This window comes from Biomphalaria glabrata, chromosome 4, assembly GCF_947242115.1.
Source record: "Biomphalaria glabrata chromosome 4, xgBioGlab47.1, whole genome shotgun sequence".
NCBI lineage: Eukaryota > Metazoa > Mollusca > Gastropoda > Planorbidae > Biomphalaria > Biomphalaria glabrata.
Genome location: NC_074714.1, coordinates 52,266,303 through 52,327,250, shown reverse-complemented (window position 1 = coordinate 52,327,250; position 60,948 = coordinate 52,266,303). Strand labels below are relative to the sequence as shown.

General features: G+C 38.6%; 2 protein-coding genes across 4 annotated transcripts in view; both read right to left on the bottom strand.

The window, feature by feature from the left end:
* Positions 1–8,809: 8,809 nt before the first annotated feature.
* LOC106067346 (haloacid dehalogenase-like hydrolase domain-containing 5) lies at positions 8,810–36,020 on the bottom strand. Its single transcript, XM_056026589.1, has 8 exons — positions 35,865–36,020; positions 34,293–34,505; positions 33,861–34,064; positions 27,586–27,622; positions 27,021–27,195; positions 20,878–20,923; positions 20,059–20,198; positions 8,810–13,153 (listed from the first exon to the last, which is right to left on the bottom strand). The coding sequence occupies exons 1-8, from the start codon at positions 35,976–35,978 to the stop codon at positions 12,694–12,696; spliced, it is 1,389 nt and encodes a 462-aa protein (XP_055882564.1). The 5' UTR covers positions 35,979–36,020; the 3' UTR covers positions 8,810–12,693.
* Positions 36,021–38,266: 2,246 nt separating this feature from the next.
* The window catches only part of LOC106067375 (uncharacterized), a 28,606-nt gene continuing 5,924 nt past the window's right edge, over positions 38,267–60,948 (bottom strand). For all 3 annotated transcript variants that reach the window (XM_056026903.1, XM_056026901.1, XM_056026902.1), the window contains exons 4-11: positions 59,860–59,903; positions 59,669–59,705; positions 57,254–57,321; positions 56,282–56,373; positions 54,464–54,509; positions 44,803–44,919; positions 43,726–43,817; positions 38,267–42,648 (exon numbers count right to left, since the gene is read on the bottom strand). In XM_056026903.1, coding sequence (XP_055882878.1) covers positions 42,441–42,648; positions 43,726–43,817; positions 44,803–44,919; positions 54,464–54,509; positions 56,282–56,373; positions 57,254–57,321; positions 59,669–59,705; positions 59,860–59,903 — 704 coding nt within the window. In that variant the 3' untranslated portion in view covers positions 38,267–42,440. The remainder of the gene's footprint in view (positions 42,649–43,725; positions 43,818–44,802; positions 44,920–54,463; positions 54,510–56,281; positions 56,374–57,253; positions 57,322–59,668; positions 59,706–59,859; positions 59,904–60,948) is intronic.

Here is a 60,948-nt window from a genome sequence, read left to right as displayed (position 1 = left end):
CACATTTGTTTTGGGGGGTGGGGGGTGAAGAGGTTGGGGGCAAGGGATGGGGGGGGGGAGGGAGATTGAAACTTCTAACAAAATCATTGTAACTCCAGTTGTGATTTGGCTAATGTAATACTTTTTTTTTTTTTTGCATGAACAAAAAATGTTTTAAATTTCTATCCATTCATTTTCAGTGCTTGTAAAGAAAGTGAACATGATTTTTGAAAATCATTTTTTTTCATCTGATTGTGATTTGGTCAGTCATGCGTCCCGAGACATGACGTTAAACTGCGCTCCTCTTGCTAAGGAATAAGGGGGGATAAAGAGATCCTGGTGTTTGAGTGGTGGCTATCTGAGGATAAACCACAACAACACAATACTTTGGCTCCAAGTTCCCCTAGACCTGAGACCCAGATGGCCCGCTCTGGGTCAACCGGCTGGTCATGCCGAGCTACCAGCATTGGTCGTCGACCTATGCTGGAGGTCGGTGGCTGGAGGGTCAATCAGGGAGCTGCTGTATCGGACACATGTCCGATGTAGCAGCTGACTGAGTATAGCACCTGTGTAGCCCTGGCGGGCTCATTCTGGACATCCGAATGGCCCGTCCCCTTGTTGGACTCGATGGCGGGTGGGGAGCACAGGTGCCGAATTAACCAAAATATATATGGACAAAAAAACACACACAAAACTACTTGCCCCAGACCTATGTCTGGGCAAGAAACGTCGAATTGACGATAAAAAAGAGGAGGTCCCAAAAAGCTGTGCCACCTGGCCATCATTTCTGGTGGTTAGATGCACAGAGGAGGGAAAAAGCCTGACAAAGTTGAGCCCTTTTATTATCTATAAGGGACTCAAGTCAGTAGTGGGAGAGCCCAAGAGTGTGTCTAAGCTACACAAAACAATGGAACTCCTTGTAGAAGTAGACAGCAAGACACACTCTGATGGGCTTTTAAGATGCAGAAGACTCTGTGATCTCCAAGTGGAAGTCATGCCACACAAGAGTCTGAACACCAGCAGAGGTGTAATCAGCTCTAGGGACCTACTGGAATGTTCCGAGAAGGAAATAGTGGAGGGCATTGAAGGAGTCACCCATGCCCGGCGCATTACCAGGCGCAGGGAGGGTGAGGAGGTCAAAACCGCCACTATTATCCTCACATTCGGAACTAGGACACCGCCAGAGTATGTGAAGGCAGGATACCTACGAGTTCCAGTGAGGCCCTACATACCTAACCCCATGAGGTGCTTCAAGTGCCAGGGTTATGGACACGGCGCGGCAGTCTGCAAGAGGAACACTGTGTGTGCCAGATGTGCTGGAGAGGGTCATGAGGACAAGGGCTGCACAGCCCAGTTCAAATGCCCAAACTGTCAAGCTGGCCACTCAGCCTACTCCAAGGACTGCCCTGTGTGGAAACAGGAGGTTGCCGTGCAGGAGTACAAGGCAAGAAACGGATGTACCTTTAGCCAGGCGAAATCGGCTGTACTGGCCCTACCCAAGGGCCAATTCGGCTTGACAAAGACCTACGCCCAGGCTGTTGCTAAGAAAGGAAGATCCATAGCCACACAGACGGACACATTGACCCCACCACCCCCTCCTCCTCCCCCAACTCAGAAGAAAACACCGCCAAAGAACACACCTCTGAAGAAACAAGAAAGCCCTGTTGTCATGCTAAAGAACAGGTTCTCTGTGCTCGCTGATGAGAGCATGGAGACTGAGCAGCATGTCAAAACCAATACTCCGGGAGAACCCGGAGACATCATGTCTGACACAGGTTCTCCTCAGAGAACCCAGCCAGACACCCCAACCTCTACCGAGTTAGAGGTTGACCAACTCCCTAAGGGGAGAAATCAAAGCGGAGAGGATGCCCGAGGTGAGAGAGGAGGAAATAACCTCCGCTCTAACCAGAGGGATCTCCCCTCTCCAGAGAGAAAGACTTCCCCCAAAAGGGGGTTGTCCTCCTCTCCATCCAAACCCAAGAATAAAAATACCAAGGTCACTGGAATAAAGGGAAACCCCTCCGGGGGCCTCCCAAGGCCAAATAGCTCCAAGTAGGTCATCTAGAATAAGCCATGGATTCCAGAATTGTACAGTGGAATTGTAGAGGCCTCAAGGCCAATTACGAGGAAATGCAGCTACTGATGGACTCTGAGACTCCTGTAGCTGTCTGCTTACAGGAAACATTTCTGAAAGATTGCATCAGCTTCCGAAGCTACCGTGCTTACACCAAGAATGTTGAGGATGCAGAGAGAGCATCAGGTGGAGTCTGTATCCTTGTGAAGGATAGCATCCCCCATGAGAGGGTAGAACTACAGACCACACTACAGGCCGTAGCAGCTAGGATAACCCTTCACAAGGTTATCACTTGCTGCAGCCTGTATCTACCACCAGGCGCTCCATTAAACCGAACAGACATGGAGGACCTATTGAAACAACTCACCCGGCCTTATTTAATCCTTGGGGATTTCAATGCCCATAACACCATGTGGGGATCCAACAATACCGACACAAGAGGTCGTATGCTGGAGGATATCTTCCTCCAACATGATTTATGCATACTTAATGATGCATCACCGACCTACTTGCACCCAGGAACTGGATCATTCACATGCATTGACCTCACCGTATGCGTCCCCGGACTTCTGGACGATTTTAAATGGTCAGTTAGCAATGATCTACGGGGAAGTGATCACTTCCCAATCATCATTACTAACAATCTCCCTTCATTGGGACGACCTCAGCGGTGGAAACTGAATAAGGCCGATTGGGAACAATTCCAAAAAAGATGCTCTGAGGATATCACAGAAAATATCCTCCATGAACAGAACCCAGCTGATACCTTTGCTAGCAAGCTACTAAGTATAGCCAGGAAAGTTGTACCCCTAACCTCTGCAAATCCAAAACGGCCTAGCAAACCATGGTTTGATACAGCTTGCAAAAGTGCTATTGGTGATAGGAAAAAACGACTGGCTGCATTTATAAAGAATCCTTCCCAGGAAAACCTAAAGCTATTCAGGATAGCTAGAGCAAAGGCTAGACAAACCATACGGTCAGCCAAAAGGAATTCCTGGAGAAGTTTTGTCGGCAGTCTGGATGCCAAAACTTCTGCTAGAGCGGTTTGGAAGGCAGTAAGGCGAATCAAAGGGAAAGAATCAAATGCAATAGGGCATTTGAAAAACCAAGGACGAACTGTCACGTCCCCCAGAGAAATAGCTGACTGCCTTGCATCCTCAATAGCAGAAAAATCATCCACTGCACACTACACGCCAGAGTTCCAAAAAGTCAAAACCAGGGAGGAAAGACACCCCATTGATTTCAGGTCAGAGAACAATGAAGACTACAACAAACCGTTCTCGCTTGAGGAACTGAGGGAATCGCTGGACAAGTCACATGACACAGCGCCTGGAGAAGACGAAATCCATTACCAGTTCCTCAAGCACCTTCCCGAACCCTCATTGGCAGTCCTGCTAGGGGTCTATAACTGTGTGTGGCAAACAGGCGCTTTCCCAAACAGCTGGAGGAAAGCCACAGTTATACCGATACCTAAACCGGGAAGAGACGGCTCTGACCCAGCTAACTATCGACCAATAGCACTAACAAGCTGCATCTGCAAAACCATGGAAAGAATGATTAACAGTAGGCTGGTCTGGTACCTGGAAAGGAATAAAGTGATCTCAAACTACCAGTGCGGATTCCGGCAGGGGCGGACAACAACTGACCACCTGGTAAGGCTGGAAGCTTATATTAGAAATGCATTACTCAGAAGAGAACATCTAGTAGTTGTATTCTTCGATATAGAAAAGGCCTATGACACAACCTGGAAACATGGCATTCTACGTGACCTGGCGCTTATGGGGCTTAAGGGACACCTCCCCCGTTTTGTGGAGGAATTCCTGAAAGATCGAAAATTTCAGGTTCGAGTGGGCAACTCCGCTTCTGACACTCATGACCAGGAAATGGGTGTACCCCAGGGCAGCATTCTGTCAGTCACCCTGTTCAACATTAAAATAAATAGCATCATAAATGCGCTGTCCCCTGGCATAGAGTGCTCTTTGTATGTTGATGACTTTGTCATTCTTACTTATGGGAAAAACATGAACACCTTAGAAAGGAAATTACAGTTATGTTTAAACAAAATTCAGGGTTGGGCAAACTATAATGGTTTCAAATTCTCAGACTCCAAAACAGTTAGTATGCATTTTTGTAATCTAAGGGGACTCCACCCAGACCCTGAACTATTTATACACAAAAAGAAGATCCCTGTCGTGAAAACTACAAAATTTTTAGGCCTCACCTTAGATTCCAAATTTAATTTTCTCCCCCACATTAAGGAACTTAAGAAGAAATGCCAAAAGTCATTAAACATACTAAGAGTACTCAGCCATACGGACTGGGGAGCTGACAGAGATACCTTGCTGCTGCTCTATCGGAGTCTAATTCGATCCAAGCTAGACTACGGATCCATAATATATGGAGCAGCAAGGAAGTCGTACCTAAAAATACTGGAACCAATACAAAATGCTGCCCTGCGTCTCTGTCTCGGCGCGTTTCGTACATCACCTATCCCAAGTCTCCATGTGGAGGCTGGAGAACTCCCCATGGATATAAGAATGAAAAAGCTTGCAATGCAGTATATAGTCAAGCTAAAATCCAACCCCACGAACCCTGCTTTTGACTTCATATTTAACCCCACAGAGGTAGAATTATACAATCGAAGGCCTAACGTCATACAGCCGTTAGGCCTTCGAATGAGAGAACCCATCCAAAATTTAACCCCACCCATTGACCAAATCTCTAAAATAGAAACCCCTCAGAATCCTCCTTGGCTAATGAATAAACCCAAATTAAATTTATCCCTCCTTAATTTCAAAAAAGAAAATACAGACCCAAGCATACTACAAGTCCACTTTAGGGAACTGCAGGAGAGCTACGGAGATTGTGGCACCATCTACACAGACGGATCCAAAATGGAGGGAAAGGTCGCGTGTGCCTGCTCCTTTCGGAACAAAACAATCTCCCGTAGACTCCCCGATGGCTGCTCCATCTTTACGGCCGAATTGCACGCAATATTGCTTGCACTTATGGCCGTAAAAGCATCAGAAAGGAGTAAATTTATAATCTGCTCCGACTCCAAATCTGCATTGCAAGCTTTGGGGCGGATGAAGACTGACATCCCATTGGTACATAAGAGCCTGAAGCTGTTGGACCTAATAACAGCCGACCGTAGGGATGTCACCTTCATCTGGGTCCCCTCCCATGTTGGCATTGAGGGAAACGAAGCCGCAGACAGAGAAGCAAAGAGAGCCCTAAATCATGCGGTGTCAGGAACCCAAATTCCCTTCTCGGACCTGAGACAAAGTATTGCCTCTGCCACCTATCGAGAGTGGCAGAACCGATGGGAGGCTGAGACTCACAGTAAACTCAGGCAGATTGTGGCGGATGTCAGGTGGCGGCCCACATCTAAGGGTCTGACAAGGCGTGGTAGCACAACCATGTCCAGACTTAGGATTGGCCACACCTACATCACGCACTCTTTTGTACTGAAGAGAGAGGAGCCCCCACATTGCGAGTACTGTGACTCTCGCCTCACCGTGGAACATATCCTCGTTGATTGCCCCAGATACCAGGATATCAGGGCGAATTATTTTAGAGCCACTAATCTAAAAACACTATTTAATAATGTCGACCCTGGGAAGGTACTGGGCTTTATTCGGGAAGTGGGGCTATCTACGAAGATCTGATTTCTGAATTTGTGATCATGCACTATTTACATTAGATTTTTACCAAATATTTAAATTTTTACTACCTTTACTATTTTAACTGTGAATAGACCTTGATTTTAATTATATGACTGTATAGAATCTGGCCCTTGTTGTTTAGAGAGAGAGTGGTCCTTGAGGAACTGCAGGCACGACATGGCCTAAATTGTGCCGATGTGCCTCAAATCAACAAATCAATCAAATCTTGGTCAGTCATTAGTTTTGTCCACATTTCTTTCACTGTTTTTTTTTAATAACAAACTCTTTAACACAAAAAAAAGTTGTGTACTAAATTCTGCAGGATTTTAAATTTTTTTTTTTTTTTTGTTTAAGTGAAAGATTAGTAAAAATTTCTGAAGATAAAACTTCCTTCCAGAGTAAAGAGTTTACTCCTGATCTCCCAGAATAGACAATTTGGTGTGGAGACTGGAATGGCAAACACTTTGTTCACAACTTTGATACATTCATCCAGACAGAAGGTTGTAAAGGAATTCAGACTAGAAGTTTTTAGAAATGTGAAGCAAAAAATTGTTGCGCTAAGTCCAACATAATGAAGAAATGAGGGATTGTTGTGCCTTTGATCTGACTCGAATATCTCTTAGACCAGCATTAACTTAGAACTAGAGCTTTTTCTCTATACAACTAAACATCACTCAGTAGTGTGATCATAATAGACTGTATATTAACTTTCATTCTGTTTCATGTGTGGATTTTCATTTTGATAATTTCTTATGGCTTATCACAGTTTACAAAATGTACATTTTTTGTTTAGCTGCCTTATTGTCACATGATGTCCGGTTGTTAGTTGTGCTGGGCTTCTCATCTCCCGTGAAGGCTTGGATTTATCGTTGCAGTTTTTTCGTACAACTCCGCAAGCAGTTCTAATGCAAACTTGAGAATAGTTTTTAGATGAAATTGAAGTTCTTTTGCTAACCACACAACACCCTGCTTAACCATGTCCAGAGTAACAGATAAGTTTTATTTTAGACCACTGATTCTGAAAACATTTTTTTAAAATGTGGTAAGTTAGCTCTACTGTAAGTCAGTGCTAGTCTTGGTCTAAGCTTTTGTTTTTGTTTGGTCGATAGTCTCAGTGCATCAAATCACTTTAGAGACATTGTAACAAGTATTTTATTGATGTGAGAAGAGTGTTTCGTAGGTTATTGTAAAACATTTGTCCAACCAGTTGTGATTAAATTGTTCATTCTGTTACTTATTGTCAAGACTTCATTGCATCGTATGTAAAATAAAAAGTATTTATCTTTGTGTGCACGGGTTTTTGTTGATTTCTATGAAGCTTTTATATTTAGTAAACATTTTTATTTTCTTGGAATAATTTTTTGGCAATTTGTGTGTGTGGTTTTCATACACATAGACCCAATTCTAATGAGTCCCTGACATTAGTTGGTTGTTGTGCTTGCCACATGACACCCTCATTAACTGTCTGTCATAGATACAGAAGACCATCATCTGAAAGGGGAGCTTTTACTTTTTTTTTTTGGATACACATCACTGGTGGTGAGGATTTGAAGTTAGTGAGAGATTTTTTAGTCTTTTTTAATTTTTTAAAGTAATATGCATCCCAGTTTTACAAACTATTATATATATAAGGCATTGCCTTCCATTCTGGGTGCATTATTTCACATGACCATGCAAATCCAGTTGTTACCTGCATATTTTGCTACATCTAGCAGACAAAGCCTTTGTCCTCCAGGGGTCTATTTAAGTTTTCATCATCTAAGCCTACCTTTGGGTGTCCCTCTTTTACGCTGTCCAATATAATTGAATTGTCTGCAATCATGAATTAGTAGTGACACTGGACAGCTTTCTTTAACTATTTACATATTTCAAAACTAAATAAAAGAAGTGAGATATACCAGATCACTATAAAAATTATTTTCATAACATTAAAGCATTTTTTAATGACATGGAGAACCGTGCTAATAGGTTAAAAGAGAGAATGAATCTTTAATAACAAATAATAACATGGTCAGATAAAACTCCAAGATAAGCTAAGGTGAGGCATTCGGCAATCAAAATGAATATAATTAACATCTGTTTCTACAGGTTCCTGGTAGTGATAGTAAATATGAATTTGTAATATTACTCTAAATCCAAACTTCCCTGCCTTGCTGCTAAACTCAAAACTCAGGAAAGCCTTTGGGAGTCAACCCTTAGGAAAAAAAAAAATTAGGAAACGGTCACTTTAGGCAGCTTGTAGCAGTGCTACACTTTGGCAGAGCCTTTGACTGACAAAAAGTTGCATAGAGAAGAAGGAACTGCTATGTGGGTGACAATGCTCTGACCATAGCCAGTTTCCATGCCCTCCATTAAATAAGTCAGTGGCTATTACTATTTGTACAGTACATTTACAATTCACTTCACAACCTGATCCTATTTCTTTGGGTGGAGATCTGGTCAAATGTTATCAAACCATTCTGAGCTATTCAGTAAGCACACAGTTGATTAAAATTTGAAATGAAAAAAAATGAGATTCCAACTCTCATGCAGTTTATGTCACTCAGCCTCACCTAAGTTAGATTTCAGAAAGTTTAGACAAACTTTGTGTCTAGTAGTAACAGAGTAACAACTCCACCAACTAATTTGTCAAATTTGTATAAGAGAAAAAATCTGTGCTAAGTCTGTTGTCTGCATTCCACTCAAGCTAATAGTTTTTTTGTTTTTTTTTAACAAACCCAGTTTGATATATGAAAAACAAAATCTTAGAATATACAAGTAGAATTATTGTCATTGAACTTGGTAGCTTTTCGTCAATGAGGTGTTTAATAGCAATAAATACTGAACAGAGCCTTAACTTTTCTTGCATCCATCCTAAACATAACATTCAATAGTTCTGTGTGCATGGATATTTACACTTCAAGAAATTTCCACTGCATATACAATACTTGAGTTGCATATGTAATACTTGAGTATGTCTAAAAGTGTACAAGCCTTTCAATTACTCTACCACTTTGGGCTAATCTACTACTGCAAATGTTGTAGACTCAGAATGTCTGTCAAGAAATAGCTCCCCCCAACACACAAACATGAAACCAACACTTTACTTGAATGATTTCAATCATAGATTTAATGTAAACATTGGAGTAGATGACAAAAGTAACCAACTATTTTCTGACAGCTCTTGTCACCAACATCCATGTATGGAGACACCTTTAATATGTACACACAATAAAAGATCTTCACATAAATATTTAGTATGAATAATGTATTGTGATACATTGCTCTACATATAAGCAAACAGTCGCAACAGTAGTCAGTTCTTGTAATTTAAGAAAAATTATTGGTTTCATAAATGCCACATTTTATTGACATACAAAACTTTAATAATCTCTATGTGATGGGTTTTAGCTGGTAGGGTTTGAACACAAAGAAATAAACATTAAAAAAAAAATACATCAAAGAGAGATCACACATGTCAGATGGTTCAAAATAACAAGTATAAATCTGTGTAGACTGTTGAGAACAATAATTAGAAGCCACCAGATTAGTTGGAAGAATACAAACAAACAAAAATTGTGACAAGTCTGTAAGAGAACTTGTGGGACAAATAAGTGGACTGTAAAAGTGGAGAGAACTACAGAGATATTCACATCACATTCAAATGCTTACAAGAATGAGAGTATCCAAACAGATGAACAAACTAGCAATAAAAAATAAATATTTATGAATAAACCTGCGTTATTTGGGCAAAAAGAGCAATTAATTCAGGAAAATCAGAGCAATCAATTCAGGAAAATCAAACACAAATATTAAAGTCTTTGGGTTTCATCAAACTGGAAAAGAAATTTTGAAAAAAAAAAAAATATTATTTTGCTGTGGTTTCATAACAAACACAAAGGAATCATTAGTACATTTTCAACTTATTTGCTGACTCAAAATACTTTTATGAAACAAAGTGTTCCATTCAATTGTCCTTATTGTTTCAATGGAATCTAACTGACTAAGAGCAGAAACTGACTAAGAGCAGAGAAAAGGGGAGAGAATCTTTTCAGTTCCATTATCAAACTTGATCAAAAGAAGTGGAAGATCTAAAACCCCAGATTTGGATGCAACTATCAAGCTATGGTGTATAAACTGCGTTAAAGAGGAACTAAGATTCAAAAGAAGTTTACTAACGTACAAAAATGCCACATCCAACTTGTATCCGTGTTAAACTACAACATTTTAAAAACTTACAACTTAATTTTTAAAAGGTAAATCTTCTCTATCAGACACCAGGATAGAATCCAGACATTTAATACTGCCTTTATGTACTAACTACCAAAAAAAAGAGGATTTCTCACCAGATGATGTGCACAATGTGAAAGGTTTGTTTCATAAAATGTAGAGAAAGCTTTACAAGAATACTAATTAAATATTCTGAAATTTTTATGTCCATTATCAAGTTTTATAATCTTCCTTTGATAGCATTGAATGCAGCATAAATAAAAAAAAATAAAAAAAAAAAAACATGGTTTGATCAAGTTCTGAAGTTGTTGTTTTTTTTTAGAAAATACTTTCATAATAAAGAGTAGTGGATAACCAGAGTTGATTGGTTCATCAAAGCACTCAAGACAAGTCAAGGCTCAAAGTGAATCAAAACACCCTGACTAGTCAAGGGTCAAAAGTATTAGACAAGTCAAGGATCAAAGTGAATCAAAGCACCCTGACTAGTCAAGGGTCAAAGTGAATCAAAGCACCCTGACTAGTCAAGGATCAAAGTGAATCAAAACACCCTGACTAGTCAAGGGTCAAAAGTATTAGACAAGTCAATTATCAAAGTGAATCAAAACACCCTGACTAGTCAAGGGTCAAAAGTATTAGACAAGTCAAGGATCAAAGTGAATCAAAGCACCCTGACTAGTCAAGGATCAAAGTGAATCAAAGCACCCTGACTAGTCAAGGGTCAAAGTGAATCAAAACACCCTGACTAGTCAAGGATCAAAGTGAATCAAAACACCCTGACTAGTCAAGGATCAAAGTGAATCAAAACACCCTGACTAGTCAAGGGTCAAAGTGAATCAAAACACCCTGACTAGTCAAGGGTCAAAGTGAGTTAGTGAAAGATGAAGTACATACAGAAAAGGTAATAAAAAAAGTAAGACATTATACAAGTTTCAAAGAATAAGGGCTACAAAAAAATATTATTGAGTGTAAAACTGACTATAAGAGAATCAAAGAAAATAAGAGAATGAAAGAAAATAAAGAGAACATTGAAATGTTGTTGTACACACACACACAAAAATGACCAATGTACAAGTAAATGACAACACCAGCAACCAATTTACATAAATGTCATGTGGCAAGAAAAATGTAAATTGTTATGTATGTACTTCTGAAATATTTATATTCTATAAATAGATCACTCTTAAATCAATCATAATTATCTATTATTGCAAACATATAGATGATTTAACAGACCTAGGAGTTGATTAGCCATTTAATCAGAGCCATTATGACAGTGATAATACCATACAACAATAACGTGCAACGCTGTCAATGACTTTGAAACAAAAAAAAAATATGTTCAACATTCTCTTGTGAAATATCATTAAAAATCTAGACTATTGCTAACTAAACTGAGGATTGTATACTGGCATAACAAACAATAGTCAAGTCAGAAAAACATAGCACACAAGACATTTCGCCAATCTCAAAATGGTTATCACTTTTTTTGTTAAACACGAACACAGAAGGGTCCTACCTACTAGAAATGTACAAATGTTTTGAACCAGAGCAATGACAAAGTGGCAAAATTAGGCGAAATAACCAGAGCAGAATGTAGTGAGGTTCCAATGGAACAGCAGTCTTTGTGAAGCACAACTTTGGTAGCTAGCATATGGAAATGAGTGACTCTTTCGGAACACAAGCAAGTATAAAAGATTTTGTTTTTCACAGATTATGTACCACAGACATTTTGGTGTGAACATTTTGAACTAGACTATGTACAAGAATCCCTGATGTCAAATGTATTAACAAAAACAATGATGATGTACACAAAGAGACCAGATCTAGAGGGTCGTAAGGAACGATACGCTTGTATTATTAGCAAGAGTTTAAAAACTTTCATTACTTAAAAGGTACATTGGTACTTATTATAAAACAGTTACAGCTTGCATGTCACTAACAATATTATTAAGCTGTAAAAACATATCACTACTGGCACTTTGTTATGCCAGCAATTAGCAAATGGAACACAGCTTTCATGCAAAATACAGCTAACAAAATATCAGCATGAGAAACAAATATTAACATGAAACAAATACTAACATGTTATTTAGCAAACTTGACAAAAACACATGTTTCTGAACAGTTCACTAGACACTGCTTTCAGTGTTGAGTATTAATATCAGCACTGCTCAAAGGAAACTAAACATTGCCCACAAGTTGTTTGCAGTTATACTGTTTAATACAAGGCCAACTAATGTCTACAAGTAAAATGTAGAACATGAAAGGATTGTTTATCAGTAACAGTAACATCTACACAAATAGGATTGTGGCAATGTACAGAGGCTGAAGCATGTTCATGTCGCTTGATGAGCTGTCAGTGCAACCCTAAACTAGGACAAACATTTGCGTAGGATTTGTTAAGTCAACAAACATCAAAGTAAACCAATGACAATGTACAGAGTATTGTGGATGTGAATGAGTAGAGTGCCATTTATTTGATTGGGCTTGTTAATACTAATCTTAGCCCTATGACTATCTCATTTGTTTCAAAAAAATCTGCAGCCACTTATTCTTTCCTGCGTTCTGCCTTAAGCTTTTAACATATCACGTATTCACATCTTCTTGAACGCATGTCCATTGCACCACTTAAGTTCATGAAATACTTAGACGTACAAGACTGAAATAACCAAGGGCTTGTTAGGACTAACACGCCTGAATGAGCACTTACATAAGGTCAGGTCAATCTTGTCTCACTTTTTACAACGTTAAAAAAAAAAAATGGTTTTATGGGTAGGTCTCTTTCTCAAACACAAGTTTGACAGCTTCCAGTACATCAGGCACGACATGAGTTGGGTTAATGAGCATGGGGTCTATAACGAAGTCCCTGTGGTTGTGGTTGCAGATGAGCCGAGGGCTAAGCAGAGCAGTGGTCTCGGTCCCCTTCTTAAACACCCCGGTGCACACCAGAATAGTCTCGCAGCTCAGGGCCTTCTCCACACCAGACTTATCCTCCTCCAGGGACTTAATGACCCGCATGTTGGCCCCAGAGTCTCGCTGGTATATGGAAGTGTCCATGTCATCCTCATCGTCATTGTCTTCATCCAGAAACTCATCGTCAGCCCTGTGGGAAGCCACCCGACGTTTCTTGGAAGCTGTTTGACTGGGTGTGTTGGAATCTTTCCTTCTACGTTGTAAATATCTATTATACAAGTTGCCACCATATATATCTGTGGTTGGATTATCACTGTGGATATAAAGAGAATACAAATTATGTTCTATAGTGCCACCATATATATCTGTGGTTGGATTATCACTGTGGATATACAGAGAATTCAAATTATGTTCTATTGTAGTCACAATAATTCACATGTAAAAGCAATATTTAATAAACTCCTCTTTTGATCTACCAAAACTCTTTTGTTTAGCATAATTTATGGTACAATATGACTATTAATACCATTTTAACACTATCTATACCATGTCAGCACACTTTCTAGACATGTTGACAAAATGTATGCAGTTTATGGCGCATAAAGAAATAAAAGCTTCTAAAATATGCTGACACTATCTAGACTATGTGGACCTTAACAAGACCATGTCACTATTACTTCTTTTCTTAATCTTTTCCATTGTCAAAACATCAATTCAAAATGTGCTCATCAATCATATCAAAACAGAATGACAAGGCTTTCACATTATACATTTAGTAGTACACATACAAAATATAAAACTAGAGAAAAAAATAAAAGGTTTAAGTGAGAGAGGTGCATTGCACAGGGAAGGGGAGCAAGGATATTAATAAAACATTAGCACTAAAGGTCTGCGTCTGCAAGTACTTAGAAATGAAACTTTTTAGGTAAAAAACCACCAACAAATATTGACATCTGCCTGCAATTCTGGACTAAAGTACTACCTTTTTTTTTTTTTTGGCTTTTACTATTCTGATAAAAAAAAAAAGGTCAAAAGTAAAAGCAAAATGTCTGATTGCAAAATTTTTTTTATGCATTTTGTAAAAGTATTTTATTACATGTAGATAATAAAACAAACTACTTAGTAACAGCAGTAGACTGCAATACTTAGAGGGATAAAGCAGAAAACTAATCCAGACTGCAAATACAAGACTGTGTAGTGTAATGGTATTACATAACTATATCTGACTATGTCCCACACATGTCTGATGATTTGCAATAGTGCGTGTGTATGCGTGTATGTGACTCGGTCCAACTCTGGTCCATTAGTTACCCCACTAGCAAGATGACATTGAAACCAAATTCCTACTTTCATGTGCATTCATTTAAAAAAACAAAGTAGTTCATGACTTCTCTTTAGTGTCAAAATGTTATTGAATCAATCAAACAATGACATAGTGCTGAAAACAACACAAATCCTTTAATCTCTATGGAAATATGAGAAACTTTTCTGTCCAATGATTAAATGAAATCATCTTAGATACATTTTGAGTTGTGAAAGATGTGCATCAAAGCTGAAAGCTAAGCAATGTGCTATCTATTGAACAAGGCAGATGTTGGCAATCACAATCTATACCCTAGCCATCATCTCATTAGCTGTTCAACCATGTTACAAGGACACAGCCCAGGATTGGATTGAAGATTATGCCAGTTCAAAGTTATAAAAAACAAAACAAAAAAAAAAGTGGTTCAAAGTTTGATGAGAAACACTGCAGCAACACCTAAGTGAATCCTTACGTCTGCTTGGATCAAAAGTGTGCCAGAATGTCACCAAAGTTGGTAGGTACAGTTAAAGGTTAGTTGAAAAGAAATCCTGTAACCTTTTTAAGTTGAGCACCAGTAGACTACTATGTCAGAAAGTGTTAAACAGCATTTAAAGCTACTTGAAATAGGAGCCAGTACAGAAAAGATGACCTAATATAGTGCGTCTTATTACTTAAGAGTTTAAAATTTTAACAATGCTAGAGTATCATGATAATTTGCAAAATAAAAGAAAGAAGCAAGACAAAATATGAAAAAAAACACAGCCATCAGATGCCAAGTTGACTTCCTATCTAGGTGAGCAAAATACTAACTTAATAAACTATTCAGGTGAGAGAAATTTTAAAATGCATGCTGATGCAACATTTATGCCCCCTGTTGTACTCAATAATAACAATACCATGTTACATTCAAAGCTTTATTTCACTGAATGACAAACAACTACACACATAGTAGAGTTCACAACACGGACTACGAAATACGGTCAGTACACAGGTTAACAAGTGTAACAAACACTAAGGGGTGACAATCCAAATAAGCAAATTCACGACATTCACCCCACGTTTAAATTTTATACATATAACACAACATTAAGTAGTCAAAGCAAATACAATGATTAATAAAACATAAGAATCTAAACACATCTGCAATACTGGTTAATAGCAAACTGTTTATCAAACACATTAGTCTATTTTACAGCAACTGTTTATCGAACACATCAGTCTGTTAAACCCTGTAGTTGGGTCTTGATTTTCGTTCTCTTAAGTTGTATCGGCAGTTTGGATCGGCAGTATTAGTACAATCAGTATCAGTACTAACAACATTACTTGGTGACTCGATGGTAGGGGCTTCAACCGGGTCCACTTCCCCCGACAGGGGTGGTTTGGTTGTTCGGTTAACAGGAGGGTTCAGAGAAGAGTTCTCTGTGTTGCTTTCTGTTTCGCTTTGAAGTGAGGGTGTCGCATTCCTGGGGGAACCGTCTCTCAGCACAGGGGGTCTCACATTCTCTGTGAAACAGTCTTTTTCTTTGGGCGCCAACAATCTTAAAGAAACTGTTTTTTCTCGGCCCGTAGATGTTTTGATAAGAGCGTATTGAGGGTTGCTGTTCACCAGCTCTACCTCCTCTGTTAAAGGGTCATACTTAGAGGATCTATTATTTCTTTTTAACAACACGGGGCCAGGAGATGTTAACCACGTTGGTAGGGATGTTCCAGAAGTACTTCTGCGATAGTATCCAAAGAGTCTCTCATGTGGAGTTTTATTCGTCGCCGTACACAGAAGTGACCGAATTGAGTGCAACGCGTCTTGCAATACTAGTTCCCACTGAGACGTACTCAAGTCCTGGGAGTGTAAAGCTAAGGTTATAGCTTTCCAAAGGGTACTGTTCAGTTTCTCTATTTGACCATTTCCTCTGGGATTGTAAGCCCTTGTCCTGCTCGTAGCAACTCCTCTTTCGTTAAGGTACTTCTGTACTTCAGCAGACATAAAGGAAGTACCTCTGTCGGTATGGACATAGGAAGGTAGCCCGAATAAGGCGAACAACTCATTTAGGCATTTAATAACAGTAGCAGATGACATATCTGGGCATGCAAAGGCAAAAGGAAACCTAGAGAATTCGTCGATCATGGTAAGCAGATATTTATTGCGTGAGTTGGAAGGGAGAGGTCCCTTAAAGTCCATGCTTATTCTTTCGAATGGCTGAGTGGCTTTGATTAATTGTCCTATTGGCGGCCTGAAGAATCGAGGTTTAAGTTCAGCACATGACTGGCACTGGTCGATCACTGTTCTGACGTCATCGGTGGAAAAAGGTAGATTTTTTGATCTCACAAAATGTAGCATTCTTGTTACACCAGGGTGACACAAACTATTGTGGAGTAATTTTAAGTCGTTACGTGACATTGCGGATAAGTAGCGATTTCTGCTGAAAGTGTCAGCAGCAGTGTTCTGTGTACCCGGTCTGTAAACGACGTCATAGTGAAAGCAGGATAGCTCTAACCTCCACCTTTGGATCTTCTCATTCTTGATCTTGCCTTTATTTTGTCTACAATACATAAAGGACACGGATCGCTGGTCTGTGACAAGGGTAAAGGGTCTTCCAATAAGAAAGTGTTTCCACTTTCTCAAAGATTCTACTATTGCATACGCTTCTTTTTCCACTGATGAGTGCCTTCTTTCGCTTTGCGATAGTGTCCGGGAAAAGAAAGCCACAGGCCGGCCATCTTGATTAAGTGTAGCTGCTATAGCTATGTCAGACGCATCTGTCTCCACTGTTAGCGGGCGAGTGTAATCAATGGTGTACACGGCGGATTTCTCGAGCTCGTCCTTTAGGTTCTGGAATGCTTGTTTGACTTCCTCAGGGACAGGAAATCGTTTATTTCTAGCTAAGATGCTGATTTTGTCTGAGAAGTTAGGAATCCATAGAGAATAATAAGCCAGCAGGCCCACTATTCGTTTCTGTTCTCGCAGGTTCGACGGAGCATTTAATTCCCGCAAGGCTGTGAATCTTTCAGGGTCAGGCTTGAGCTGACCTTTAGATATTTCGTATCCCAGCAGTCTGACGCTATGTGTTCCTATCTCACTTTTAGCTTCGTTGAAGGTAATGCCATACTTCTGAGCTACTTTGAAGAATCTCTGCAGGTTTCTATCATGAGATTCATTATCATGTCCACAGATGGTCACATTGTCCACATAAGCGAATGTATTTTCTAGTTGCTCATCTTCGATTATTTTATCTATGGTTCGCTGGAAACAAGCCACTCCATTTGTAACTCCAAATGGAATTCTTCAAAACTGGTAAAGTCTACCCCCAGCCTCGAAAGCTGTATATGGCCTTTCTTCTTCTTTAATCGGGATCTGATGATAAGCATTTTTGAGGTCCAGAGTGCTGAAGACAGAAAACTGTGATATCTTCTCCGCTAATTCATCCATTCTTGGCATGGGATAGGCGTCTAGAAGCGTAAATCTGTTGATCGTCTGGCTATAGTCAATAACCATACGTCTTTTGTGCCTCTCATTGGATGTTATTAGAACCTGTGCTCGCCAGGGGGACTTTGAGGGTTCTATTACTTCTTCTTTGAGTAGTCTCTGAATCTCAGTATTAATAAACTTAGAGTCCAGTAGTGAGTGTCTGCGTGACTTAGTTGCCACTGGGGTGCAGTTTGGAGATAAGTTACCAAAAAGACTAGGCGCCTCTACTTTGGCTGGTCTAAGGGTACTTACGCACAGAGGTGGTCTCTTCCCACTAAAGGGAATCTGTAGATTCTCGTGTAGGCTTATGAAATCCAAACCTAGAATGACATCTGAACACAATCCATCTAAGAGTGACAGTTTAATATTTTCATATTTTTCATCTTTGAGTTGAATGGTAGCAAAGATATGGCCTTCAGTAACTCGAGACAGGTGAGTGGAAGCCATAAATATTCTGTCCACGGAGGTTTTTATCGGCCATTTGTGATTCCTGGCAACTCGAGCTGCCACGTAACTCTCACAGCTTCCAGTGTCTATCAAGGCTTTAAGTGGCACCCCATTGAGAAGAATCAAGGAGGTTGATTTGCCTAGTCCTAAAGAGTGCAACGTAGCGAGGGCAAATGCTGTAGATTTTCTTGATTTGCAAGATCTCTGGAAATGTCCCTTCTTGCCACACTGATTACATGTGGCTTCACGTGCGGGGCACTCATTACGAGGATGTCTTCCTCTGCCACAGAAGTAACACTTGATAGATATAGCGCTTACCTCTTGTCTTGTTTGAGTCGAATTAATCGAGGCTCGTAGATCAGGCAACTGGGGAGCGACAGGATCAGCAGGGTGTTCTCTTACAGCATTTGTAGTAGCCCCACTAGTGGTTTCTGACTGTGACTCGTACAATAACGAATGTTGATAGGCGTGTTCAAGTACTCTGGCTTCCTCAAATGCATCCTTTAACTTTAAATCTGATTTCTCTAGGAGACGTTTTCTAATGCTGTTGGAGGCAATCCCTGTGATGAATGCATCGCGTATGGACTCGTCACGATGTTGCTCAGCTGTCACGGCTTTGAAATTGCAATCCTTGGATAGACTGCGGAGTTTTTGAAGAAAGGCGTCAACGCTTTGACCCTGTTCTTGTCTGCACGTGGCTAACTTGTGCCTTGCGAAGACCTCGTTATTGGGTTGCACGTAGATGTTGTTTAGTGACTGGATCGCTTCCTCATATGTTTCTTTGTCACTAATCATCTGGTACACCGATGGCGAAATGTAGTTAATTAGTAGTTTCTTGTTATCTACATTTTCTATAGTAACTACAGACAGAAAGTTTTTAAATGTTTCGTACCAGTGCAGCCACTTTTCTTGTGCTTGAGGTGCGGTAGGTTCCACATCGAACCTTTCAGGCCGAAGTAGTCTATCCATGTTTAGACAGATTCAGTGAAATAAATTGTTGTACTCAATAATAACAATACCATGTTACATTCAAAGCTTTATTTCACTGAATGACAAACAACTACACACATAGTAGAGTTCACAACACGGACTACGAAATACGGTCAGTACACAGGTTAACAAGTGTAACAAACACTAAGGGGTGACAATCCAAATAAGCAAATTCACGACAACCCCCCTTTTTTTTTAATGGTACTGCACTTACTAGTAAATAACATTTTTGAAAGAAAGAAAACCTCTAATAGTCAAGTAAAAGAGTGTAACTGTACTTTTACACTGTCACTGCCAGTTGATACTGAACTGGTAAAAACTCTTACTAAGAGTTAGTGTCCCTTTAGATGACTACATTGCCTGGTGCTTAAGTGGTACTTGGTTAATTTTTTTTTACTTTGATGACTACAGGGCCTGGTGCTGAAGTAGTACTTGGTTAACCTTTTTATTTTTACTTTGATGACTACAGGGCCTGGTGCTGAAGTAGTACTTGGTTAACCTTTTTATTTTTACTTTGATGACTACAGGGCCTGGTGCTGAAGTAGTACTTGGTTAACCTTTTTATTTTTACTTAGATGACTACAGGGCCTGGTGCTGAAGTAGTACTTGGTAAACTTTTTTTTTTTACTTAGATGACTACATTGACTGGTGCTTAAGTGGTACTTGGTTAATTTTTTTTTACTTTGATGACTACAGGGCCTGGTGCTGAAGTAGTACTTGGTTAACCTTTTTATTTTTACTTAGATGACTACAGGGCCTGGTGCTGAAGTGGTACTTGGTAAACTTTTTTTTTTACTTATAGACTACAGTTCTTCTGGTGATGTACAGGGGACATAAGGCATTGTTATTTATTATCCCAACAAAATCCTGTTTCCCTGTTCCTTGGACAAAAGTGGGTCAAAACAAATCTTGAAATAAATTTGAACAGACAACACAACAGATATTGTGTAATAAGGCATTATGTATCTATCAGACCATTCCAAGAACACCATCACCCTATGAATGTGTTACATACCCTACACAGTAAATCCTTCGTATTTGTGGAACTCCCAAGAGTTTGGCCTGCTGTGTCAGGAGATAGTCAGCGTGGTGGTAGGTGATCTCACTTGGCTTGCCTATCAAGGCTGTGTACTTCATTTCTTTACCAGTGATTTTCTACACAGACAAATTCATATTAGTACAGATGTTACATAAAAAAAAACAAGCTCAATATAAGCATTGACCACATAAAATCTTTACATTCATTTTGTTTAGTTTTAATGGGAGCTAGTTTATAAAATTCATTGATTTTAAGTTTGAACTACAAATAATACCAGACTTTATACAACTTGAGTTTCATTTTACACTTTTATATAGAAATACATGGATGCCTGCCTGGCCGTGTGATATGCCCTTTGGACTAGCGTCTCGATAGTCCCTGATTTGAGCCTAGCTGAGGCTGCCAACTGCTATCCCCCGCATAATCTGAGAGGTTTGGACAAGGATTTAATAATAATATTCATCAGAAATATTTACAAAATGGTGGCAATCATTCAACCATTCTGGCATTGCCCAAATGTCTATTTTTTTTCAAATTGTGCACATTAGTATAATTTAAAATTGTAAAATATTTATAAAAAGAATGGATATATGTCTAGAAAACAGACAGCTTAGTGCGATACATTTGGGAACTTTTTTCTGAGAGGGTAAAGGGAGACTAAAAGAACTAATTTCTAGATAAATGCTACCTAAGGGAGATGATACACTTCTACTTCAGTACATTAATGTCTCAGAGTATACTAGATGTATTAAACATTTGCTAAGAGTTTGTAGCGCTAAATGTAGAAGGGCATACCTGATATAATCCCTCCAATGCATTCATGAAACATCCATGACCTAATCTGTTGATTCAAAACATTACATACATTAAAACAATAGCTATGCAATATCCAAATTCAATACTCTAGAAACTGATGTTAGATACTTTACATTTGGTGTTGGGCACCACAGGAGAAAACAGCTGAACAAGAGACCAAAATAGAAATACCACTAACAGTGGTGGACTTCTAACAAGACTGAAAGACTATAGTACCAATGATACCAGTGGACTTGTAACAAGTTAGCAAATATATTATAATAAAAGTAACACTAGTGGACTTGTAGAAAGACTATAATAGTAGTAACACTAGTGACTTGTAGCAAGACTCTAATAGCAGTAACACTAGTGAACTTGTAACAAGACTATAATAGCAGTAACACTAGTGACTTGTAACAAGACTATAATAGCAGTAACACTAGTGACTTGTAACAAGACTATAATAGCAGTAACACTAGTGAACTTGTAACAAGACTATAATAGCAGTAACACTAGTGACTTGTAGCAAGACTCTAATAGCAGTAACACTAGTGAACTTGTAACAAGACTATAATAGCAGTAACACTAGTGACTTGTAGCAAGACTCTAATAGCAGTAACACTAGTGAACTTGTAACAAGACTATAATAGCAGTAACACTAGTGAACTTGTAACAAGACTATAATAGCAGTAACACTAGTGAACTTGTAACAAGACTATAATAGCAGTAACACTAGTGAACTTGTAACAAGACTATAATAGCAGTAACACTAGTGACTTGTAACAAGACTATAATAGCAGTAACACTAGTGAACTTGTAACAAGACTATAATAGCAGTAACACTAGTAGACTGTAACAAGACTATAATAGCAGTAACACTAGTGCAGTACTTCTGAGTGAGAGTTGAAAGACCAGATCTGCTATGTGTGACTCAACCCCTTCAAACCCATATTCCTTTTGTTTAAGTACATTTCTCATCTATAACGCTTGTTAGATAACATACAAAACCACGTGATGCCCTTTGACAGAAACCATTATAGACTAGACTTCTAGATCTAAGCCTCTGAGTTCTAACCCCACGTGAACTAGACTACCACAAAGTTTGACCTGGCTACGTTTCAACCCCAGAGTTTGATGACGTCAATTCAAGCCATGACGAAGCACAATTTCAAAGAGACCTACTTTATTTTGTCTAGCTCTGTGCAAATATCTCTTCTCCAAAAGTAACAACCGATCACATCTGTTACAATATGCCCTGGAGGTGAAATAAGTTCAATACTGCTATCCAGGGGGTCCAACAGTGTACCGTCTAGCACCCAATGTTGACATTAGCAGAAGAAATAAGAATATCGTAAACCAATGATGCTCAACCTATAAACGGCCCGCGGACCATATTCGACCCGTGACGCGGTGCTACCTGGCTACACGAAAACATCAGCAAATAAAAAAGATGAAGTCGATGGGGTTCGGGCCTAATTGGACACGACAATTTTATCGGTCCGGTCCTGTGACATACATTAGGAAATTTTTGAGGCGCCGGCCGATAAAAGTCGGGCATCATTGTCGTAAAAAAGTAACTAGACTGGATGTGTACTGTACACGTGAATTAGGCATGATGTAATACTTAGTTGAGTTGAGTTTTGGCACATCGGCACAATTTAGGCCATGTCGTGCCCGTAATCCTTTAAGGATCACTCTCCCTTTACAAAACAAGGGCTAAATTCTATACAGTTAAATCATTAAAAACAAGGTCTATTCACAGTTAAAATAGTCCGATGTAATACTAAACAATACGCGAAACAGTAACGTAACGAACGCAGCTATTCAATTCATTCATTTGTTCAGCTCTATTGTGTCAACCAATCTGTTGATTTGAAATAAAAGTGTAGGCCTTCGTGATTGTTATGTTTGTCGATGTCTAGATCACTGCGCAAGTATGAATAAGACAATGGTTGTTATTGCCGGAAATGGTAATGAAAATAGGCCAGGAAAACCAGTGACTTGACAGAATTTTACGTCATTGGTTAACATGCATGACTAGATGCATGACACGTTGTAATCATCTTCTTTTTTTTTTTTGAAGTAACGTCTGTATTTTATAAGATAAGATATGCACTACAATTAAAATGCTTCCAATGTGACTGCGTCTCAAATAGCCCCTGACTGGCCTTCACATGTCGCTCAGATATTGGGTCCAGCGGAGCTGTAATCACTGATAGATGAGCCAAAAGGCGAGTAACTGGCGCTTAAACCAGTAAGCTTTTGGCAGACGGGGCTTGTTTGCCTTTGCTGGCTACCCACACTGGAGAAGGTAAACTCTGAATTCAAACCTCTGCTGCCTTGCAGCTAGATCCAAACACGGGGAAGGCATCGGGAGACAACCGTTAGGGGAAAAAAAATCAGGAGCAGGCAACCCATTAATTAAAGCTGCTTGCAACACACTACTATGCCCTGGAAGAGCCTCCGACGCCGCTAATCCCAAACCTCATCTCCAGAGAGGGGAATTGTGTGCGCGACATTGTTCCGACCACAGCAAACGCCCAGGCATTCATCTCATTTCTATGAAAGGATCCATGGTCGCTTCGAGCGTGACCTCCGTGACCCTTATAGCGAAGGTGTCGCTTCGAGACTGAGGATACCAAAGAAACAGAACACACACACTATGGGGTTGGGCCAATTCAAATGAAACTGTTTATAAAAGGCTGGTGTATTGCATGTAGGCCGTGGGATTGCGAAAGAATGAATATATCAAGGTTTGTGTGAATTATAATTTCTGCTGAGCTGTTTTCTTGGTTGTTAAATGATGCATATGCCTTTATTTAAATGTGTGTGTGTGTGTGTGTGTGTCACATCCAGTGATCACGTGATTCGAATGTGAACTATCAGATGACATCGCTGTCTGCTCTCTAATGAATGTGTTTAGCTAATTCATCATTTCTATATATATAAAAAAAAAGACAACAAATGGAAATTGACGCTACACATACATTCTGTAGGAAGCCTGTACAATAACAAGTATGTTAGATGATGAAACCGCTAGATGTTTTATTCATTTACTTTTTAGTAGAGTGTAGGCCTCGGGTGTGAACCAAATGCAGGGGGGGGGGACCTCGATTTAAAGTCAACCACGGGGAACTATACACCCTTCACAATACGTGTATGTAATTTAATGTACAAAGGAAATGATGTCTAAAGACCAGGGCAGGTAAAGAATCATTCCACCCACCCCCTTTTGTTTTAAATACCATTCCTCTGACTGCCACTTCGTTCCAATAACAGAAGACCTAGGCTGTGAAGGCGGGCATTGCCGGTCAATATTAAATAGGTAGGCATATAGATAATAGAGAAGTTAGTAGTTTGGTGACATTTTGTCACGTGACTCAATAGCAGACGTGTAGATCTCGATCTAAGAATCGAGCTACTTTTCTATGGACCACTCTGTATTCGACCAGTCCAGCGACATCCTAGACAAGGAATGATAAGAAAAAACGACACACTAACTGCGCACGGCTACGCCCTTCTTTATCAATAAAAAAAAAAAAGGTCGTGACCTCAGTGCTAGCGCGTGCTGGACGCTCATGGCTATAAGCGCGTGTGTCCCAAGCTCAGGACGTATGTGGCGTTGAGGTCAGCCGATGTACTGACAGCGCACAGTTGACCGCGCCACAGCTTTGATTTCCCCGTCTTCTTTTGGGTCACACCCAGTGATCACGTGATAAATGTGACCCAATTGGCCTTTTTTTTTATTTTCAAACAAAACAATCGACAAGCTATTTATAGATGGTTCCTAACCCGTCCACAACACAAGTTGATGCAATGCTAAACTATTAATAGACTAAAACTCGGTCAGGTCTTTAAAGTCAGTTTTAAAGTCAGGCTGTGAGAGGATAGTAATCCAAACACCAGACGTCTGCTTCTGGTGTCGCGCTCATAACCAAACGCGCGAAATAAATCGGACCCCCAAAAATGTTTCGTTTCGATCACAGTGTAAAACGCTGCTGTAGAAACAAGAGATGTCTAAATAGAACCTAGAGTAGGTTTAATTAACTTGATACATAATGCCGAGCTGACATATTACTGACTATTGCTTCACCAACCCCGCACTTAGAAACAGATATAGTATAAAACCCAGAACACTAAAATAACATTATCGGATGTATGCTAATGGAGGTAAAGCAGGGGCGAGACACAAAGACTATGTATGAAAGGAAAAAAGAGAGTCTAGTATTAAGTTTTTTTTTTAAGTTTTAAATAAAGCAATCATTAACATCAGCGATATATTTAGAATCTTTTTAACACATCTAAATGTCTTTGAAAAAAAAGAAAAACAACTTTAAACAGCAAATAAAAATGTCAAAGTATGAGGTGTAGACTCAGACAGCAAATTATATGATTATTAATTTAAAATATCAATTAGCTTTAGCTTCAGCCAATAAAAGCAATAATAAATGTTACATACATTGGCTAACAAATGTCCAGTCTGCCTTAGTTGCAACCTTTTTAGCAAACAGACAATGTCAAGTATTCAATATTTCAAAATATTGTATATAAATTAACCAATTTAACTGGTGAATTACAGAAAAAGTCCAGCTACTGAAAATGGAGGGAGCATAGGGTCTAGGTTTCTGAGACACATATAAGTGAATGAAAAATAATTGCACAATAATCCTTTAGTTTTTTAAAAGTCTGCTAAAGGCAATTCTTGTGCAGGGAACACATATTTTTAAGTTCGCATTGTTCCTGAACTTATAAATTACCGATCTCCAAAACAGAAGATAATTACGCCATACACATATCCATGTGTTTATCTAGTGTTAATTATGGACTCTGCTAAGTTATTAGTCTTCCTGATTGATTCATGCAACCTGTTCAGATGTGTGTTCTAATGGCAGTAGGGAAGAAGGGAACGTCTGACCTATGTATTATGGGGCAGAGCAAGCTAAAGCATTATTTCAGTCTCTATTGATCTGACGGAGAAATTGAGCTTTTGTCTTGCAAGTTTTGTGAAGAATATTTTTGTGTGCTGTTTTTGGTTTAAAAAAAAACAACAAAAAACATTCTAATGGGAGTTTTTGTCAAGCTGTGAGGATTCTTGTGACACAAGGATTTTATGACATCATTATGCATATTTAGTGTTAGTGAGTCATCATCATCTTCTTTCCTATGCGTTTCTCATGCAACACATGACCTCAGAAAAACAAGCCATGCTGCACAGTCTCTTGCTGGTTTTTTAATGCTCTTTCCTGTCCTCTCGGCCTCATCAAGTAAACTGCATTGCCACATTCTTTTTTTAGCCTTCTTCTACGTCTTGTGCCCTGGGGGTGGGGGGGGGGGGGTCCACTCTAAGGCTTGTCTAGCTCTGTTGCTGGCATCTTTTTTAAGGGTGTGACTGATCCATCTCCACTTTATCTCTAAGATCTGCACCTCTATATTTCTCTCTCCGCCCATGTCCCAGTTTTGTATTTTAATATATTTATAGAACATCTGTTGATGAAGGTTTGTACTTTTTTTTTCTGTTGCTTCAGTTGTTCTCCATGTTTTAGAACCATACAGCAGGATAGCCTTGACATTAAAGATTCTAATTTTAGTCTTGCCAAAAACTATTGGGCAATGCTGGATTTACCTATAGAGCACCAAAGGCTATAGCTCAGGTTTCCCACTTTTCATGAGCGGTTTTAAAAAAAATGGTTCCATGATATTTTCAAGCATTTTAAAGAACAAGCAAAGGAAAAATTGCCTACATGTTGATGACAAGGGGGCCCCATATATCAAATAGTTTAGGGCCTTAGCAAGTGTAAATCCAGTCCTGCTATTGGGTATTTAAAAAGTAATTGGCCTGTTGTTCAGGTGAAAAGCTCTCAAATACAACTTCGCTTACTAATTAAGTATCAGCACAAATGACTTCATCAAACTGACAATAGGTACTCATGGGCATTAGATAGACTTAAGAATTTCCTTAATCTTAAATAAAAGGACTTCACTAGTGTTAAAAACCAAGTCATTGGCTTAACAAGATTGGGTCTGCTGATTACTGTATCTAAGCTTTATAAAATACCATACATTTTCTTTTTAGTGCTTGAGGGAAAGGGAGATAAATACAAGCAGACAATCACAAACCTAACCTAATAGGTTGGAATACTGACCTTGGCAACCTATTCTCGGCCATCCACAATAGATCCATGTTACAAGCTAATACAGGCAGGTGCGGGTATGGTATATCTGGCAGGTCATTTGATGGTTGTCCATCTGTCAAGAGAACATCCATGATAAGTTGCATAGGTGTTTCCCACCTGACTGGCTCCCCAAACAGAATCACAGCTGTCAGAAAAAAAGATGTAAAATTTCATTGTCCATCTCTATAACAACAATAAAAAAAATACAAACAAGTTAGTCTAAAATGAAGCTAAATTCACATTTAATGCTAGTTGATTTACTTAAATTCACAGGTAGTTGATTGCAACTATGCCAATAAAAGTGAAAGAATAAACCTTAATTCATAATATTGAATTGCTCAACTTAGATTTTAGAAGAAAAAAAACTCAAATTATATTTGCTCAAAAAAATTGTGCTAGTCTTGATACTTTATGAAAATCCAAATATTAAAATAGATTCAATTATTTCAAAAGTTCTGGCCATCCTTCTTTTATTCATAAATGCAGATTTTTATCTCAAATATTCAGTTTTAGATGCAAAGAATAAAAATAGTACCTTCTATTTTAGGGAAGAACTCTTCAAATGCACAGGGCTGCAAAATAGAAAATAATGGTTATTCATAAATTAAAACAAAAAATACAGATTTCTTAACACACACCTTAGCACATCAACATCATAACACATTTTTCTCGAGAGTGTGTCTACAAAAGAAAACAATTATTATTGAGCAGCTTAAAAATATTTACATCAGTAACTGTTTAAAAAAATTTTTTTTTTTTTTTTTTTTTTTTTGGATTTGAGGCACATCGGCACAATTTAAGCCATGTCGTGCCTGCAGTCCCTTAAGGACTACTCTCTCTCTCTAAACAACAAGGGCCAGATTCTATACAGTCATATAATTAAAATCAAGGTCTATTCACAGTTAAAATAGTAAAGGTAGTAAAAATTTAAATATTTGGTAAAAATCTAATGTAAATAGTGCATGTTCACAAATTCAGAAATCAGATCTTCGTAGATAGCCCCACTTCCCGAATAAAGCCCAGTACCTTCCCAGGGTTGACATTATTAAATAGTGTTTTTAGATTAGTGGCTCTAAAATATTTCGCCCTGACATCCTGGTATCTGGGGCAATCAACGAGGATATGTTCCACGGTGAGGCGAGAGTCACAGTACTCGCAAAGTGGGGGCTCCCCTCTCTTCAGTACAAAAGAGTGCGTGATGTAGGTGTGGCCAATCCTAAGTCTGGACATGGTTGTGCTACCACGCCTTGTCAGAACCTTAGATGTGGGCCACCACCTGACATCCGCCACAATCTGCCTGAGTTTACTGTGAGTCTCAGCCTCCCATCGGTTCTGCCACTCTCGATAGGTGGCAGAGGCAATACTTTGTCTCAGGTCCGAGTAGGGAATTTGGGTTCCTGACACCGCATGATTTAGGGCTCTCTTTGCTTCTCTGTCTGCGGCTTCGTTTCCCTCAATGCCAACATGGGAGGGGACCCAGATGAAGGTGACATCCCTACGGTCGGCTGTTATTAGGTCCAACAGCTTCAGGCTCTTATGTACCAATGGGATCTCAGTCTTCATCCGCCCCAAAGCTTGCAATGCAGATTTGGAGTCGGAGCAGATTATAAATTTACTCCTTTCTGATGCTTTTACGGCCATAAGTGCAAGCAATATTGCGTGCAATTCGGCCGTAAAGATGGAGCAGCCATCGGGGAGTCTACGGGAGATTGTTTTGTTCCGAAAGGAGCAGGCACACGCGACCTTTCCCTCCATTTTGGATCCGTCTGTGTAGATGGTGCCACAATCTCCGTAGCTCTCCTGCAGTTCCCTAAAGTGGACTTGTAGTATGCTTGGGTCTGTATTTTCTTTTTTGAAATTAAGGAGGGATAAATTTAATTTGGGTTTATTCATTAGCCAAGGAGGATTCTGAGGGGTTTCTATTTTAGAGATTTGGTCAATGGGTGGGGTTAAATTTTGGATGGGTTCTCTCATTCGAAGGCCTAACGGCTGTATGACGTTAGGCCTTCGATTGTATAATTCTACCTCTGTGGGGTTAAATATGAAGTCAAAAGCAGGGTTCGTGGGGTTGGATTTTAGCTTGACTATATACTGCATTGCAAGCTTTTTCATTCTTATATCCATGGGGAGTTCTCCAGCCTCCACATGGAGACTTGGGATAGGTGATGTACGAAACGCGCCGAGACAGAGACGCAGGGCAGCATTTTGTATTGGTTCCAGTATTTTTAGGTACGACTTCCTTGCTGCTCCATATATTATGGATCCGTAGTCTAGCTTGGATCGAATTAGACTCCGATAGAGCAGCAGCAAGGTATCTCTGTCAGCTCCCCAGTCCGTATGGCTGAGTACTCTTAGTATGTTTAATGACTTTTGGCATTTCTTCTTAAGTTCCTTAATGTGGGGGAGAAAATTAAATTTGGAATCTAAGGTGAGGCCTAAAAATTTTGTAGTTTTCACGACAGGGATCTTCTTTTTGTGTATAAATAGTTCAGGGTCTGGGTGGAGTCCCCTTAGATTACAAAAATGCATACTAACTGTTTTGGAGTCTGAGAATTTGAAACCATTATAGTTTGCCCAACCCTGAATTTTTTTTAAACATAACTGTAATTTCCTTTCTAAGGTGTTCATGTTTTTCCCATAAGTAAGAATGACAAAGTCATCAACATACAAAGAGCACTCTATGCCAGGGGACAGCGCATTTATGATGCTATTTATTTTAATGTTGAACAGGGTGACTGACAGAATGCTGCCCTGGGGTACACCCATTTCCTGGTCATGAGTGTCAGAAGCGGAGTTGCCCACTCGAACCTGAAATTTTCGATCTTTCAGGAATTCCTCCACAAAACGGGGGAGGTGTCCCTTAAGCCCCATAAGCGCCAGGTCACGTAGAATGCCATATTTCCAGGTTGTGTCATAGGCCTTTTCTATATCGAAGAATACAGCTACTAGATGTTCTCTTCTGAGTAATGCATTTCTAATATAAGCTTCCAGCCTTACCAGGTGGTCAGTTGTTGTCCGCCCCTGCCGGAATCCGCACTGGTAGTTTGAGATCACTTTATTCCTTTCCAGGTACCAGACCAGCCTACTGTTAATCATTCTTTCCATGGTTTTGCAGATGCAGCTTGTTAGTGCTATTGGTCGATAGTTAGCTGGGTCAGAGCCGTCTCTTCCCGGTTTAGGTATCGGTATAACTGTGGCTTTCCTCCAGCTGTTTGGGAAAGCGCCTGTTTGCCACACACAGTTATAGACCCCTAGCAGGACTGCCAATGAGGGTTCGGGAAGGTGCTTGAGGAACTGGTAATGGATTTCGTCTTCTCCAGGCGCTGTGTCATGTGACTTGTCCAGCGATTCCCTCAGTTCCTCAAGCGAGAACGGTTTGTTGTAGTCTTCATTGTTCTCTGACCTGAAATCAATGGGGTGTCTTTCCTCCCTGGTTTTAACTTTTTGGAACTCTGGCGTGTAGTGTGCAGTGGATGATTTTTCTGCTATTGAGGATGCAAGGCAGTCAGCTATTTCTCTGGGGGACGTGACAGTTCGTCCTTGGTTTTTCAAATGCCCTATTGCATTTGATTCTTTCCCTTTGATTCGCCTTACTGCCTTCCAAACCGCTCTAGCAGAAGTTTTGGCATCCAGACTGCCGACAAAACTTCTCCAGGAATTCCTTTTGGCTGACCGTATGGTTTGTCTAGCCTTTGCTCTAGCTATCCTGAATAGCTTTAGGTTTTCCTGGGAAGGATTCTTTATAAATGCAGCCAGTCGTTTTTTCCTATCACCAATAGCACTTTTGCAAGCTGTATCAAACCATGGTTTGCTAGGCCGTTTTGGATTTGCAGAGGTTAGGGGTACAACTTTCCTGGCTATACTTAGTAGCTTGCTAGCAAAGGTATCAGCTGGGTTCTGTTCATGGAGAATATTTTCTGTGATATCCTCAGAGCATCTTTTTTGGAATTGTTCCCAATCGGCCTTATTCAGTTTCCACCGCTGAGGTCGTCCCAATGAAGGGAGATTGTTAGTAATGATGATTGGGAAGTGATCACTTCCCCATAGATCATTGCTAACTGACCATTTAAAATCGTCCAGAAGTCCGGGGACGCATACGGTGAGGTCAATGCATGTGAATGATCCAGTTCCTGGGTGCAAGTAGGTCGGTGATGCATCATTAAGTATGCATAAATCATGTTGGAGGAAGATATCCTCCAGCATACGACCTCTTGTGTCGGTATTGTTGGATCCCCACATGGTGTTATGGGCATTGAAATCCCCAAGGATTAAATAAGGCCGGGTGAGTTGTTTCAATAGGTCCTCCATGTCTGTTCGGTTTAATGGAGCGCCTGGTGGTAGATACAGGCTGCAGCAAGTGATAACCTTGTGAAGGGTTATCCTAGCTGCTACGGCCTGTAGTGTGGTCTGTAGTTCTACCCTCTCATGGGGGATGCTATCCTTCACAAGGATACAGACTCCACCTGATGCTCTCTCTGCATCCTCAACATTCTTGGTGTAAGCACGGTAGCTTCGGAAGCTGATGCAATCTTTCAGAAATGTTTCCTGTAAGCAGACAGCTACAGGAGTCTCAGAGTCCATCAGTAGCTGCATTTCCTCGTAATTGGCCTTGAGGCCTCTACAATTCCACTGTACAATTCTGGAATCCATGGCTTATTCTAGATGACCTACTTGGAGCTATTTGGCCTTGGGAGGCCCCCGGAGGGGTTTCCCTTTATTCCAGGACCTTGGTATTTTTATTCTTGGGTTTGGATGGAGAGGAGGACAACCCCCTTTTGGGGGAAGTCTTTCTCTCTGGAGAGGGGAGATCCCTCTGGTTAGAGCGGAGGTTATTTCCTCCTCTCTCACCTCGGGCATCCTCTCCGCTTTGATTTCTCCCCTTAGGGAGTTGGTCAACCTCTAACTCGGTAGAGGTTGGGGTGTCTGGCTGGGTTCTCTGAGGAGAACCTGTGTCAGACATGATGTCTCCGGGTTCTCCCGGAGTATTGGTTTTGACATGCTGCTCAGTCTCCATGCTCTCATCAGCGAGCACAGAGAACCTGTTCTTTAGCATGACAACAGGGCTTTCTTGTTTCTTCAGAGGTGTGTTCTTTGGCGGTGTTTTCTTCTGAGTTGGGGGAGGAGGAGGGGGTGGTGGGGTCAATGTGTCCGTCTGTGTGGCTATGGATCTTCCTTTCTTAGCAACAGCCTGGGCGTAGGTCTTTGTCAAGCCGAATTGGCCCTTGGGTAGGGCCAGTACAGCCGATTTCGCCTGGCTAAAGGTACATCTGTTTCTTGCCTTGTACTCCTGCACGGCAACCTCCTGTTTCCACACAGGGCAGTCCTTGGAGTAGGCTGAGTGGCCAGCTTGACAGTTTGGGCATTTGAACTGGGCTGTGCAGCCTTTGTCCTCATGACCCTCTCCAGCACATCTGGCACACACAGTGTTCCTCTTGCAGACTGCCGCGCCGTGTCCATAACCCTGGCACTTGAAGCACCTCATGGGGTTAGGTATGTAGGGCCTCACTGGAACTCGTAGGTATCCTGCCTTCACATACTCTGGCGGTGTCCTAGTTCCGAATGTGAGGATAATAGTGGCGGTTTTGACCTCCTCACCCTCCCTGCGCCTGGTAATGCGCCGGGCATGGGTGACTCCTTCAATGCCCTCCACTATTTCCTTCTCGGAACATTCCAGTAGGTCCCTAGAGCTGATTACACCTCTGCTGGTGTTCAGACTCTTGTGTGGCATGACTTCCACTTGGAGATCACAGAGTCTTCTGCATCTTAAAAGCCCATCAGAGTGTGTCTTGCTGTCTACTTCTACAAGGAGTTCCATTGTTTTGTGTAGCTTAGACACACTCTTGGGCTCTCCCACTACTGACTTGAGTCCCTTATAGATAATAAAAGGGCTCAACTTTGTCAGGCTTTTTCCCTCCTCTGTGCATCTAACCACCAGAAATGATGGCCAGGTGGCACAGCTTTTTGGGACCTCCTCTTTTTTATCGTCAATTCGACGTTTCTTGCCCAGACATAGGTCTGGGGCAAGTAGTTTTGTGTGTGTTTTTTTGTCCATATATATTTTGGTTAATTCGGCACCTGTGCTCCCCACCCGCCATCGAGTCCAACAAGGGGACGGGCCATTCGGATGTCCAGAATGAGCCCGCCAGGGCTACACAGGTGCTATACTCAGTCAGCTGCTACATCGGACATGTGTCCGATACAGCAGCTCCCTGATTGACCCTCCAGCCACCGACCTCCAGCATAGGTCGACGACCTATGCTGGTAGCTCGGCATGACCAGCCGGTTGACCCAGAGCGGGCCATCTGGGTCTCAGGTCTAGGGGAACTTGGAGCCAAAGTATTGTGTTGTTGTGGTTTATCCTCAGATAGCCACCACTCAAACACCAGGATCTCTTACCCTTACCATTCGCAGTCCACGGCAAACGGACTGGTCTAGGACGTAGTGAGAATTTAAAGTTAAGGAGACAGTGTGATGATCAATGAAGGCAGACTTAGGAAAAGAGGAGGCAGACACAATGATAGAAAAGAAGTAGGGCACTTTTGAGCTCCAAAAGTGCTAAGGAAAGAGGAGCGCAGTTTAACGTCATGTCTCGGGACGATAAAATTTAAAACAGCCTCATCTATCATGCTGTACAAATAAAACTTGTTACATAAATATTAATCGCATCTCAGAGGCCGGTAAATGAGATCATTTTGTTAAAAAGTTGATACTGCACTCTTCTCCATCCCTCTAACACTAACTATGCCAAAAACTAATTTTCGATTGGTAAGGAGATTGTTAATGACAATCCTAATTAAGATTTTAACTTACAGCTGCCTTCTTTCTTTGGTGATCCATTTTATCTAGATCAGGAAATCGATGAGAAAGCTCCTCCACTGTGGTTACATTGGTGAAGCCAATGTTTTGTGCTATTGCTTTGACAGGACCTTGGCCATTCACAAGAACATGCTTATCATGAAATTGACGAAACATCTTCAGAGGACTATGAGACATGACAACTTGGTCTTCTGTGACCTGCAAGAGAACACAAGAATCAAGCAACTGAAAAGATTTGCCAATAAATAATAAGTGATATTATATAAGGAAAATATTAAGAAAAGCAAGGAACAGTGAATACCCTAAATATGTTTTTGACATAAACATTAATAAATTGAACAATACTTTCAGTTCCAACAACTAATTTTACTGCAATTTAATACAAGCTCAATCTATTTTACAAGAAACTTGATCCAAAACTCTAACCTGAATTCCAAGCCATTCTGAAAGCTGCTGAGCTTTTCTCGAACGAAGTGAGTTGCCAGCATTTGTAACAAATAAGGTTGGGACTTTGAACTGTCCATCCTGTGCTAGCAACTGAAAAGCTTCCTTGGCGTGTGGCAACGGCTTTCTTCCTCGTACAATGACGCCATCAATGTCAAACAAAAATCCAAACTGGCATTTATTATATGCAGTTTTCTGAAAACAATTTAAACATTTACAGAATTTGATAAGCATATTCACATAAAATTTGCCCTTAATTTCCGGGTGCAGTTTATTTTACAAATATCGCCATTTGTTCTATGGAATGTGAGGAAAAAGTGGCAGAGAAAAAGGTGTAAAATGGATTGAGAATGAATCGACAGATGATTTGTCTCATTTTTGGCAATCAATTTTTTATTTCAGGAAATTTTTCATTCCATATTCCTCAAGTAGTTACAGAATCTTATGGTCAAAAGGGAGGAAAAAAAATGGATTGGTTGATGACATTGGTGTGCGTGCCACACGAAACCTGGTTAAGTAAGTTATAGCAATCTGTCAATGTCCAGGTGCCTTTACATAAATGGTTTGTCCTACATGATTAGCCTGGTAGATCAAAGGAAAATGGTGGGGGTCCCGGTGGTGCGGCCTTTAGCCGCATCTCTAGTATGTGAGTCCGGAGTGTCCATATCCACCTGAAGTGAACACAAAACCAAACATCGAGTTTAACCCAGAGTCTCACCCTCCGCCAGACAGAACGGCTGTGCAAGGTGTGCACCATTCATTCAGGCTGGTAAGAGGGTTCCAAGTGTGATGCACAACTCTACATGACAATTTCAAATGGTTAAGTAATGTCCACAGAGAAAAATCAAACCACTTTGCCAAATGTGTACATGCCCATGCTGAAATCAATTTGTAGTTCTTCAGCTTAAGGAATACAATGAAAGTTTTCTTATAAGAAATCTAGACCTGGATCTAGATAGGCTTAAGTCGAAGTTAAGTATATAGATTCTGGGATGGCCTTTTTTTTTTAGATGCTCAGTAAGTGCAAATGCAATAAAACAATGCTGAACAAGAAATATTAATTTTGTTATCTATATAAGCAATACATATCTAATCTATCATCAATAATCATCTACATCTAGAAATCTAGGACAATAGAATAGAACTTCATTCATTCTTCAATTCAGTTCTGAGAAAAATGTAAACACATCGTCAACTTAGGAACAAATAAAATTTCCCTCCCCTACAAATGAAAGCTATTAATACTATTGTAACTTATAAACTAGACTCTGACTAATTTAGTTTATTTAGACTAGATCTACAATTCAACGATGCTAAGTCCTAGATCTACATCTATAGCACGTCTAATTTTAACCTAAAATATTAGATCTTTTTGTTTGACATGGTTTACACTTCACTGACTTAGAAAAAAAAATAGGTCATCTGTTTTCTCAGACCCTGCCTGGGAAAAAAATGGGACTACACTACGGACGAAATCCAAAAGTCAACAGTGGTTAAGGCAATATAAGAATACAAAGTAAAGCTTTAATATATTAGATGTTTAATTTATCTTACGTTTGTGTGAAAATTCCTCACGGCACATCCACAACCCTTAATTAACCTGAGTAATTGAACAGCAAATGGTTGTCGGCAAGGGCTATGCGCTCTGAGCGCTCGCCGACACGCCATTTTGTCAGCTGTTCCTGAATGACCTTGCTGAAAGGTATGGAGGTGTGTTTTGTTAAACCAATCAAACAAAGGGTCAATGACGATGACGTAGTAAAAGTCTTCAAAGAACAATTCGATAATAGATCTAGTCTAGATCTACTTTAAATGTCACTTTAAATCTAGGGCCTAACTAAAAAAAAGTTTTGCGCCGATAACTAGATTTAGATCTAAATCTATTATAGATCTCTAGACGTCTATTAATAAACTACAATGACACAATGTACTCTTGTTAAACAACTAAGATCTAGAGATTCCGTATGATTCGTGACCTTTTTACACTCCCGATCATCAGCTAAAAGAGGATATCGGAATAAATGGATGATATTATAATTCAAAGCATCAGTACATCTATATAGTACATTATATATATATAAATGTATATATTTATATATTTAATATATATATAAGGCTTGTCTTCGAGTCCGAAGATTAGTGAGGAGTGCAGTATTTCCCTTGGCTGCGCAGCCCCAGCTGTGACCTACATATTTTGCCACACCCATGGCAAGCATATACATTGTCCGCAAGTGGGCGATTTAGATTTTCTTTTCGCCGTCTGCGTTTGTCCTCGGCAGCGGATTTTCTTTTGGTCTCAAATGTGTATCCCGCGGCCTTCGTGAGTGACCTCCAGCTGTCTCGTTCTGAGGCCGCATGCAACCATGAGGTGCTCTCTTCTATGTCAGCCAAGGAAAATTGACGCCTAAGCTGGTCTTTGAAGCGTTTCCGTGGGACGCCTCTGTTACGTCGACCACCTTTTAGCTCACCAAAAAAGATTGCCTTTGGCATACAGACATATATAGGCCTAATATATAGCTTGTCACAAAATGCCTGTAGAATATTTGTGTTTTATAGAAATAACCCACTACAATGCCTGACCTATATATGTCGATGTGTCTTTCGTTTAGACATAAAGTTGACTTATCTTTCTAGAAAGAAAATATTATAGCAATTTCATTAAAGAGATAGGCCTATATATCTATGCTATTCTATAGTACCTTGCTTAAAACTTAATGCAAAATATAGGGAGAAGAAAGCACTCCAGATCAGAGCTGAAACGGGAAGTTAAGAATAAAAGACTTCATTATTTGGAAATTTGTAGTGATTATAATATAATATAATATAATATACATAATAATAGTAATGAATCTTGCTTTCATTAATAATAATGGAGAAAAAAAAACTGAAAAAGAAAATTAAAGGAAAAAAAAAAGGGAGGGATAAACTTTAAAAACTGGACTTAGATCTACATTTATATGCTGGCCGGACGGAGAACACGATCCCAAAAAGGAGGACATGGCATCCTTTTGCCGGACGTCTGGTAACCTTAGCTGCACATTAATTATTAAAACATTGGCCTAAGAACCATAAGACGCTCTAACGTAGGCTAAAAACCATGCTGGCAGCAATTCTAATTAGTCCAGCCAGTCAGTCAATACTTCAAATACCATTAAAATTAAATCTCATTGAAAAATACCGCAATAATTAAAAATAGAACTAGGCCTATTTACTTCATCAAATGATAGTGTCCTATACGTGTAGATTTTAGTACCGGTATTTACCTTTCTTCTTCCTATTTGGAGTTTACAATGACAAATTTATAACTTCTACATTAATGCTGAGAGATATAATTGTAAGTACGGAGTTCTTTCCCTTAAATTAGATAAGCTTTATTTAAAAAAAAAAGGATTTAAAAAAAAGATTTCCTTGTTTTCATGTTGCACTTCAGAAAAGTAGGCTATCTTATCTTATCTTATATAATACAGACGTTACTTCAAAAAAGAAGTAAATGTCAATTACTTCACAGTGATGAATACAATTATATATATATATCTGCTGAATAGATGGGATCGGTAGATAGACTTTACGTAGCTTCATCATTCGAAACTATTCATCTTTATATATAATTCTCTTCGTGGCCCACCCATGCGGGACACCACGAAAAAGTCATGGAAAGATAACTCTTTTATTTCTGCTAGTCGGACTAGAGTTACCTCACGTAACTTTCGCGGCGACAGAGAGCACTGCTCAGAAAAAAAAAAGGGGGGGGGGGAAGAACATCTTTCTCTTTATACATTCTCTATTTGACTAGCCTACATTTATGTGTGTATTTTTTTTACACACGTCAATATCTGGTGTCATTAAAATAGTTGCATTTTTTTTCTGTAGCTTAAATTTGTTTTGATTTTGCCCCTTCGTATTGCCAATCACACACATATTATACAGTCACATACAAAATAATAACGACGAGGTGATGATTAATTCACATAAAGTATGAGTTTTAATAACTGTGTGAATATTAGGAAACACGTTAACAGATGATTAGCCTGTAACGTCATCTTATCTTATATAATACAGACGTTACTTCAAAAACTACACGAACACGCTCACACACACACCATTATATATACATAATTCAATTTATAGTATAATACAATGGAAGTTTCTAGAGGGGATGTAGGCCTATATTGTAGGCATTTACTTACAAAAAAAAAAAACCCACTATAATCAGGTTGTACATCAAACCTATCGTAAATACCGTAGACCAGTGTTTCCCAAACATTTTCCTTAACGGAACACTTCGTACAGTCTGAGTAGGCCTATAATTGAGCAGAACACTATGCTCATTTTTTTAATGTTTTTTTAAGGAGATTAGTTAATTATTTCAATAGTTTGTGAAGTACACCTATTCAGGCCTGGCGGAGCACTAATATGGTTCCGAAAGCAACACAGTTTGTGGGAAACACTGCAGTAGGCCTATTATAGATAATTAGAGGTACTAAATGTGAGTCATCAATATGTCTCGACTACACTTTAAAAAAAAATAAATTCTGTAAAGAGTAAACGGCTCTAAAAGGCTACCTAGGCTGTCTGAAAGGGGGACTTTTTTTTTCTCCATTATATGGACATCTAGATCTAGGGCTAACACTAGAACTTAAGTTCTGATTTAAACTCTCAAAGAGTCTCTCTAGTCTAGATCTACTTCTAGATTAAGAATCTAGATGTAATCCATATTAGGTTTACGTAAAAATAGAAGCAACGCTTATAAACTTCAATGAAATTAACGCAACTTTAAATTGATTCAGTTATACGGTAATATGGCTGCATGCATGACTACGCCGTGTTGACTCTAGACCTAGATATAGTCACCAGCCAAATTTACATTTCTTTATTTTTTTACTTTGAAAACTTATAACGGGCAAACTAAAGTTTTCCCAGTGTGGCCAACAAGCTAATAATTCTTTTATCAGGAATATACATCAACTGTTAATTTTCTAGAAAAGTCGTTTTTGAGATCAGCGTTCAGGTTTCATGAATGTGAGTGACTTAAATAGGGTATTGTAAAAAAAAAAAAAAAAAAGCAAACACACCAATTTGTCTCAAAATATTGCTAAAATATTTTTTTTTTACTCTTTTAATACTAGAAATAAAACAAATAATAATCATCATAAAATAAACTTAATGATAACAACCACTTGCAAACATATAACTTTTAATAATTAAAAATAAATAGAGGTTTAAATTATACTGAACATTATTTTTGCTAGTTAAATTATTTTGACATTGAAATGACTTTTTTTTTTTACTGACCCACAAATTAAAAAGTAGAATTTCATCACAAAACAAAAATTCCTGCTCAGTAATGAAGGACAGTGAAATAAAATATCTGTTTTTTTGTGAGGTTTTACAGACTTAATGATTTTTTTTTTTGTCTTCTACTCTTAATTTTCATGATAACCTTTAAAATATATTGTAGTCGGTCATTAATATTTAAATAGGTAATTAATAAAATAAATTATGGCTTTCAATGTTTCATGTTTATTGTCTACATAATTTTACTTAAATAAACAATTTTATTTGTTCTACTGCAGTTTGGCTAAATTTAAATATGGTAGCAACAGCATCCAATCACACACACAAAAATGAGCCTCTACTAATACACACACACACACAAATAATAGCTCTAAAAAAAAGAATAGTTTTATAGATAAAATTTTTAAGGCTACTTATTTTGAAATTTAAAAAAAAAATATATATTACATAAATAAAAAAAAATAATATTAAATGAAGATTTATGGCACTTAAAAAAAATACAAATAGTAGTCATAAAAATAGTAAACAACAAACAACTTTTCAAATTCTCTAAATATTTTCCCTGCCCCGAAAGTTTACTTACAAATAAAAGCAATAATAAATCCGATTGACGAATGTACAAAAATTCAGTAGAATTTATCTTGCATCATATAGCTTACAAACATCCTTTCAAATAAGAAAATAAGTCTGCCCTTCATGTATCAACAAATTAACATTTTAAAAGATTTAAAAACAAAGTCTGATAAACATTTTAATGTACATAATTAAAACAGAAAAAAAGATAAAAATCATTCACATCAATCAATGCCACTAATCCATGGCTAAAACACAACACCATTGGGTCATTTTTTTCATATTATTACCCAAACATCTGAAAAACACAAACAAGTCAAATATGAAATGCTAGGACGTAATTATCTTCTTTTTTTTGAAGTAATGGGAAGCGTGGTCGAGTGGCTAAGTACACTTGAACTTGGCTTGACTACCTATGAAGGGGGGCTCGAGGATAGACACCTGACTTGAGTAGAGTTGTGTTTATAGAGCACCTAAAGGCAGCATGGAAAACCTTCTCCCAGATACCCCCCCCCCCCCACACACTTCCCCAACTGGTCCACAAATGAGATTGGACCATAGCGCTCTGAGCATGCTATAAGCATGAAAGTAGCGCTATATAAAAGCTATTATCATTATTATTATTAATGTCTGTAATATATAAGATAAGAAGATAAATAATATGATAACAATCGATAATAGAGCTAAAAAAAGAAAAGAAAGCATAATGTAACAGCAATATGAAAGTATATATCTGTATTATTTATCAAATGAATTTCCAAAGTAGAATCAGATCTTTCAAGTTTTTAAAACGAAAGAAGCCATTTAGTTAAACCAAAAACAAACTATTTAATGATCAAATCATACAAATTCTTTCTTAACTACATTTCACACTAAAAAAAATAAATTTAGCTGTAAAATAGTCGATTATATCAACGTGTAAATACAGCTCATGTTATTAAAAAAAATATATATACACTCGCTTTCCTTGGAATGAATCATTCTAAAAATAGCTGTTTATCTCAAAGTAAAAGCTAAATCTTTAGGAATGATAACATCCTTTCAAAATTTGTAAGGGTGAAAATTGCTTACCACATACAACAGCCGAGAACTAGATTACCTCTGTTAAACACCGGGACACATAATAACAATAACATTTGATTTTATTAATCAACAAAAGAAAAGAGTCAAGACTTTGAGCTGTGATAAACCAAGCACACTAGATGATGCTCATACTGTCTACAAAGTGGCAGTACCAAAAGTGTATGGACTGAATTTGAAATTTACACAGAGACATAGGCAGTAAAGTAAAATGTAACAATGAACAGCTACTTTGCAAGACACAAAGAAGGCAATAGAATTCGTTTCTTCATAATATTATGCCAAGAAATAGATGTGTATGATAGTACATTGTATTACACTAGGTTCAATGACAATCTGCGCTAAGGTTACTTCTTTAACAAATTTCAATTCAAACTGTCATCTAAATAGCCCTGAGTGTGAACCCTGTATGCCGTCATCAACTGCCAATATAAAGGAGGACATTATACTCTTCATTTTTAAAGGAAACTCTTAAACTTAGACAAATTAATTGTAAAAACAGAATTGGCAACTAACATTAGAATTAAAAAAAAACAACTCTCTGGTACTTTCATGATGAGGCATAATATGCTAATCCAACCCCAAAAAATGCTAAGCTTCTAAACATACTATTTAATTAATTTGCTTTTTTCCCTGAACTGCAACATCAAGACCTGTGATGCGGCAATGAGTTGGTCTAACCTGCTCGCAGGTTGCAATGTCACAGGTCAGTGTTCGGGCCTTCTATAACGATTGGTTAAATCCACAAGAAGTCAGCTATGTGATGCACAGTAGTCATTGCAGGACTGAATACAGCCAAGCTATCTTGTGCAATCTGATAGTTCTATTTTGTCTGTTAGGCTTTACAATTGAACATCATCCAATTTTAGTTTTAAGTAGTTATATTGATAAAGTTCTGTTTTATAACTTTGGGTTTATTAAGCATCTTGAGCCTTGATTATGTTGCTTTATAAATTGTTATCTTATTATTGAGCAATGAGCTTTTTCGCAAATAAAATGTATAAAGCAAACTGAGAATTTTCAACATTATTCCAAGGATACAATTTGTCAAGTAAAGGAAATGCAACATTTATTCCAAGGATACAATTGATCAAGTAAAGGATAAGTCAACATTTATTCCAAGGATACAAAGGAAATGACATGATTTGAAACACAAAAAGAGACAGAAAGCTAAACTTCAGTTTATAAAATTGGATTCTTAAACATTATTTTCACATGTGAAGGTTTCTTTGATAAATCCTCAACGCCATTGTCTAAGTGAAATTGTACAATGTCTTCAAGAGTCTTGCATATCTTCTCAGCTTTATTAATGAAATAGTAATCCACCTTTTTAGGATCTCTTGAATCTGGTCTTTTATGAACTATGAGTGTCTTGACTTCACCATCATGTCTACAAAAGCAAAAAAGAAGTCAAATACTTTGTCAACAGTCAATCTTTCTAATAGGCTGCAGGCAAAGTATACAATAAATTGTACTGACCTTTAATTATTTTATTTAATGCTATACGTTTAGTCACATTTAATTTAACCATAAAGCACTTTTTACATTTTAATTCTTATAATAATAATAATAATTTTATTTATAAAGCACTGTTAAACAAAATGTAGGCTCAAGGCGCTGTAATAACATTACAAACACAAACACGACAGCTAAATTGACAATTAATCTAAAAAAGTTTTTAACACATAGGTCTTAATGTTCTTCTTAAAAGTGGTGTAGCATGTTGTCTGTCTGAGATCAATGGGGAGTGAGTTCCAAACCTTTGGTCCGTGCACTGAAAAAGCCTACAGACCGTAGCTTTTGAGGGAGAAACTTGGCACCACTAAAAGCGTTGAGTCCACTGAGCGCAGGGCTCTCCGGGGGAAATATGGAGTTATCAGTTCACTAAGGTACATGGTTGTATATACACTGATGACAAAGTGTGGCGACCTTGTAATCGATTCTCGCTTTCACTGTTAAAGATGATCCTTGTTAAACAGGATGAGGGAGGATGGCACGGGCAGAGTTTAAGCCCTGATTCCCTCAAGATGACAGCTCGTAATGCATACATCCAAATAGTTAGGTGATTAAGCATGCAAAAACAACGAATACGAAGCTTACAGACAGGGAGTTTAATGGTGCAGAATTCAATGTGTGTGAAACTAGTTTTATAAGAGTCCTGATTAACAACTATACCATAGAACATTTTCAAAAAAAGCTTTAGATGTTTATGGATTCCATTCAATATATTTCTTTATATAAAAAAACAAAATGGTACGCATTTAGATTACAACACCCCCCCCCCCACCCACCCCCAGAAATCTCACTTATTTTGAGCATAATAAAGACCATGGTGAGATTGAATTTTGAATAAAACTTTCATTTTTGGAATCTTGATGTTAAAGACACACAGACAGAAAAATCACTAAATCAAAAACAGCTTTAAGGGTCGGTGAAAAAGAAAACAGGAATAAAATATATTTCTTACGTCACACAAATGGCAGGTCTTTTTTTATTGCGCCAAAACCATAAAATATATTGCCCAGGCATTCCAACATTTCGTTTAAGCAAATGAAGAACCTAGAATTGAAAACAAAAATTTGTTTAAATTAACAAAAGAAGTTTGTGTTTTCATTTAAACTCACGAGTCCATTGTTTGATAACCATTGTGCTATCAAAGACCAGTTTTTTTTAAATATTTATGAGCATTTATGAGCATGATGGTGACATGATTTCAGACCTAGGAACCTATTATAATATTTGTTATTAATACTTTCCAAGCAGAAAGAACTAACTGAATCTGTGGATTAACAATTAAGTCATAGGTAAACTTTATGCGTGGATATCATAATTTATCTGCTACTAACTATCAATAGGCACAATCCTAATGTTCCCTACATACAATATGTAAATTTAAAACATGATGGCCAGCAATCACATGCAATGCCGGATGTAGACAGAGAGATGGACTAATTGACCATCACAATTATTTCTGGCAAAGGAGTATATTCACAATTACTGAAGATAGCAAACTTCCAATTAATTCTTGTTTAAAATTGTCTATAACTAGGTGCTTACAATGTGCACAATTATTTAAAAAAATGACTTTACATATTAACAGTAAAAGACGAGTATCTTCATTTAGATATAATTTTCATAACACCATATTGACAAATCAGGAAACTTGCTTATAAAAGTTTGACAGATGGACAGACTAAATGGAGGGGGCTGCTAGAAATCATTCTTTGTCACAAATTTTTCATAGCCAATTCTCTTTGTAGTGCTTTGTGAAAGCAGAAATGGCGATTAGGGTTAGGGGGAGGAGTGTCTTAAAAATATAAGTTTTTGCAAAGATTCAAACTTAAGACCATACACCTTGGTAGCCAAGCACTTCACCACTCAGCCTTATATATACTTTATACATACATATATATATATATATATATATTTTTATAAAGATAGTAAGTAAGTGCATTTCTATCTACTTATTCAACTCTTGACTTATAGATTCAAATACTTCATGAAAGAAGAATCTCATTTCAATAAAGAAGAAGAATATTAGTACTTCTCTGTCTTCAATATCTGGATGCCATCCACTGAAACCTCCTATGGCATCCACAACTTCTTTCTCTGTAAAGTTACGCTCCGGGATGTCTGATACAACTTTCACTTTTCTTCCAGCCTGGAAAAAAAAAATGGAAGTTAAAAATAAAACTTGATTATCAGTTCAGAAAACAACAGAGCTCCCCCCTTTTCAGACCTATCCTTCTATGTGGGGGGCAGATGATGTAGAGGTCATTCGTTTCTGTGGCCCATGGTTACAGAGGGTGTCGTGGCCAGCACAACGACCAACTGCCTTTACTTTTCCCCAACTAGTGTCAGGTACCCATTAAAGCTGGGTGAGTTCTGAGGTGCCCTTAAGATCCACAGCGCCACCAAGTGACTACAGATGTCTCACTTTATTTTGTTTAATAAGTGTTTATTAAAGGCAATTTGACATAACAAAGCTGGTTGCAATTTAGCTGTCAAAGTAACATCATCCGTGTCAAAACATCAAGTTGTGTTTTTTCCTTGATTGAGTATATTTTCTATTGCAATAATTATTATTTCATTCTTTTGTTCTCCCATAAACACAATGAAACTCAAAATGAATAAACGGCAGAACAATATCAAGAAAAAAAAATCTAAACACTTAAATTAAAAAAACTAATTATAATAGCACTTCTTATAGAATCACAATTTTGAAATCACATAGATTTAAATAGCCAAACCATAATTATGAATTAAATAAACAGATTTCCTCAACTTCTAGATCACATTCTTTACATAATGTTCCCCTCTACTATTAACATAATGTTCACCTCCTATATTAACATAATGTTCACCTCTACTATTAACATAATGTTCACCTCTAATATTAACATAATGTTCACCTCTACTATTAACTAACTCCTGAATAGTTTCCTCATAAGATTTTATTCTAGACCTCAAGAAAGCCAGACATTATTTCTAAATTTTTTTCAGGATGTTGAAATGTTTTATAATTTTCAGATGTTTCATCCCTCCTGCAGGACAAAAGGGGATGACAGCAGGAAGAGTTCAAACCTGGGAACATCGAGACTTTCAGGATCATCAAGACCACTGACAGTCTAGAGCCCATACTGCATGACTAGTCAGCCATCCACACATCACAAGCTCAAGTAAGTTGTTTCCCTTTGCTTACCCCGTAGTCTGTGACAATCCCCATACTAATAATGATATTTTATTGGCACATTGGCACAATTTAGGCAGTCGTTTTTGATTTTCTTATCACTGCCAACAAACATAATGTAAGCTCAAAGTGATATCAGAACATAAAACATGAGAGTTAAAAATTGCAAACTGGTAAATAAGTTTTCATTTTCAACATTGAGGTCTTAATGTTCTTGAATATAGTGAAGCATGTGGTTTGTTGGAAAACAAGTGGGAGCCATGGGAGCCAGATTCAAACCTTTGATTATGTGTCACTTTAATGTGAATAAAAACACACAAAAAATGTAAAAAGCATTTGTAGGAGTTATATTGCTAATTTCAATGGGTGAACTCAATCTCTTAATCAACATTATTAAATTATAAGATAAAAAAAACAACAAATTGTCAAATCCAAGTATAAATATCCAAAGTATCTTAAGGTTGCTAGCTATATACATCAAAAATCAGTCCACAGAAGCAATAATCCATAAATGTACTAGAGAGCTATGTGAAAGAAATAATTGCAAATGAATAACTACAATTAATATTATGCTAAGAAGACTTCAACTGACAGAGAAGACTTCAACTGACAGAGAAGAAGACTGCAACTAACAGAGAAAAAGACTGCAACTGACAGAGAAGACTTCAACTGACAGAGAAGAAGACTGCAACTAACAGAGAAGACTGCAACTAAAAGAGAAAAAGACTGCAACTGACAGAGAAGACTGCAACTAACAGAGAAAAAGACTGCAACTGACAGAGAAGACTGCAACTAACAGAGAAAAAGACTGCAACTGACAGAGAAGACTGCAACTAACAGAGAAAAAGACTGCAACTGACAGAGAAGACTGCAACTAACAGAGAAAAAGACTGCAACTGACAGAGAAGACTGCAACTAACAGAGAAAAAGACTGCAACTGACAAAGAAGACTGCAACTAAATGAGAAAAAGACTGCAACTGACAAAGAAGACTGCAACTAACAGAGAAAAAGACTGCAACTGACAGAGAAGACTGCAACTGATAAAGAAAACTGCAACTGACAGAGAAGAAGACTGCAACTAACAGAGAAAAAGACTGCAACTGACAGAGAAGACTGCAACTGACAGAGAAGACTGCAACTGACAGAGAAGACTGCAACTGACAGAGAAGACTGCAACTGATAAAGAAGACTGCAACTGACAGAGAAGAAGACTGCAACTGACAGAGAAGACTGCAACTGATAAAGAAGACTGCAACTGACTGAGAAGAAGACTGCAACTAACAGAGAAAAAGACTGCAACTGACAAAGAAGACTGCAACTGACAGAGAAGACTGCAACTGACAGAGAAGACTGCAACTGACAGAGAAAAAGACTGCAACTGACAGAGAAGACTGCAACTGACAAAGAAGACTGCAACTGACAGAGAAAAAGACTGCAACTGACAGAGAAGACTGCAACTGACAAAGAAGACTGCAACTGACAAAGAAGACTGCAACTGACAAAGAAGACTGCAACTGACAGAGAAGAAGACTGCAACTAACAGAGAAAAAGACTGCAACTGATAAAGAAGACTGCAACTGACATAGAAGACTGCAACTGACAGAGAAGACTGCAACTGATAAAGAAGACTGCAACTGACAAAGAAGACTGCAACTGACAGAGAAGACTGCAACTAACAGAGAAAAAGACTGCAACTGACAAAGAAGACTGCAACTGACAAAGAAGACTGTAACTGACAGAGAAGACTGCAACTGACAGAGAAAAAGACTGCAACTGACAGAGAAAAAGACTGCAACTGACAGAGAAGACTGCAACTGACAAAGAAGACTGCAACTGACAAAGAAGACTGCAACTGACAAAGAAGACTGCAACTGACAGAGAAGAAGACTGCAACTAACAGAGAAAAAGACTGCAACTGACAAGACTGCAACTGACAAAGAAGACTGCAACTGACAAAGAAGACTGCAACTGACAGAGAAGACTGCAACTAACAGAGAAAAAGACTGCAACTGACAAAGAAGACTGCAACTGACAAAGAAGACTGCAACTGAGAGAGAAGACTGCAACTAACAGAGAAAAAGACTGCAACTGACAAAGAAGACTGCAACTGACAAAGAAGACTGCAACTGACAAAAAAGACTGCAACTGACAAAGAAGACTGCAACTGACAGAGAAGACTGCAACTAACAGAGAAAAAGACTGCAACTGACAAAGAAGACTGCAACTGACAGAGAAGACTGCAACTGACAGAAAAGACTGCAACTAACAGAGAAAAAGACTGCAACTGACAAAGAAGACTGCAACTGACAAAGAAGACTGCAACTGACAGAGAAGACTGCAACTGACAGAGAAAAAGACTGCAACTGACAGAGAAGAAGACTGCAACTGACAGAGAAAAAGACTGCAACTGACAAAGAAGACTGCAACTGACAAAGAAGACTGCAACTGACAGAGAAAACTGCAACTGACAGAGAAAAAGACTGCAACTGACAGAGAAGAAGACTGCAACTAACAGAGAAAAAGACTGCAACTGAAAGAGAAGACTGCAACTGACAGAGAAAAAGACTGCAACTGACAGAGAAGACTGCAACTGACAAAGAAGACTGCAACTGACAGAGAAAAAGACTGCAACTGACAGAGAAGACTGCAACTGACAGAGAAAAAGACTGCAACTGACAAAGAAGACTGCAACTGACAAAGAAGACTGCAACTGACAGAGAAGACTGCAACTAACAGAGAAAAAGACTGCAACTGACAAAGAAGACTGCAACTGACAAAGAAGACTGCAACTGACAGAGAAGACTGCAACTGACAGAGAAAAAGACTGCAACTGACAGAGAAGAAGACTGCAACTGACAGAGAAAAAGACTGCAACTGACAAAGAAGACTGCAACTGACAAAGAAGACTGCAACTGACAGAGAAAACTGCAACTGACAGAGAAAAAGACTGCAACTGACAGAGAAGAAGACTGCAACTAACAGAGAAAAAGACTGCAACTGACAGAGAAGACTGCAACTGACAGAGAAAAAGACTGCAACTGACAGAGAAGACTGCAACTGACAAAGAAGACTGCAACTGACAGAGAAAAAGACTGCAACTGACAGAGAAGACTGCAACTGACAGAGAAGACTGCAACTGACAGAGAAAAAGACTGCAACTGACAGAGAAGACTGCAACTGACAGAGAAAAAGACTGCAATTGACAGAGAAGACTGCAACTGACAGAGAAGAAGACTGCAACTAACAGAGAAAAAGACTGCAACTGATAAAGAAGACTGCAACTGACATAGAAGACTGCAACTGACAGAGAAAACTGCAACTGATAAAGAAGACTGCAACTGACAAAGAAGACTGCAACTGACAGAGAAGACTGCAACTAACAGAGAAAAAGACTGCAACTGACAAAGAAGACTGCAACTGACAAAGAAGACTGCAACTGACAGAGAAGACTGCAACTGACAGAGAAAAAGACTGCAACTGACAGAGAAAAAGACTGCAACTGACAGAGAAGACTGCAACTGACAAAGAAGACTGCAACTGACAAAGAAGACTGCAACTGACAAAGAAGACTGCAACTGACAGAGAAGAAGACTGCAACTAACAGAGAAAAAGACTGCAACTGACAAGACTGCAACTGACAAAGAAGACTGCAACTGACAAAGAAGACTGCAACTGACAGAGAAGACTGCAACTAACAGAGAAAAAGACTGCAACTGACAAAGAAGACTGCAACTGACAAAGAAGACTGCAACTGACAAAGAAGACTGCAACTAACAGAGAAAAAGACTGCAACTGACAAAGAAGACTGCAACTGACAAAGAAGACTGCAACTGACAAAGAAGACTGCAACTAACAGAGAAAAAGACTGCAACTGACAAAGAAGACTGCAACTGACAAAGAAGACTGCAACTGACAAAGAAGACTGCAACTGACAGAGAAGAAGACTGCAACTAACAGAGAAAAAGACTGCAACTGACAAAGAAGACTGCAACTGACAGAGAAGACTGCAACTGATAAAGAAGACTTCAACTGACAGAGAAGAAGACTGCAACTAACAGAGAAAAAGACTGCAACTGACAAAGAAGACTGCAACTGACAAAGAAGACTGCAACTGACAAAGAAGACTGCAACTGACAGAGAAGACTGCAACTAACAGAGAAAAAGACTGCAACTGACAAAGAAGACTGCAACTGACAGAGAAGACTGCAACTGACAGAGAAGACTGCAACTAACAGAGAAAAAGACTGCAACTGACAAAGAAGACTGCAACTGACAAAGAAGACTGCAACTGACAGAGAAGACTGCAACTGACAGAGAAAAAGACTGCAACTGACAGAGAAGAAGACTGCAACTGACAGAGAAAAAGACTGCAACTGACAAAGAAGACTGCAACTGACAAAGAAGACTGCAACTGACAGAGAAAACTGCAACTGACAGAGAAAAAGACTGCAACTGACAGAGAAGAAGACTGCAACTAACAGAGAAAAAGACTGCAACTGACAAAGAAGACTGCAACTGACAAAGAAGACTGCAACTGACAGAGAAGACTGCAACTGACAGAGAAAAAGACTGCAACTGACAGAGAAGACTGCAACTGACAAAGAAGACTGCAACTGACAGAGAAAAAGACTGCAACTGACAGAGAAGACTGCAACTGACAGAGAAGACTGCAACTGACAGAGAAAAAGACTGCAACTGACAGAGAAGACTGCAACTGACAGAGAAAAAGACTGCAACTGACAAAGAAGACTGCAACTGACAAAGAAGACTGCAACTGACAGAAAACTGCAACTGACAGAGAAAAAGACTGCAACTGACAGAGAAGAAGACTGCAACTGACAGAGAAAAAGACTGCAACTGACAAAGAAGACTGCAACTGACAAAGAAGACTGCAACTGACAGAAAACTGCAACTGACAGAGAAAAAGACTGCAACTGACAGAGAAGAAGACTGCAACTAACAGAGAAAAAGACTGCAACTGACAAAGAAGACTGCAACTGACAAAGAAGACTGCAACTGACAGAGAAGACTGCAACTGACAGAGAAAAAGACTGCAACTGACAGAGAAGACTGCAACTGACAGAGAAAAAGACTGCAACTGACAGAGAAGACTGCAACTGACAAAGAAGACTGCAACTGACAGAGAAAAAGACTGCAACTGACAGAGAAGACTGCAACTGACAGAGAAGACTGCAACTGACAGAGAAAAAGACTGCAACTGACAGAGAAGATTGCAACTGACAGAGAAAAAGACTGCAACTGACAGAGAAGACTGCAACTGACAAAGAAGACTGCAACTGACAGAGAAGACTGCAACTAACAGAGAAAAAGACTGCAACTGACAAAGAAGACTGCAGCTGACAGAGAAGACTGCAACTGACAAAGAAGACTGCAACTGACAGAGAAAAAGACTGCAACTAACAGAGAAAAAGACTGCAACTGACAAAGAAGACTGCAACTGACAGAGAAGAAGACTGCAACTGATAAAGAAGACTGCAACTGACATTGAAGACTGCAACTGACAGAGATGACTGCAACTGATAAAGAAGACTGCAACTGACAAAGAAGACTGCAACTGATAAAGAAGACTGCAGCTGACAAAGAAGACTGCAACTGACAAAGAAGACTGCAACTGACAAAGAAGACTGCAACTAACAGAGAAGACTGCAACTGACAGAGAAGAAGACTGCAACTGACAAAAAAGACTGCAACTGACAAAGAAGACTGCAACTGATAAAGAAGACTGCAACTGACAAAGAAGACTGCAACTAACAGAGAAGACTGCAACTGACAGTAAAGACTGCAACTGACATAGAAGACTGCAACTGACATAGAAGACTGCAACTGATAAAGAAGACTGCAACTGACAGAGAAGACTGCAACTAACAGAGAAGACTGCAACTGACAGAGAAGACTGCAACTGACAGAGAAGACTGCAACTGATAAAGAATACTTCAACAGATAAAGAAGACTGCAACTGACAAAGAAGACTGCAACTGACAAAGAAGACTGCAACTGACAGAGAAGAAGACTGCAACTAACAGAGAAAAAGACTGCAACTGATAAAGAAGACTGCAACTGACATAGAAGACTGCAACTGACAGAGAAGACTGCAACTGATAAAGAAGACTGCAACTGACAAAGAAGACTGCAACTGATAAAGAAGACTGCAACTGACAAAGAAGACTGCAACTGACAAAGAAGACTGCAACTGACAAAGAAGACTGCAACTAACAGAGAAGACTGCAACTGACATAGAAGACTGCAACTGACATAGAAGACTGCAAATGACATAGAAGACTGCAACTGATAAAGAAGACTGCAACTGACAGAGAAGACTGCAACTAACAGAGAAGACTGCAACTGACAGAGAAGACTGCAACTGACAGAGAAGACTGCAACTGACAGAGAAGACTGCAACTGACAGAGAAGACTGCAACTGACAGAGAAGACTGCAACTGATAAAGAATACTTCAACAGATAAAGAAGACTGCAACTGACAAAGAAGACTGCAACTGACAAAGAAGACTGCAACTGACAAAGAAGACTGCAACTGACAGAGAAGAAGACTGCAACTAACAGAGAAAAAGACTGCAACTAACAAAGAAGACTGCAATTGACAGAGAAGACTGCAACTGACAAAGAAGACTGCAACTGACAAAGAAGACTGCAACTGACAAAGAAGACTGCAACTGACAGAGAAGAAGACTGCAACTAACAGAGAAAAAGACTGCAACTGACAAAGAAGACTGCAACTGACAAAGAAGACTGCAACTGACAGAGAAGAAGACTGCAACTAACAGAGAAAAAGACTGCAACTAACAAAGAAGACTGCAACTGACAGAGAAGACTGCAACTGACAAAGAAGACTGCAACTGACAAAGAAGACTGCAACTGACAGAGAAGAAGGCTGCAACTGACAGAGAATACTTCAACAGATAAAGAAGACTGCAACAGATAAAGAAGACTGCAACTGACAAAGAAGACTGCAACTGACAAAGAAGACTGCAACTGACAGAGAAGACTGCAACTAACAGAGAAAAAGACTGCAACTGACAAAGAAGACTGCAACTGACAAAGAAGACTGCAACTGACAGAGAAGACTGCAACTGACAGAGAAAAAGACTGCAACTGACAGAGAAGACTGCAACTGACAAAGAAGACTGCAACTGACAAAGAAGACTGCAACTGACAGAGAAGACTGCAACTAACAGAGAAGACTGCAACTGACAGAGAAGACTGCAACTGACAGAGAAGACTGCAACTGACAGAGAAGACTGCAACTGACAGAGAAGACTGCAACTGACAGAGAAAAAGACTGCAACTGACAAAGAAGACTGCAACTGACAAAGAAGACTGCAACTGACAGAGAAGACTGCAACTGACAGAGAAAAAGACTGCAACTGACAGAGAAGACTGCAACTGACAAAGAAGACTGCAACTGACAAAGAAGACTGCAACTGACAAAGAAGACTGCAACTGACAAAGAAGACTGCAACTGACAGAGAAGACTGCAACTGATAAAGAAGACTTCAACTGACAGAGAAGAAGAGTGCAACTAACAGAGAAAAAGACTGCAACTGACAAAGAAGACTGCAACTGACAAAGAAGACTGCAACTGACAGAGAAGACTGCAACTGACATAGAAGACTGCAACTGACAGAGAAGACTGCAACTGATAAAGAAGACTGCAACTGACAGAGAAGAAGACTGCAACTAACAGAGAAGAAGACTGCAACTGACAAAGAAGACTGCAACTGACAGAGAAGAAGGCTGCAACTGACAGAGAATACTTCAACACATAAAGAAGACTGCAAATGACAGAGAAGAAGACTGCAACTAGCCATTGCGTCATTTAGCTTAAACAAACTCAAATGTAGAGAAACCATTATTTTAATCAGTTATAGTTTTAGCTTGCATTAGCTAACACTTTTAGTTTCTATATCAAATGATAATTCTCTTAGGAGTGTTACAGAGACAACTAGAGTCAGATTTGTCAAATGCTTCACTCAGAAATGAAGATTATTGTATTCTAGCCCTTCCAGTAGGAAGTGATCATCTTCTTTTTTGAAGTAATGTCTGTATTTTATAAGATAAGAACTTGTAATCGTTGTGTCAACAGTCTAAAGTGCATGCCTCATGATCAGGAAGCTTATCATAGATGTCAAGGCACAGCACTCACAGAACAAGGGGAGGTAAACATAACAAACTGTGCAGACGTGAGGACAAATACTAAATAATGAAATGGCTTCTTTATTTTTTAAAGGTCAAGAAATACATGTCAATGGCAGATGCTGTAAGGTGATTAGAAAAACATTGATTGATGGACATTTGAGGTATTGGGATAAACAAAAGCATGAAAAGCTAATACAATCATGATGTTATAATGTCACTGAGTTTGAACCAAGAGAAATCTCAATGAAACAACTACAAGTAGAAGAAATATCAGATCAAACTTGGTGGAATGTATAGACAAGCTATTTCATATTAATAAATGAAAATTAAAATTCATACCAGAGCTGGAAATCCACCTTCAGATAAGCTTCTGTTCAAAGCCAGCCTGTGAGTAAAAATAAAGTGAATAATAATAATAAACAATACTTTCACATAAAAAAAGGTGCTAAATAGCTGGAAAGAGGTTTTTTTTTCCTTTTAATAAACTGTAAGTTCCCAAAAAGGGCACATGTCTGTTATGGGGGTGATCAAGGTAAGATTAGCTTCATGCTAATTAAGACATCTTATTGCTGACAGCAGTTGGGTGATATCCAAGTTCCAGTTATTTTCATGTTGATGCAACTCATGTTGTCCAATCTAATAATATTACACAATATTGTTGACCAAAATCGAAAAAAAAAAAAAGTGCCCCCCCCCTCCACTCACTTCATTCCTACTGAAAAAAAATACAGACCTGACAAGACACTGTACTTTTCTAACAATACATAATAACACAACAAAGACGCCCTACTGGCTGAACGTTACATTTATAGGACATCCATCCATCCCAGTGGCGCTACAGCCCATGGAGGGCTCTGGCCTGCTTCAACACATCCCTCCATTCAGATCTCTCCTGAGCCTTTTCATCTCCAACATTTTTACATTTATTTACAGCGTTTAATATCAAATTCACATAAACCAAGATTCCATTGTTTAATTTAATGAGTCAAATGCTATAAAAAGACATGATGGCTGTCTGACTATGGGGTATGCACTTTAGACTGTCTGCGTGATGGACCCAAGCTGGAATCCCACCTGCCTTCCCCTCCTCTGCAAGAAGTTTCTTAAGGAACATCCAAAATTTAATCAAATAGAGTGTCACATGGAGAAGTGTTAACATGATATTTTTGTACACATTGGCTTCTGTTATCTTCTTATTTATATACAAAAGGGTAAATAATGTTGGGAGATTAGAAATGAAAAATTTTATTTAGCTACCCCTACCAGAACTTCTGTATATAGAGCAGACAAGCTTATTTCAGGGGTACAATTATTGAATCCATAGGACTCAAGCCTCATGTGAAGTCTTTTACTATGAATTTAATATTGACTTTGATTTATGATATGTATTATTGCTAGCTATCTACTGTAGGATTAAATTGTTCTATTTTGTAAAGAGGAATTTTTTTTTGTTTGTTTGTATCCACACAAACTATCTTTCTAATATTGTTTATTAGAAGTTTCAAGGCTGAGATAATCTGAGAAAACAGGACAATAAGATGGGAGAGTGGGGTCCATTGAACAATTAACTTGATCAGTATACTTGAAGTGCCATTTCGCCCTGGCATAGAGAAAAGTTACTGGCAACAGATGGCCTCTGAAAAAGACATTTGGAGAGCTATCACAAATTCTACTGGGCATACATTTGAGACCCATAGGAAAAGCACTTATTGAAGACAGGCAAAAAAGACAGAAAGAAAACTTAATAGACCGCCAGCAGACAATGGCAGGTCTCAACTGGGTTTGCGTAGTCATGTGAAACATGTCCATAATCTTCTGAAGACATTGCCACTAATTAATACTTGAAGAACAATAATTAAGAATCCTTTAACTATTAAAGATTTGAACTAAATCTTCATGATAAAAGAGCCAACAGCCACTTACTGGACAAGAAATTAAGAAGTGATTTCAAATGTTAGCTAATTGGAGTTTAAGTAACTAAGTTCAATCCACTTTGTTTGCAAAAAAAAACAAAAAAAAAACTGTTTGGTCTCATTACTGAAATAGATTAAAAAAAAACAACTCAAAAAACAAATTCAACTTTTTGTGGCATCAACACAAGCCAAATTATATTTAAAATTATGAGATATATGAAAAAACTCTTTTACAGAATCTTACCCCGCTCCTTCATCCAATGCTTCTGCACCCCTTACAGTTTGTGAATAATCAGGATCAACTGGATCTATGTAGTTGTCATGAGACCGGGTATTCTAAAATACATTTCAGATAGAAATCATTACAGGAAATAAAATTCTCAATACCTGATAATAATTATTTTTCAGAATTAATCATTTGGTTTTAGGGAGAGGGAGTGTGGCAAAGTCCATCAACCTTCACATAGTGTGGTCTAGAAACTTCTAGTTCACTCCCGTGGGGTATCCCGAAAAGAGCTTGTTTATATAGCAAGTCCTCCTGGTCAACCACTGCTTGCTTGCATGGTTGGGGGAAGCAATAAGCTCTGGCTGACATAGGCATTGAACACTAGTCTGAGGTAAGGACTGAGTGTGTCAAGTTTAGAACAAATACTGAAACTAATCAGATGGTGCCCAGGAGACTATTGGAGGATCGAACATACTCAGATATGTAGCTGGTGGTATACAATAAAAGGTTTCCTGCCCCTACTCTACTGTTGAAGACATGTTTTTAGGAAATGTAGACTAACTGTAGTCTTAAAATATGAACCAGAAGGTGACATTTATCATTCACATTAACCTTTCAAAAATAATTAGATCAAACGAATGTTTAGAACATAAGTGGCCTGCACAACGACCATGGCCTTTTCTTTCCCCAACCCATGTCAGATACTAATTAGATTTGGGGGACTCAGAGGCATCCTAAAATTTCTGCAATTCAAAATCCCAGACTTCAAAGAGATTTGAACCCAAGACTGCTTGGTTCAGAAGCTAAGGGCTTAACCAGTAAAGCCCCCTTAGAACATAAATAGTTTTAAAATTTAAAAAATATATACACACAAATTTTTGAAAACAATAAAAATTTAAAATTTTATAGAATTTTATATTTTCTTAGATTTATAAAACTAATCAAATATTTCTAAGCAATCTTAAAATAAATAATAAAAAATTCATTTACTACTGTTGGAGAATCATGTTCCAAGCTCATACTAGGATTCGAAGGAGACAATTCACTTATTGCTGGCCCTGGGAGAGACATTTAACAAAAAATAAAACATTTTCTAGAGAAAGAAGTAACGTCTGTATTTTATAAGATAAGATAAGATAAGATAAGTAAAAAATTTCTAAAACTCTGTTTAGTGAGGGGTTTGAGAATATTGGCAATATTTAATATAACATTCATCTTGATCAACAAGTAATATTTTGCCTATCTATATTTAGCTTATCTTTAGTGTTGATAATCGTTCTTCGGTTTGTAGCTCCAGACAGCTAGCACAGCTGAACCAATGTAGGTGCATTAATTTCTTCATTTTCTTACTAAACAAAATACCAATAATAGTAACAGAAACTTAAATAAATTTCTGCCTAATTGCTTCCTGAATGAGGCCAACATTTAAATACAGACTAAAGGGCCACTGGAAAAGTTTCTTTAAACTTCTGGACTTGCGAAATTGCAAAACAAGTAATTTCAAGCTGGTTCTGACAATGTATTTAATTTATTGTTTTTTTTTTGTTTGTTTTTTTTTTAAATCCAACGCACAAACACACTATGTTTTTCTCAATAGGAAAAAAAAGTAAAACAGTTGATATGCTGTGTGGCCTCTGAAAGAGACAGATGGAGAGGTCTCATGAAGATTGACACACATTTGAGACCCAAAGAAAGGCTCTTGCCAAAGAAAAAGGCACAGACAATAAAAGGAAAACTTAAAAAGACCCCTCCAGCCAACAATGGCTTTGTCTGCATTGGGTGTGGCAAAATATGCAGGTTGCAGCTGGGTTTGCATAGTGAGCTGAAATAACGCACTCATTATTAATCTTTAAAACCAAAGACAAGATAGTCAGATGGAAATTTAATTATTTCTTTAACTTATGATTTACAGATGTTCCTTCAAAGAAGAAAATAATCAAAATTTACAATCTATTTAATTAATTATTTTTTCTTTTATTTATTCAAAATCTTAGGATCATTTTTCTCATCTTAGGCACATTTTCGCATAAGAGATATGTTCTTTGGAGACGACGCAGCGGTGGTGGCACACTCACATGAGGAACTTCAGTTACTAATGTCGCGCTTCTCTCAGGCCTGTAAGGAGCATGGCTTAACTATTAGCACAATGAAAACAAATGTTATGGGACCACCTGCTACAGCACCACCCTCCATCCTCATAGACGATAACAAGCTGGATGCCGTAAATGAATTCTGCTATCTGGGATCCACAATTCAAGATGACCTGTCTCTAGAAGAGGAGATAAAAAAAACGCATAGGGAAGGCTGCCTCAACCTTCGCTAGACTCAGGTCAAAAGTTTGGAAAAACCAGAAGCTCACTACAGTGACCAAAATGGAAGTCTACAAGGCATGCGTTATGAGTACACTGCTGTATGGTAATGAATCATCGACCACCTACGCAAAGCAAGAGAGAAAACTAAACTCATTCCATTTGCGATGTCTCCGTAGGATCTTGAAAATCACTTGGAAAGAAAAAGTGTGCAATACTGAGATCCTTGCACGAACAGGTATTCCCAGCATCTTTACAGCTCTCAGACAACGCCGCTTGTGCTGGCTTGGACATGTTCGCCGGATGGAGGACAAATGCATCCCGAAAGTCATCCTCTATGGACAACTCATGACTGGCACATGAAAAACTGGTCGCCCCCACCTCCGTTACATAGATGTAATAAAACGGGACCTCAAATCAGTGAACATCAATATTGACAATTGGAAAGACATAGCTCTAGACCGCACCAGATGGAGAGAGACAGTGATCAAGAAAGCTATGGATAGCGAAAGAACATGGGCCTCAGCACTTGAAGAAAAACGGACAATGCGAAAAATGGCCAGCTCCTCTACCACCGAAACAAAAGCCAGCTTAACCTGTGATATTTGTGGATGGGAGTGTCTCTCCAAAAAAAGGGCTCCACAGCCACAAGAGGAAGTGTGTGAGATGAACCATAGTCATTCTACGACTAAAGGATGCCAATGATGAGGCACATTTTTCTCTATAGCCATTTATGAAATATTTATATTTTGGAAGAAAAAAATATATTTGTCAAATAGAAATTTATTTTAAATAATTGCATTTTGATGAATTTTTTCAATATGTAGGCACAGATGAGACTGTGTAGTCGCATGAAATACTCTACTCCTAATTAATCTTCGGACTCAAAAAAACTTATTATTATTATAATAGTATGGAACTTTATCTCAGTCAATAACCTAATTAGGAGAGCTTAAGTTTGATAAATCCCTACATTAAAAGAGAAATTTTAAATAATGTATACTGTAATTTTAATTATATATTTAAACACAACTTGAAAAAAGCAATCATTTACCATTTAGAATTGTATAAAGTTAGTAGGAAAAAAAAAACTTACTTCGCTCGGCCCAAGTGGATTCTTGCTGTGGGAGAAGCTAAGGAGAAATAAAATAAGAGAGAAAGGAAATATTCTATTGGTAAGATATATACACAAAAAAAGATTCAATGTTGTTTATATTGAGTCAGAATAATTCTTTTCTAATTTGAATATGAATTTTTAATTTTAAAGGAAAAATTATTTATAATTACCTCTTTTAAATACTTTTTTTGCAGTAATTCTTGATCAAGTTCATCTGCAACATTTCATAAACATTGTGATCAAATATAAATTCTATTACATTCTCCATATCTCAAAAAAAAATTTGTAGTGCTTCCAAAAGCATGCGTCTCAAATCGCCTCTGACAACCCATCTACCTGGTCCTCACGTGTGGCTCAGATATGGGGTCTGGCAGAAGAAGAGACAAAGGGAGTAACCTTCACCTAAACCAGTAAGCTTGGGACAGGAGGGGCTCTTTATCCTTGGAGCCCACCTAGAAGAAAAAAAACTCTGATTTCTAATCTCTGCTGTCTTGCAGCTATACCCAAACATGGGAAAGGCTTCATGCAGGAGTCAACCCTGAGGAACAATCAGGAGCTACACCCTGGCAGAGACAGCAATGCAGCTGATCCCAAATTGTATTGCTTTGGACACATCAGCTGGTTGGACATGGGAGGAACTGCTGCGTAGGTGGCATTATTCCATCTATAGCTAATTCCCTGGCATTCATCTCATTTCTATGAGATGATTTATAAAAACTATGCATCAGTAGTGCTACATTATAATTTTTAAATAAATCTATAATTAGGATTTTTTTCAGCCTACTGTACAAAGCAAACTTATCTTCATTCATTTCATACATACATTCATGAAATCATTAAAAATAAAGTTTAAAAAAATGTTTTTTTGTGAACAATTCTTGTTGTATTGTCAAGCTTTTTTGTGTTTTTTTTTCTCTCTAGTATCAATACACAATACCACTTTACGGAGCAGAGACCTGGAGAACCACCATCACCATAATGGAAAAAAATCCAGGTATTCATCAATACCTGCCTGAGGAAGATTCTTATGATCGCTGGCCAGACAAAATCTCGAATGAGGAACTGTGGCAAAGAACTAAGCAGCAGCCTATTGAAGTAGATTTCCTTCAGAGACGCTGGAGATGGATAGGTCACATCCTTCACAAGCCTGCATCCAACATAACAAGGCAAGTCCTAACCTGGAACCCCCAAGGAAAGGGGAAAAGGGGGACGGCCCAGGAATACATGGTGCTGCGATTTGGAAGCAGATGCCGAGCAGA

What these genes read in the sequence shown, in the direction of transcription:
- LOC106067346 (XM_056026589.1), bottom strand. Translation starts at nt 35,978, where the DNA reads ATGGCGTGTCGGCGAGCGCTCAGAGCGCATAGCCCTTGCCGACAACCA. An exon ending in CATTGGAGGGATTATATCAG is followed by an intron (nt 20,199 to 20,877) that starts GTATGCCCTTCT and finishes TTGTCTGTGTAG; the next exon opens with AAAATCACTGGTAAAGAAAT. An exon ending in CGAAGGATTTACTGTGTAGG is followed by an intron (nt 13,154 to 20,058) that starts GTATGTAACACA and finishes TTATATCCACAG; the next exon opens with TGATAATCCAACCACAGATA.